The sequence below is a fragment of the Procambarus clarkii genome, chromosome 18 (genome assembly GCF_040958095.1).
Source record: "Procambarus clarkii isolate CNS0578487 chromosome 18, FALCON_Pclarkii_2.0, whole genome shotgun sequence".
NCBI classification, from domain to species: domain Eukaryota; kingdom Metazoa; phylum Arthropoda; class Malacostraca; order Decapoda; family Cambaridae; genus Procambarus; species Procambarus clarkii.
The window spans coordinates 26959987-27032075 of record NC_091167.1 but is presented as its reverse complement, the minus strand read 5'-3'; the positions used below and the strand labels follow the sequence as shown (position 1 = coordinate 27032075).

General features: G+C 40.7%; 2 protein-coding genes across 3 annotated transcripts; one reads left to right on the top strand and one right to left on the bottom strand.

The window, feature by feature from the left end:
• Positions 1-8530: 8530 nt before the first annotated feature.
• On the bottom strand, positions 8531-15246 carry LOC123754280 (cancer-related nucleoside-triphosphatase homolog). The gene is made up of 5 exons (XM_045736524.2): positions 15103-15246; positions 13782-13944; positions 12519-12615; positions 11391-11585; positions 8531-9016 (listed from the first exon to the last, which is right to left on the bottom strand). The coding sequence occupies exons 1-5, from the start codon at positions 15143-15145 to the stop codon at positions 8939-8941; spliced, it is 576 nt and encodes a 191-aa protein (XP_045592480.1). The 5' UTR covers positions 15146-15246; the 3' UTR covers positions 8531-8938.
• Positions 15247-20768: 5522 nt separating this feature from the next.
• On the top strand, positions 20769-56029 carry LOC123754279 (uncharacterized). 2 transcript variants are annotated; one of them, XM_045736521.2, is made up of 10 exons: positions 20769-21351; positions 28678-29178; positions 32754-35563; positions 37438-39605; positions 40156-40294; positions 41799-41918; positions 43296-43903; positions 45329-48304; positions 54108-54131; positions 55056-56029. In XM_045736521.2, the coding sequence occupies exons 1-8, from the start codon at positions 21126-21128 to the stop codon at positions 47832-47834; spliced, it is 9078 nt and encodes a 3025-aa protein (XP_045592477.2). In that variant the 5' UTR covers positions 20769-21125; the 3' UTR covers positions 47835-48304; positions 54108-54131; positions 55056-56029. The 2 variants fall into 2 exon arrangements, with proteins under 2 accessions (XP_045592477.2, XP_045592479.2); XM_045736523.2 differs by having other exon boundaries at positions 21011-21240.
• The last annotated feature ends 16060 nt before the right edge of the window (positions 56030-72089 follow it).

The following is a 72089-nucleotide window of genomic DNA, read 5'->3' as shown; positions in this document are numbered from 1 at the left end:
CAAGGGGTTGGACACCACTCCATAGCCCGTCCCATCCCTGATCCTTATCCTGACCCCTTCCCAGTGCTATATAGTCGTAATGGCTAGGCGCTTTCCCTTCCCTTCCGGAATCGGCCAGTTCGTTATAATGCGATGTATTACTAACAATTATAGCACCGTAATAATATTGACATCGTTAATGCATGTCTCTAGCTACGGTAAGTGGGTTGCTTACTGATACGTCCATTTCTTGCTAGACAAAAATAGTTACTTTTTTTGTGTACGAAATGGTAATTAGAGAGAACGGGCTGTTACTTTAGCCAATTTATTATGCACCCCATACCCATCCCGTGGGCGGTAGCAAGGCTCACAGAGGCGCACCAGGAACTGAACCCCACAGAATAATTAATCTTAAACGCCGTGAACAGGAACTTGGACACACATTTCAACACTATATCAATGACTGCCCAGTCAGCAATGATTTTTTTTTAATAAATGGCATGAGATGCTTCGGAGAAGCGCCAAGCCAACCTCCATGGCACTTGGAAGGGGTCAGGATAAGGATTAGGGATGGGACGGGGGGGGAGGAAGGAATGGTGCTCAACCACTTGGACGGTCGGGGATTGAACGCCGGCCTGCATGAAGCGAGACCGTCGCTCTACCGTCCACCCCAAGTGGTTGGGTGATTGTGTTTCGCAACTATTTCATACCCGCTGGCAACCCCTGGTCTTCTCCTGATTCCATGAGTGAATAACCATCCTGTGAGATATTAGATGAACTTGGAGCTGGCTCTCGAACCCTGAAATCCTTCATACAGAAAAGAGGAGCAGCTCATTGCTGTGTGAAGCTACGTTTGTTAATAACAAAAATGGTTAGTATGAGGGGAAGTTGCCATGAAGAGTGGGCGATGGCTAGGAAGAGAGAGATGTGGCTAGGTAGAGGAATAAGTGGCTGGAAAAAAGGACAGGTGGTTAGGAACAGTGGCAAGTAGCTAGGAAGAAGAGAATAGGTGGTTAGGACGGGGAAGGAAATAAAGTGGCCCCTGCCATCTGCATAGTGTCCTCGACGACACCACAAGTGGTGGACACCATCGACGACACCACAAGTGGTGGACACCATCGACGACACTGCAAGTGGTGGACACCATCGACGACACCGCAAGTGGTGGACACCATCGACGACACCGCAAGTGGTGGACACCATCGACGACACCGCAAGTGGAGGACACCATCGACGACACCACAAGTGGTGGACACCATCGACGACACCGCAAGTGGTGGACACCATCGACGACACCGCAAGTGGAGGACACCATCGACGACACCACAAGTGGTGGACACCATCGACGACACCGCAAGTGGTGGACACCATCGACGACACCGCAAGTGGAGGACACCATCGACGACACCGCAAGTGGTGGACACCATCGACGACACCACAAGTGGTGGACACCATCGACGACACCGCAAGTGGAGGACACCATCGACGACACCGCAAGTGGTGGACACCATCGACGACACCGCAAGTGGTGGACACCATCGACGACACCGCAAGTGGTGGACACCATCGACGACACCGCAAGTGGTGGACACCATCGACGACACCACAAGTGGTGGACACCATCGACGACACCCCAAGTGGTGGACACCATCGACGACACCGCAAGTGGTGGACACCATCGACGACACCGCAAGTGGAGAATGCCATCGACGACACCCCAAGTGGTGGACACCATCGACGACACCGCAAGTGGTGGACACCATCGACGACACCGCAAGTGGTGGACACCATCGACGACACCGCAAGTGGTGGACACCATCGACGACACCGCAAGTGGTGGACACCATCGACGACACCCCAAGTGGAGGACACCATCGACGACACCACAAGTGGTGGACACCATCGACGACACCGCAAGTGGAGAATGCCATCCCACATTAACAATGAATCATTTGCGATCTTCCACTCTAGCATTCTGTAAAGACACTATGCTAGCAGAGCGCAGAACAGGTCAATGAGGGCGGGGCGGGATGGGATGGGACGGGACGAGACTTGCCGGAATGGGATGGGAGCCGAATAAACCGGAACGGAACGAGGAAAATGTTTACACTTCTGCGTCCATGTCGTGAGCGGGCGTGGGCATTAAGATGAGCGGGCGGAGGGGGGTGGAGATGGGACAGGTTAAAGCGGGGTGGGACGGTTCAGGGCGAGGTGAGACGGTTCGGGGCGAGGTGGGACGGTTCAGGGCGAGGTGGGACGGGTCAGGGCGAGGTGGGACGGGTCAGGGTTGAGGTGGGACGGGTCAGGGTTGAGGTGGGACGGGTCAGGGTTGAGGTGGGACGGGTCAGGGTTGAGGTGGGACGGGTCAGGGTTGAGGTGGGACGGGTCAGGGTTGAGGTGGGACGGGTCAGGGTTGAGGTGGGACGGGTCAGGGTTGAGGTGGGACGGGTCAGGGTTGAGGTGGGACGGGTCAGGGTTGAGGTGGGACGGGTCAGGGTTGAGGTGGGACGGGTCAGGGCGAGGTGGGACGGGTCAGGGTTGAGGTGGGACGGGTCAGGGTTGAGGTGGGACGGGTCAGGGCGAGGTGGGACGGGTCAGGGCTGAGGTGGGACGGTTAGGTCGAGGTGGGACGGGTCAGGGTTGAGGTGGGACGGGTCAGGGTTGAGGTGGGACGGGTCAGGGCGTGGTGGGACGGTTCAGGGCGAGGTGGAACGGATCAGGGCGTGATGGAACGGATCAGGGCGTGGTGGAACGGATCAGGGCGTGGTGGAACGGATCAGGGCGTGGTGGAACGGATCAGGGCGTGGTGGAACGGATCAGGGCGTGGTGGAACGGATCAGGGCGTGGTGGAAAGGATCAGGGCGTGGTGGAACGGATCAGGTCGAGGTGGGACCTGTCGAGGCGAGGTGGAACGGGAGTAGGGCAAGGTGGGAAGGATGATGAAAATATCATGGGCAAGGTGTAAATAATGAAATGTATCAGGGCAAGGTGGGAAGGGTATGGAGGGCACGTGAGCAAGATGGGAGGGATGAGGCGTATCAGGGGGCCTGGCCTCCCTGTATTAGTTTCAGGTCTCTGACCTTGAGTACGATCATTTGAATACTCGAGTACAATAACTTGACCTTTTGAGAGTGACAGTTTGACTTTTCAGATGTGACGCCTTGTGTGGCCAAACCTCTTTCGCCTCTGCACATTAATCATACCTTCTGCTCTCATCCTTTACGATGATATAATGTGTCAATGTACTGAAAAGACATTACTGGTAATCATGCTCAGCATTTCACTGTTTTTCCTAGGGCTGATAGGGCTTTTCCTGATTCCAAAAGGTATGCCCCATGTATCCACTAATAACAGTATCACACTAGCTGCAGTTACACTTTCAAGCATGGATCATTTAGAAGCAGTTTAACTGTACGAATAATCAGCAAATGCATCGAATTTGTTCTTGCCGTTGTCTGTATATAATATATTGATTGTAATCAGTTTAGTTCGTTTATTATGCATCTCATACCCATCTTGTGAAGGTGGGTAGTGGACCCCCATGCCCATCCGGTGAGGGGGTAGTGGACCCTATACCTATCCTGCACAAGGATAGTGGACCTCATACCCATCTTGTTCAAGTGTAGTGGACCCCATACCTATCCTGTGCAGGGGTAGTGGATCCCATATCCATCCTGTGAGTAGTGGACCCCATACCCATCCCATGAGGGGTAGTGGACCCCATACCCATCCAGTGAAGGTTAGTGGTTCCCATACCAATCCTGTGAGGGATAGTGGACCCCATACCCATCTTGTGAAGGGTAGTAGACCCCCATACCCATCCTACGAGTAGTGGACCCCATACCCATCCCATGAGGGGTAGTGGACCCCATACCCATCCTATGAGGGGTAGTGGACCCCATACCAAACCTATGAGGGGTAATGGACCCCCAGACCTGTCCTGTGAGGGATAGTGGAAAAAGTTACAGAGGTACATAATAGGCAAAAGGCATTAAACCCCAAAATACATTTAGTTATGACTAGTTACAGTCTTGATAAGCTAGTTACATAATTGACTGTATATTTATATATTTATATTATATATATACACCATATGTATTTATCTTTTACAGGGCGCAATATATATACTTGTTTTTTCCCTCCCCAGGAGTGTGTTTTCCCGCCACAGACACCCTGGCTGGATGGAGGACACGCAGCCACTGTGGGGGTCACTGCACAAATGTCAGGGTCCCTGGATGGATGGTACTTTTTTCCCCCTCCGTCAGAAATCAAGGTCCCCCACCCGTCTGTCCGCTAGCTTGAGCACCTTGCTGCTCCTTCGCCCCAAAGAGAAACAAACAAAAATGGCTGGTTTGGTGTTGGGCTCAAGGCCTATCAACACCTAGAGGGAGTGTTAAGGTCATGCAATAACTTACTGACCAAACAGTTCAGGATTAAAGTAAACTTTCGGTGTATATACACCAAGAACATGTACGTACCTCTTAGTACATATATTCTTCAGAACACAAACACACACACACATAAAATACTTTGTAGGATTGACAGAGTGGAAATACACAATGTTCACGCTGAATACTAACAATAAGGGGACATGGGTAGAAGCTGGAAACTCAAGATACTTTGACAGTACCCCATAGGAGTCTAGTGCATAAGCTAGAGATCCAGCCAGGAGTAAAAGGCAAGGTACTCCATTGGATAAGGGAATACCTAAGCTACAGATGACAGCGAGTCACTGTGAGGGGAGAGGTCTTGAGTGGTGAGGCGTCACCAGGGCAGTCCTACAGGTTTGTCCTCGGACCTATCTTGTTTCTGATACAGTATATGTAAATGATCTTCCAGAGGGTATACACTCATTTCCTTCAATGTTTGCTAAAGATGCAAAAATTATGAGGATTAAGACCATGGAAGATAGCATGAGGCTACAAGATTACCTAGACAAACTGAAGGAATGGTCCAACAAATGGCTACTAAAGTTCAACCCAAGTAAATGTAAGGTAATGAAACTAGGTGGAGGGAACAGGAGGCCAGGCACAGAATACCATATGTGAGAAGAAGTCTTCACGAAATGGACAGAGGAAAAGATCTAGGGAGTTGATATCATGCCAAGGGAGGGGTGTATGGAAGTAGCCAGCATGTATGAAGGGAGGGGTGTATGGAAGTAGCCAGGTGGACTCACGTGGCTGGGGCCCCTGATCAACCATTTTTTATAATGTCGACCAAATTTATGTGCCTTATAAGGAAGAAAATATCTTACAGAATTTAACAAAAAACGATTGGCAAAATCAGTGCATAAGGTTTTACGACACATAGTATAAAGAAAGACTGTCTTAACCTCTTTAGTGGAGGGGAAGTGAGGCCAGTAGCCTGTGCCTGATCACCACAAAGTTCATGGGGTCTGCTATTGAAACAGGTCATATGTTACTATGAGCAACAGGCTGCCCCCAACCCACCCATGTTGGGCATCAACCCCATAGCAGTCACCATGCAAAAATGAGTGAAGATAACCCCCAAGCATCTGGCCTCCAACCTTTGATAACCAAATAAAAACAGACATCTTCCTATTATACAGTATACATATATGTCTGGAAATATGCACAATTGGCAAAATGCTGGGTATAATTAGAGGCATTAACCAATATAAATACAATTATAGACATACACAACCGAGCAAATATGTGTACTGTATATGTTTAACTTTAATTGTCAAAGGTACAACCGAATTGTTGACGTACAGATTATGCGAAAAATACTCGTTCATAATAAAGTTGTGTTTACATAAATTAGTAGTTCTGACACATGGCTTGCAAAAACAGTTCTAACTTCAAACCAGTTTGTAGACATGTGTGTATACATGTCCCCCATCCCCTCCTCTTGTGCCTCCTCCCTACTCCAGTGCTCCATCCTGTGCCCACTTCCTCTCTCCCTCCTGCCCCCTCCCTCTGCAAGTGCTCCCTCCTTCCCCTATGCCCGCTCCCTCCCCCTATGACCACTCCCTCCTCCTGCTCCCACATTGCTGCTCCTGTGCTCCTTCCTTCTGTGTGTATGTCCTCCATCCTCCAGTGGCCCTCCTCCATCTCTACCTCCTCCCTCCTGTGCCCCTCCTCTTGTGATGTCTCCTCCCAGGAGGAGGGAGACATCACAAGACTCTTTCCACCCATGCCCACTCCCTCCTCCTGTGCCCTCTCCTTTGTTCCTTCTACAACAGATGCAGGGGGAGCAGGATGTGAAGGGCGGGAACAATAGGAGCAGGAGGAGGAAGAATACGCAGTGGCGGCTTAGCTGTAGATGGAGGTCATGACAGTTAACAATCCTTCAATATACTGTACAAATTTCAGCAAAAACATTCGTGAATCTGTGAGGCCTTCAAACAAATTTGTGACCTTCATTCTTTGAAGTCAGCTACAGCTGAAATTTAACTCTTGGGGCTGTGTTTTGAATTAGACAACTGTACTGTACAGCTTGAAAATATTTTTACAATAAAATAGATACATAACCTGCTTAGAAATAATAATAACTTATTTTGTCAGTCCATACATAGACAAAATTAATTATTTTTTCAATCCAAACAAAAATCCATGTGTGAATTTTTTATCCTAAATTTTATATTTAATTCATAAAATATAGAGTACATACACACGAACATAATACTAGTACAGAGGTATAATAATTTGTTTTGTCAGGTTCAGGCAGTCTGAATATATATTACTGTACTGTACTGTACTTTAAGCTTAAATCAAAATTCCTCCGAAGGTCAAACTATTGACCCTCACCAGGATGCAACCCCACAACAGTTAACCAACTCCTAAGTACCTATTTACTGCTAGGAGAACAAAGGCATTAGGTGAAAGGAAACATAGCCAATTATTTCTGTCACACCCAGAATTTAAAACCAAATTCTCGATTGAGAGTTAAGAACGAATCTAATTGTACAGTTTGCATATCAAATAAAGCCACTAATATGCATAGCATTTTGGGCAGCATAACTTAGAATAATTCAGTTAAAAAAATTTTAAGGGTACAGTATAATTAAGTAAGCAAATACACGCGAGATGTTCAAGAAATTTAGCAGTGATAAACAATATAAAGTTGATACTTAATGATACAAGAACATACAACAGTGCATTTTTAGTAAAGCCACTCGAATGCTAACATTTTAGGCATAACAAAATAAATTTGACTTTTTGGGCCCGCCTCTCACACGTTATTCTACTGGTGAGCACATTCCTGAGCTTCTTGAGCTCCTGCACTTCTACATTTCCAGCCTCCACCTCATCACTGCCTCCTGCATTCCCTTTCCTTACTGCTCTGACTCTGGACAAGTTCTTTTTCCATGTCTCTGTGGGTCCTTTGGGTACTCTATTACCACCTGTGTCCCATTATGGGTGTACCAATTGTAGTGCTTCATTCATCTTTCCTACTCTGTCCGTTCCTCTGAAGACTTGTGGGTCATGTCTCCCGCTCTTGTGTTCCTGGGCAGTCTGGTCTTGTGTACAAGACTATGGTACTTCTGTATATTATTACCCCAGTCTTGTGTTCCCGGGGCTACCACGTCCCACCCCCTACTTGGAGAGGGTAGCACTTACGAGCAGAAGTACCAGTTGCAGGAAGGGTTGTTTGTTTGGTTTCTTTCTAGGGAAGTTATTTTGATCTTTTGGGATGTAGATAGCACAGGTTAACCAGACAGTGGTCTGCTCTGATTCACCTACCTTTTTGGGTCCTTTCCTGGTCGATGGCAATTATGACATACTTTAAATGTAAAGTGCTCATAGGTCATTGCTCCCTGTGAGGGGCCAGGTTCTGGCTCGTGGTTCCCAGTAGGCATAAGAACTCCTGTGACTGATGACCTCAAACTAATATAGCACATATTAGTTCGGATAGCCTCAAGGAGCCTTCGAACCTCATCCAGAAAATGGTGTTTCATTACATTCAATGCTGGTTGGCTTTTTTAATTCTAATTATCTCCATCAACTCATAAATGTTATGTTGTGTCATTTAGTTTTAAGAATTACCTCATTAAGATTACAGTATACAGTACAGTATGTTGTTTTATTAATTTATATGTTATGCCCGAAATGCTCAGGATATTATTAGCTGTAGACATTATACTTTTTGTTACTTATGAATCGTCCACTGTTTAAGAATCGCTTTTATATATGTACACCCGATTGTGATGATAAATCATCACAATCTACTTGGGAATGGTCCAGAACGGACCAAAATGTTGTCGTCCCTTCACCTTCTAGTGTGTAGTCTGGTCAACTTACTTTAGCCACGTTATTGTGACTCGGTGCCTGCATATATGTACACCTGCCTAATTTTTATTATTATTCTTATTATTATCACCTACCCAGTACTTTGGTGGTAGGTAACTGCCCCAATCTGCGCTAAAATTACACCACTGCCCTAATGTGCATCGAGGTCAGGCCGCTGCCCCCATTTTAACTTATGTTACTGACCTTATACACAATATGCAACTTTATAGTCTTTATGTACAGCATATTACTGTATCCAGATTACTTAAAGTGATGCAGGGTGAGATTATAAAACAAAATTGTACTACTGTATTTTTATTGAATACAAACATTTTAAATTAATTGCAAATGATCAAAACTAGCACACTTGGCCTACCACACATCTTCAAGAATATGGTTGAAGCTTTATAAGATGTAATCTAAGCATAAAACAATGTTTCATGTCACAAATAAAATACTAAGCCCTCTCAGTTTAACACAACACCCTTACTTCCACTGTTGGTCTCAAATAATCAACACTTTTTCCATATTGGAACTTCCAGGAATTGTCAATTGTTTTATTGAAACCATATTGTAAGTAAAGCACGAAGCACTAGAACCCCATCAATAATGTTTCCAATATCTAAGTGATTTGCTTTTTCAACTTGCTATACAGTGTATTCAAATTATACTTCTGACCATAGGGCCTCCAGGCAACACACAGCCCATCAATTTTTAAGTGACGTTGACAGCACAGTCAAAATCTTTTCATGAAGACTGCCATCATCTCTATTTTCTCGTGTCAACTGTCAGGAAAACCAAGGCAGTTTCAATGATTATGCCTTAAACAATTTTATCAATAAAAACCCATACTGAAAAAACAATTATTCATAATGCATACACCCATAATTATATCATTAATAATCTCTCTACTATTTGTATTGCTAATATATAATGGCAATGTTAGAAATATACCGAGCTATATAAACTACTTACAGTTTATAATATATAAATATATATGTAAAATAAATAATGGAAAATATGAAAAAATAATAAACAAGAATCCTGTCTTTATCTGCAGCTATGTACAGTATTTTGATCTTATTCACTCAAGACAGTAATAAGAAAAGGTCACAGTAAAATGTGAGGAGTAATCAGGTCACAGACAAGAGGTCCCGGATTAAATTTGTCACTAGACAGAAGCATTTGGCCAATGTTACCTTTCAACTGATGCCTCTGTTCACCTATCAGTAAATTGGTACCCAGGCTTTAGGCAATTTTTATGGGTTGCATCCACATTTGAGCAACAGTTGGCCTAGGGCAGGTGTCATTAAGCTTAACAGGCTTTCTATTCCCCCAACTATAATAATAATAATATTTTACTCACAAAAAATGCATAAATTGTACTTATATGAACATAATATAGAGGTATATTTGACAGTACATACATGGGGCTGCAAATTAAATAAAGCCACTAATATGCAAAGTGTTTTGGGCAAAATTTAGAATAACTAAAACCAAATTTATAGGTGCTGTATAATGGAAACATTATACTTACTATACCTATTAAATGTGAAGCAAGCTAACACATGAGAGATGTTTAGGAAATTTAGCAAATGATATACAATATAAAGGTGTTACTTAATGATGACAGGCGCAGACTACTACATTATAGCATCTGTAGTTTGAGCAACGGCACAGATATAGTATTTAACACTAGTATTAACAAGTGGGTTGGGGTCAGTGAGGCAAGGGTGAAAGATACGAGGGATTATGAATTGCAATTTACGGTACATGTGGATAAAACAGATTCTTGTAGTGGTTACTAGTAGGTGCTGCTGATTTACAGAACCTGGTGTGGTATCTGGATTTGGAAGACTCTGGGTGGATACAGTGAGGGGGAGGGGGGGAGAGGGATTAAGAGACAGGTCCCAAAACAATAAGATTCGAAACCTCTTCGCTGTCAGGAAATCTAGAACTCTATCCAGTGACAAGGCAGGTGCGAAGGGAGTGTAGGATAGGTAAATATGAGAAAAATAAAATACATACCAAGATACATGAAAGAATGACTGGTCATGACTGAAACCTAGGCAAATAAGGTAACAAAGCCAAGCTATAAGAAGCAATGACATCAAGCATGAACCTATGCACAGGGAACAGCCAAGCAATAAAGGACATCAAGACATCAAGAGTTTGTGCAGATATCAATTGTCACAAAAAGGAATTATTTAACCCTTCAAATGCACATAACAATGAGGGATGCTCTCACCATTCCAGACCCCACTGCACAAGAAAATGTGGGATGTGTTAAAGAACGTGGAAGATATACGAGACCTGCAGTGTAAACGGGGCAACCAGTCACTGGTCAGGAACAAAAGTAAACGGCTGCCATCTTTAAAAAATCCTGAGTAGGCAGAATTGGCAGAAATACCTCGGTTTTTATCAAGTAACCATTGCTGGTGCTCGATCCTCCATCTCACAATGCCACACTGTGGCTCATTTCACAGAATTACTTATAGATGAAGAAATTCAGGATAAACTGTTTTCAGCAAAGTAGGAAAGTGACTTTGATGATTCTGACAAAGATAAAGATTATGCTCAAGACTCAGAATGATGTGATACAGTGATGTTAATGCATGCATGTGTCCCCAGGGTGAGGTGTACACCATCACCACTGCAGCCCGACTCCATACCACCACTCTCACCATGAGAAGTACCATGTAGGTCTGTGCAACATACCTGTTCCTTTAGGCCCTGAGCATGTGGAAGATGACTCATTTTCCAGGTTTAGTAACCAGGAATCCGTTTGTTGTTTTAGCAGTGCTATGGCTAATGGTAGCAGTGCTGTGGATAATGGTAGCAGTGCTGTGGTAGCATTCGTGTGTTTTATCCAAACATACTCCCCATAAATAGTAAGGGGCTGCTTTACGTCCAAAACCTCTTTTTTATACTTCTAATTAGAGTATATTATATGTATTATTCTGAAGAGTGGTGGTGCTTGTTTATCAATGATCCTATATAATGTGGTTGATGCAATGAATGTATGAATGATATTAAATACGATGTTTTGCACTGCTGGTATACCGCAATGCCTCTGCCTTTACTGTACCTGTACTGATGGGTCTCAGAAGAAAAACAGAAATTTCATAATTATTGCCATAAAAGAAGCTATAAACTCACATTTACTAGAAGAACATCTGGGTGGTTTCGAATTTCTTCAACGAGTGGAATTGGTTTGCCTTTTGGAATGGGAATAGTGGTGAGGAGCGTCAGGTTTGGTTGCGACATAACGTGACGTACTCCGCGCACAAATCCTTGGCTGAACATCTCCATCTTTCCAATCTCATCCAACACCATGATATGAGGACTAGTACCCTAAAAAATCACATTACTGCACAAGGTACATTATAACATATTCATAAAAAAACAGCGTTGAATGTAATGAAATGCTGTTTTCTGGAAGAGTCCCGGAGGTTTCCTGGAGCTATTGAACAAATATGCGATATACAGTATTAGCCTAGGGCATTAAGTCAATGGAGTTCAGCATACTGGGGACCACGAGCCAGAACCTGGCCCCTCTCAGAGAGACAAGGGAGAAATGGCCTCTGGAAACCACCCTGTGGTTGGGGGTATTCCTTGTCTGCTATCAACCAGGGTATACTATATACTATTTAATATACATTTTCCTTAGTCATACAACACTCATACCCTTTGGTAAAGGTTACTAATATTGGTAACATTGCTTTCTTCTACATCATATATTATTGCAACAAATGATAATCAAATTAAAAAAGTTTTCCCTAGAACTTTGCAAAAGTAAAATTTACTGGAGAACAGGCCAAGTGCCCTGGAAGTTCTAACCTCAACATGCTCTTCATATAGATTCCAAAAGGCCACTGAAACCTCTGGAAGCTTTAAATAATTAATTTATTGTGTCGGGGAACACAAAGCCAGAGTGTATTCACACACATCTGGATTTTAACCCGGTACACCCTCACCCCAAGGTTGAATTACTGACCCCGCCTAGAATGCAACCCTACAACAAGCTAACTCATGATTACCTACTCACTGCTAGGTAAACAGAAGCATTAGGTAAAAGTAAATGTGCCCAACCATTTCTGTCCCGCCCGGGATTCAAACCTGGTGTGTCGAGAACCAACTCTACTGTACTAACGGGAAACTGATGAGCCCATAAATATATTTATGATAAATCATCAAGACACCACAATTATTGTACAGTATATTGCTATGTTTATGTAACAACAAAAAGGTAATAATAAATGGGGAATCATACACTGCACACCATACCCGAGTCTGAAGTAGAGGGAGCGCGAGAGACTCAAAAGCAGGAAGATCAACAACGTATTGCCCCACACGGTGTTCTCGCCTGTTGCCGCTGTCTGGTCTGCAATCAAAATGTTTAATGAAAAACTGTCTGAATACAACCAAAGATGGTGTGACAATGAACAGTTGGTGTTTGGATAGACAGGTTAATAGATAAACAGGTAGAAACTCGCTTTTATGAAATACACTCAAGTTACAGCATCTATCGAAATGCTATACGTGCTAGTGGCTTTACAAGAATGTAAAATCTTCATTGCTATGTACTCCCTTAACCCCCTATGTACCTTCTTGTATATAAATAAATAAATAAATTAAAGATATTTAATTAACTACCATCCATGAAAAGTAACCGATTCCTTTGATAATAACAACATATACACATTAAACATAAGACACACAAGGAATGGAGCACATGTGGAGGATTTACCAGAAGACATGGAATATTGATAATTTGTCAGGATGGGAAATGTGTTCACTATGTTCACCTTTATTTTGATTGTACATACCACAATCAAAATAAAGGTGAACATAGTGAATATAAGAAATATAGAGGCATCAGTTTGACAGTGTAGTGAACAGTGTACAACGGGATGGCGATTGGAAGAGTACAGGAAATTACAGTCACATTGATCACTGATGAACTAGGTATTTCATGGTTTAAGAGGGTGTAGAGATCAGAAGCCCATGTATTCCTTGCCCAAGGTTTGCAATAAGCCAAACACAAATGTTACCCTCATGCCATCACTAGGCCCACTACAAAAAGAGTTGATGAAGAGTCTGCAAATAGACATGCAAAGAGGAAGAGTATGGCCACAGTTGAAAATAACTGCTGCAACTTCTTAAGTGACAATCTTGCACCCACCATCACCCTCCATATGTTTGTTTCATCAAGATGCAACCATCCTTTACTGAAACTTTTAAAAAATGTGAATATTTATCATGCTAAATAACAATTTTATGAGGGGAAAAATGTATACTATACAAGCAGGAGTACTGTAGTTTTGTTTGGCAATACTGCAACATAACTAACCTTAACCAGAAACATCCCCCATTTTCTACCTAGCATTAGAATTACTGTACTATATAACTATAATAGCCTGGAAATCAAAACCACTATTCACCAAGGTACAATGACTGATTACATAAATTATCTGAAGAGATGTTTGAATTAAAAATAGATCAAGATGCAACACAATATTTCATTAAGTAACTGTAAATACTGCTTACTTGGCTCTGGCCAATACACCTGTCTTGCCATTCAGAGTGACAACATCAAAGCCGACACGCTTCCCTCCCTGCCGTAATTCTTGTGTATAAAATCCTTCACAGGTTATCCCAGCTGCCTGCAGATCTGACACAATCTTCCGAACCAAGGTCGTCTTCCCTACACCTGCAAATACAGGTACAAGATAAAATGAGTATGAATAATACACAGTATTAGCATTTTTTGTAGTGAAGGTTGAACACTCACAAAAAAAAAAAAGTATTCCAAAAATATTTACAGTACAGTATCTGAATATAGCCAAAGACTATCACCTCTAGAGATCTAAGGGAATAGGAAGCCTGTGGATTCTGAAAGATATCCCACATTTTTCCGCCAAAATTTCCAGCTGTAGTGTATTTTTAACCGAAGCACTTTCTTTGTGTAGCTTCAGCAGTTAATAGTACGGTGGCTACATTCTTGGTTCACAATTGAGGATCCCAGGCTCAATCCCCAGGTGGGACAGAAATGGTTGGGCACATTTGCTTTCACCTGATGCCTCTGTTCACCTAGCAGTAAATAGGTACCCAGGAATTAGGCAACTTGTCTTATTGCATTTTATAATTATTATAATTAGTTTATGAAAGGACGGAAACTATCAGGAGAAAGTGCCAAATTAGTTTATGAAAGTGATTGTTATTTTGTAATTTAGTTATGCAGTAATTTGTTTAGTTAGCGGGATTAAAGTTCTATGTCACATGTCACTCAATTAGGGGTTACATGTCATGCCATACTACCTGAAGGGTCACATGTCACTGCCTGGGGTTATACATGTCACTCTGCATGGGGTCATAATGTCATGTCATGTCACTATTTGGAGTCATATGTCATCCTACCTGGGGTCATACATGTCATGTCACACTACCTGGGGTCATGTCACAATCTGGGAGTCATAATGCCTTGTCACTCTACCTGGGGTCACATGTCATGTCACTCTACCTAGGGGTCATATATCATGTCACTCTCCCTGGGGGTCGCATGTCATGTCACTCTCCCTGGGGGTCGCATGTCATGTCACTCTACTGGGGTCGCATGTCATGTCACTCTACCTGCGGGTCGCATGTCATGTCACTCTACCTGGGGTCACACACATTCACTCTACCTGGGGGTCACATGGCATGCTACCTGGGGGTCACATGTCATGTCACACTACCTGGGGGTCACACATTCACTCTACCTGGGGGTCACATGTCATGTCACTCTACCTAGGGGTCACATGTCACTCTACCTAGGGGTCACATACGTCACGTCACTCTCCCTGGGGTCACTGACAAGCCGCCACACTACCTGGGGGTCCCGTCAGCACCACGTGTCGACAGCGTGACCCCATCAAGGCCACACTTAACAACGTCTACGCCTAAGGCCTAAGATGTCAACAACAGTCTTCAAGACTCACACACGAGAGAAACGAGCCCAAATTTAATACACAACTAGTTATTACATTTTTTCAATAAATATTATAGTCTCTTTTTTGTACCATTGCATTTTAATTAATATAATGAGAAGGAGTTGTCATTTATTATTATTATTATAAAGAGGGAAAATAATAAGGCTCGTGTTGCGGCAACTTTCTGAATGGTGTTGCCGTGGCTGCGAGGTCAGTCAGGTTAAATAACAATTAAGGTTAAGTACCACGTGGCCAGTAGCTGGATTGGTGACCACAGCCTTGACCCACGTGGTACTTAACCTTAATTGTTGTTTAACCTGACTGACCTCGCAGCGACGGCAACATCATTCAGAATGTTGCCACAGCACGAGTCTTATTATTTTCCCCCTTTTATAATAATAATAAATGATAATTTCTTTTCATTAAATTAATTAAAATGCAATGGTACAAAAAGAGCTTATAATATTTATTTAAAAAATGTAATAGCTAGTTGTGTATTATATCTGGGCGAGTGTCTCTCGTCTGTGGCGTGTGTGAGTAGTCTTGAAGAATGTGGTTGACTTAGGTATACAAAGCTTTTTTATTATTATTAACAAGCATAGGTATACACAACAATGTGCTTCTACCTTATTATATATGAAAGATTACACAGTATAGATCAAAAACTAGCTGTTAAGTTCATCTAATATCCCATGTATGGCTAACCATCTCACAGGCTGTGACTAACCATCTCACAGGATGGTTAGTCATACATGAAGTCACGGCGAGAAAATACCTGCCTCAATAGCGTACTCACCTAGTTGTGCTTGCGGGGGTTGAGCTTTGGCTCTTTGGTCCCGCCTCTCAACTGTCACTCTACTGGTGTACAGATTCCTGAGCTTCTCGATTGATTGATTGATGAAGATTAAGCCACCCAAGAGGTGGCACGGGCATGAATAGCCCGTAAGTGGTGGCCCTTTCGAGCCATTACCAGTATCAAAAGATGATACTGGAGATCTGTGGAGGCGCAACTGCACCCTCTGGATGGCTTAATCGTCATCTTGGACACATTCATGGGAGACATCTCCCGTCACGCAGAGTGCACTTGCACCTCCACAGATCTCCAGTATCATCTATTGATACTGGTGATGGCTCAAAAGGGCCACCACTTACCAATTCATGCCCGTGCCACCTTTTGGGTGGCTTCATCTTCATCTTCAACACATTCACAAGGGAGACATCTCCCATCATGCAGGGTGCATTCGCACCTCCACAGATCTCCAGTATCAGCTCTTGATACTGGTAATGGCTTAAAAGGGCCACCACTTACGGGCTATTCATGCCCGTGCCACCTTTTGGGTGGCTTAATCTTCATCAATCAATCAATCAACTCATGCCTCTTAGTTCTGGGACTAGCCTAGTCCCAGAACTTGGCTAGTAACTCCTTTTTTTCCAGCTTTGTCTTGTGCTTGACAAGGTACGGGCATAAACGTTGTTAATTGTTGCCTTCATTTATTTATTTATTTATTTATTTATTTATTTATATACAAGAAGATACGTTTTTACATTCTTGTAAAGCCACTAGCACGCATAGCGTTTCGGGCAGGTCCTTAATCTAACAGATAATTTTTAGTAGGTAATTTATATCAAAACTGAGAAATGTTAACGGGTACATTGTAAGAAAATTTTACGAAAATTTACGTATGTACAAAATTTGAGGGTTCAAGTTCAAGTATGTTTATTGAGACAAGAAAGAAATACATCTCAAAGGGATAGAGTAGCTTAGGCTATTTCTACCCCCCTCTACTTGCATGAAGTCCCTCAAGGGGCGCACAAATTCAGTGAGTACAAATACACAAATCACAATACAAGAATCTCATTTAACATTGCAGGTTAATATAGTAAACACCGCATATAAGTGTTACATTCTTGGGGCAAAATTCTTGTAGCTTTTAAGTATACTGTTTATCATACCATTATAACAGTATCTACAGTGCCGATGTCAGTGCACTCCCTGATCAAGACTCCACATCCTGCCTTCCCATCCCTGGTTACTGACCCATCACAATATACTGTACATGTAGTGTTTTCTGTACGTAATTTTCTAATTATACAATCATATGTTGCCCTCAGCTCTCCTATTTCATGCTTACTTTTTTTCTTTTGCAAGGGAATAATTACATCTACATTACAATCCTCCCATGGTGGTGTGAATTGTCTCTTAGGCAAAGCAATACACTCTGTAGTAACATCATACTTTATAACATTAGAACATAAGGTACTCATATATGCTCTCCTCTTTATCATACATTGTTCATTACTCCCCACCTTTTGAACCGAGAGGATTAATTCATTAGCTCCCCTACCTCTCATTAATCTAATGGCAAAGGCTACATTTATCTCTGAAATTCTATCCCCAATACCCTGCAGATTCAACTCCATCCTCATTATCTCAATCATACCATTTCTTGGGCATCCTAAGATAATTCTCATGACTTCATTTTGTACCTTCTCCAACTTGCCCATCCTACCTTTACCAAAACAAGAAATGACAGGTGCAGCATAATTAATAAGAGATCTTACAGTACTCAAGTATATCATTCGTAGCACAGGGACTCCCACTCCCTTTCCACAGCATGCCAAGGCCTTCAGAGGTTGTAATCTCTTCCGATATTGACCCAACAGTCTGTTCATCTCGGCTTCCAAACTCTCATGGGTATATCCAACATATATGCCTAAATATTTATATATATTAACTCTCTCTATGTTTTTACCGTTTATTTTCAATATAATGGGCCTCCGACTTCTACATTCAAACTTAGTTTTGTCTTCATTAACCACCAGTCCCATATGGTGACACAGGTTTCCGAAATTATCCAACACTGTTTGAACCTTTGAAATATCTTTGCCCTGAAACAAAATATCATCAGCATATATGATCGGAGTTACCCCATTTAAGTATCTCTCAGATGCTATCTTATTCATTAGTACATTAAACAGAGTGGGACTCAACACTCCTCCCTGAGGTGTGACGAGTTCAAAAGGCCTCACACCTGACATACAACCTTGATACCACACCTGAGCCTTCCTTTCGTAAAGATAATCCCTTATCCAGCGCAATAATCTTCCTTTAACACCAAGACCAGCTAATTCATAAAAAATAGCCTCTTTATTGGCTTTATCAAATGCTCCTTGTAAATCAATAAAAATTCTATAATAATCATTATCATTAGCTAGACATTTAATAATACAATCAGAGGTACCTTTGCCTCTGAGAAACCCGCACAAATTACTAGACAGCTAATCACCTATTATATATAAAAGTCTATTTATAATGATCCTCTCCATCATTTTACAAAAACACGAGGTTAAAGACACAGGACTGTACTCTCCATTGGCTTTAGGGATAGGGATGATCATAGCTTTTTTCCATTTACTGGGAATACTGCCCTCTTTATAACTAATATTAAAGAGGTCTAAAAGTGGGCTTTTCGTCATAATGGCAAGTTCATTAAGTATTTCATAAGTTACTCCATCCTCCCCAGGGGCGGCAGATTTCCCAACTTTAATCGCCTTTATTAGTTCTTCTCTGGTAATACCTGTGCAAGTGACATCACTACTGTTACCTGCTGTAAGTATAAAATCCTTTCTTAGATCTTTCCAAGAATCTAATGACTCTCTCGTTACAGCGGGTAATGAACTAAGTTTGGCAGCTTCCGCCAATTTATTTACGAGACCATTTACAATTCCTTGCGGGTCTGGATGTGCAACAAAATTATGCTTTTTACCCCTTACTTTATTTACGTCTTGCCAGATTTCCTTCAAGTTTCTGTTACTCCTAACTTTCTCTGCAAACTCCTGCCAATACTTGCTCCTAATTTTCTTTCTCTTCTCCCCACACAGCCTAGCAACTGCCAGTAAAGCATTCTTCTCTTCCTCAGCCCTACCATTCCTATTCAAATCCCTGTGAGCTCTCCTCATTGTTAATATCCACTCCTTAAGCATCTTGTCATGTGTATAATTTTCTTTTCTGGGGGGATGCTTTTTTATGCTAGATGTTTTCCTGTTCAATGTTGCATTAAATATATCTACCTCCTTAATTAGATCTTCATAAAATGCTTCTGCCGAAACTGGCTTATAAGTATCATACCAAGACTTAATATGACCAACAAGATCCCTTAATTCTCCCTCATTAAACTCTAACCTTTTCCTCTGAAGGCAGGCATGCTTTTTATCTCGTTTAAGCTGTATTTGTAATGCAAAATGATCACTTAGCATTTTATCCACAGTAAGACAATTCCTCTCTATGCCCTCAGCATTTATCAAACAAGCATAATCTAATCTCCCTCCCCTCAGATGAGTATAGGAGAAGGCTCGCCCAGCAGTTGAACATCTTCATGTTTCTGCAAAAACTGGTACCATCTGCAACCATTTCTATTTGCTTTACCCCTTGATCCTAAAGCTGGATGTCTGGCATTAAAATCCCCTACCACAAGTGTATTTTCAGAAAAGAAGGAATCTGGCAAGTATCTTAAATCAAAGGTCTCTTTATCTGCATAGAGATTTAAATCTGTTTATACAGATTTAGTTTGACTCTGGGGATATCAGATATATTTATTTCTGGTGTGGTGATTACTGGTTTTGTTACATCTGTCAAGGAAGAGTTTCAGATCAGGATTGACAAGAATAGTATTCTGTATTGAGATTTAGATCGGGGGCCTGACGGCTAAATGAACAGCACTCGGGGTTCATAGTCCTAAGGATCCGGGTTCGATCCCGGCGGAAGGCGGAAACAAATGGGTAGAGTTTGTTTTACCCTGATGCTCCTGTCCACCTCTCAGTAAATAGGTACCTGGGAATTAGACAGCTGCTATGGGCTGCTTCCTGGGGATGTGTGTGTGAAATTGAAATGAGTTTATTTGTGTGTGAAAATTAGGATTAAAGACTTGCCCGAAACGTTATGCGCGTTAGTGGCTGAACAAGAATGTAAGAACTCTCGAATAAATAAATAAAATTAATACATGTCATGAAGGCAACCGTCTTACTGAGGTCCCCTAGCCTAGCTCAGTAAGACTTCCTGTCCTTGGGCTTCCTGTCTTTGATAACGTTAAGTGCGTACACTCACCCCCTTTATGCCAGCGAGCAGATAAATATACAACTCATCATAATGTATTATTAGTGCTATAAGAATTAATATATTTTATGAAACCTAAACCATGTATATATATGTGGTTTATTATGTCTTTGTTGAGTAAATCAGAACAAAGAAATATAACTTTGTAATGGGAATTCCTCGAGCGGATGTGGAATTCATGGACGATGATGTTATGTTTATCACTTTATGTTTATTAAGTTTCCAACATGTATGTTTATTATGGCTCAATAATATCCAACTTACGATTAAAGAATAGTCTCCGGAAGGGAATGAAGTATAATACATATTTAAGTAAAGTATATTAGCGAGCCCCCGTTTCCTGTGAAAAATATCTTCTACCTTATCTAATATTTATATCACAGTTGAACTGCAAATTATTACTATAATTTACAAAGACAGTAGAGGTTGTAATAGACCAGCCAATAATATAGTGTGGAGCGAGAGTGTACAAATGTGTGGAGATATATATGAATTCAATTTCTTTCTTTATTATGCACCCCATACCCATCCCGTGGGGGGTGGTGGAAATGATATTACAGAGGCACATAATCGGTTCAGGAACTGAACCCTCTAGTTCGTTTAGCTAAGCAATAATAATTTTTGACGCTAGTTAGAAAATTATTAAAGATATATGAGAGGGAGTGAAAGAAATGTGTAGAAGTGTGCGCAGTCGGTGTGCGCCGTCACCACTCACCAGACGCATCATGGCCGCCACCACCACACGCTGCTCCTGCTGCTGCCTATCTTAACCCAGCTCTCCTGCCTCGTCCACCACCCGCCCGTCACGCCATGGAGAACGAGGTGCAGGTGCTGGAGGTGCTGCCCAAGAGCGAGGAGACGGCTGCCGCGGAGAGCGAACACGAGGAAGGAGAGATAAGTGAAGAAGACGACGACGACGAAGGAGGTAGTGACGATGGTGGTGAGACAAGTTGCTGCTCCTCCTCCTCCTTCTCTCCTCACTCTCCCGCTCCTCACCACTCTCACAACTACCCTCAACACTTCTCCTACCCGCCAGGTGAGGAGGCGGGCTAACACACTTGTGTGGGCATGAGCTAACCCCGGGGGTGGTGGTGGTGGCTTGGTGACCTCTTGTTATATATCCTTCACTTGTTCAAGGACAGTACGCGTCTCTGCTGCGCCTTCACCTCTATGTACTGGGCCACATATATATATATATACATACATATACACCCGTTGTTAGTGTACCTTGGTTGAATGTGTGGCTATTATGTTCATGTATCGTACTGGAATTTGGCAGTTATATAGGGTGGGCCAGAATTAGCTGTTTGTCTACGAAATCCAACGAATCTCTTCAAAACTACATAATTTCGTGTTTTTATCATGATACAAAAAAATGTGTAATAAAATCTTGATTGAGAACTTTCAACATGTGCTCTGTTTCTCTGCATATTTCATGTCTAACTTTGTTACAAAAAAAAAAAAAAAAAAAAAAATTATGTGAGGAGTTGTACACTGCAAATAAACCTTCATTATTTATGTGATCTACAAATTATGTACACGTTCCTGCTTAGTTTGGATAATGGTCTTCATTTACAGCATGCAATACCTGGATGTATTGTTTTTTTTATCAATGTCACACACGTGTCCTAGACTGGCTTCCCTAACCGATGTTGTTGGTTCGTGCTCAAACAGTTGTTGTATTCCTTCGGTACCGCCGTGCTCTGTCCTTGGGCATCCTCTTCCCATGTCGTCATATAAGGATCTGTTTCTTTTAAATTTGTTTACAAGTTAATGAATCACTTTATCTGTAGGACCAATTCTGTAAAATTTCCCCGCGAGTCTCTCCGACTTCATTATCCCGCAGTCATATTATACAGTATGTCGCCACAAAGGTGCAAGCTTATATATTCATTACTAGGGTTACGTTTCTGAAGAGATTGAAATAATTCAGAAATTTTTTCATTTTAACACATTAAATGATGAATGTCAATGAGTTTAAAAAAAAAAAATCCAATTTCATAGAAATATAGGTAATTCTGGGACACACTGTACATGGACAAGTACAAAACGTGTTTCAGTAACACTTGTGATCGCTGAACCCGGGTTCATTCCGAACACAAAGATTACACCACTATAACTCCCTTGCCTCAGGAAGTTACTTCCACCCCGTAATTCTCTTCACCAGAACCCTTGAGGCATATTACTACGTTAATACAGGAACTTGATGAAAGAACATATGGAAGGTGATTAAAAGGCAGTCAGATTTTTCCAATTTAATTACATAAATATACTCTGATAATAATTCTGATAATAATTAACACCTTAACCAACTTTCTCTGGTTAAATCAGTTTCTCATATAAATAAACCCACATTACCTTCCTGGTCACCACCTGAACTTTTGACCTCTGCCTAAGTCCCTAATACCGAATCATCACTACAACTCTCCACACCCGGTTAGTCTTCCATACAATACTCATGTACTGCAGACTCGACTTGATCACCAAGATCACATTTGGTCAGTTTCACTTCATTGTTGCCACGGGCGGAGATAAGGAGAACTCGTTAGGTCCGCTGCTACCACAAGACTTCTCCAGCCGGTCATAGCTTCAAACCTTACAACCTGCATCCCAAGGAGGGTATAATCCAATTAACTGTAAATCTCCTTGTTCTCGAAAACTAGGTCACCCTTTGTCCTCTTGGCTGATAGTCATTTGGGTGGGCAACGGCTGTCTTAATCCCTTTGACCTTGATGCGTGTGACCAGTCTGAATATTTAACATGTACTTTTGCCCATCATTTGTTAAGAGTTGTGCTTGACTCACTAGCTAATATTCACTCCTAACTTGTGGATTACAACAATATGTATCATGTGACTGTATGCATACTTTCATGTAACTTGACCCAACACATGATAGGCTGTGTATTAGCTTGTTCCCTGCCCCGGGCTATTGTACCTAGTGCATTTATACATCCCTGTATTTGTTGCATGAAATGAAGATTCTGTACGTCCTCAGCTCTCAACCGAGGAACCTGGGTTTAATCCTTGAGCAGTGCATGAATGACTAGGCATATTTCCTTTCACTTGATGCCTCTGTTCATCTAGCAGTAAAATGGGTACAACAGAGTTAAACAACTGTTGTGGGTTGTATCCTGAGGAAGGTCGGTAGCTGGCCTAGGAGGACCTTGATCAACACCTGTACTGTACTGTACTAGGCTTCCTGTTTCCAACATTAGGAGTATTAGAGCAGCTTGTACACAATACTAATTTCTCACTGATTTTTCTGACAGATTCAGGTGAAATCACACATTTCTTCCATTTTATACATTTTGTTTCACTATTTGACTTGATAAATATAATAGTTGGTAATACAGTAGTACAGTACCATGAGCAATTAAAAATATTAATGCTTAGCATATGTAGTTTTAACATTTGGACAGCGGCTATGGGGAAATTGTCATAAATAAGTCATAAATAAAAATAAAGAAACTTTATAGTATAGACTTACTAATTTGTATGCAAAATTTAAGAAAAAACAGGCTAATAAGTGAATATTTATTATTTCACTGAGTGGAGGTACTCTGGAAGGGTGCACAGTGGCAGTGTTTGGCACCTGTCAAAGCATTACAATCACCTGTGCTTGATAGTTCAATAAATCACTAAACTATATGTTTAACAGATCTCTAACCTTGTCCATTGAGGACAGAATAAAATGTATATACAGTGCTGTATACTAATTAGCATCATAAACGTGAGGCCATGTCTGTGGTAGAAAATATAATAAAAAAAAACCAGGTGCTCGACTTTGCGGACACTTCCTGTGTTATCCTCGGATGTTTCACTGATTGTTTATCACTTGTTTTCCTTTAGTTGCACCTGCAGGTCTGTTATATCCATGTTTGAATCATACACGTAAAAACCCAGACAAGAGTTTAAATCGTGGTGTGACGATAACAGCATTCATCTATTAGACGTAACCACAGGAGTTTTTTCATGGGTGAATGTATTCTACATTACATCCATATAGAACTATTTAATCCTTATTTGCATCATACATATAGAACCCAGACAATAATAGTTTTTGAATCTTCATGTGACATTACCCTGTGATTCCACTTAACCTGGATCATACCTGAAGTGGGTTCCTAAAGTTCTGTTCCCCAAGCCTGGCTTGGGGCTATGCTTCGTGTAATAACTTGTCCAACGGGCCGTTACTTGGAGTGGCCTGCAGACCTGCTTATCTACTTTAGTTTGGTTGGTATGGCACTTCTTGAAGGAATGTCTAATTTTATCTTGAACCAAACACTGTTCACATCATCCAAGAATTAATTTGGGCAAGGACTCACTGTATGAACAATTCCTATCTGATTTTGATAATAATAATTAATAATTCGTTGTCGGGGACAGGCAGCCAGTTTATACATACAGTACATGTTAGGCTTATATCGAGATCCCCTCAGGGTCGAATTACTGACCCTCCGTAGGATGCAACCCCCACAATCTAACTCCTGGGTACCTATTATTGCTTGGTGGACAGGGCCCTTAGGGAATAAGAAATGCCCCTAACCATTTCTGTCCTGCCCGGAATAAAACCTGGAATTCTCAGAATTCAAACCTGGAATTTTCGGAATTCAAACAGAATTAGAAGAATTTGAGTCGAATGAACTCTACTGTACAACCGGGACACTTTTGAGAGCTATAGATGGAAGCTTGATTGGCAAGCGGGATCAAAGCAATATTAATGCGGACTTGGATGGGTTCGTGTTAAATAACTTTATTTATGTACACATAATTGACAAAAACCTGTGAGTGCAGGACTGGACTGTTTTTGGTTTTCAATGTAAGATGTACACATTGCGTGTAAAACTATTTTCAAAGAAGTTTGTTGCAACCCACTTTTTGCTGCAGTTCAGTTTGCTGATGTTTGTTCAACATGTTTGCTGATGATAAGATAATAAGGAAGATAAGAAACTTAGATGATTGTCAAGCCCTTCAAGAAGGCCTGGACAAAATAAGTGTTTGGAAAACCACTTGGCAAATGGAATTTAATGTGAATAAATTCCATGGTATAGAATGTGGAATAGAAAAACATAGACCCCACACTACCTACAACGGGGTGAGAATAGCTTGATCTACCTCATCCCTTTGTGTGTATTTTACCTCAATAAACTTGGTTCAATTTCAAAACCTATAAATTATGTGAGAAATCTTTAACCCTTGCACTGCTCACCTATTTTCGGCAAAAACGTCTTGGTGCAATTGTCAAGGACATATTTTCGTTATTTTTACAAATGTTCAGGTAAATTTAATGTCAAAATGTTTCCAAAGTCAACTATTTCCATTTCAAAACACAAATAGTAATGAAAACATTAAAAAACATTAAAATATAGCCAAATTAAAAAACAAAGAGCACAACTCTCTGAGCGCCTAAAGGCGCTTTGCGCAGTGCAGTGGTTAAAGAATTCTGATAAAGATGTAAGTTCTAGATCGATGGTGCTAGATAGAAAAGTATTACCTGAGGATCACATAAAGAACTTCATGTGAGGAGCCTGTTACACTTTTTAACTTCAGAACTGCTTTTAAATACATGGATGGCAAAATGCTAAAGAAATTGTTTATGACTTTTTAGACCAGAGCTGGTATGTGCAATGGTTGTATGGTGCCCATATCTTAAGAAGAACCTAAACAAACTGGTTAAGTGCAAAGACATGCAACTAAATGGGTCCCAGAACTGAAGGACAAGAGCTACGAGGAGAGGTTAAAGGCATTAAATATTTCAAAACTAAAAGAGGTGATATGATCACTACATACAAAATAGTAATGGGATTCAATAAAATTGATATGGAAGAATTCCTGAGACCTGGAACTTCAAGATCAAAAAAGTTATAGATTTAAACTAACTAAACAAAGCTGTTGAAGAAATGTAAGAAAATTCACTTTTGCAAACAGAGTGGTAGACAGTTGGAACAAGTTAGGTGAGGTGGTGGTGAAGGCCAAAACCGTCAGTAATTTCAAAGCGTTACATGACGAGTGCGGGAAGACGGGACACCACGAGCGTAGCTCTCATCCTGTAACTACACTTGGGTAATTACACAATAACTTGCCTTACAGTAAGCAGTTATACAATTAGTGTATAGAATTTTGTAATGTTTTGGTAACTTCCATTACATATAATAATATATATAATTAAAACAATATTATCACTGGTATACAAACCAGTCAAGAGTAAATATAATTACTAAATGCTAACCACATGTTGAGGGCAAATTGTGCATATTGCCGACAAGTGGTTAGACCAATCCTACTCTTGATGGGGTTAATAAAGGAACAAAATTGAATGTGCTCGCCCATGGAGGGGGTGGGGGGGGGGGGGAGAAGGCAGGAAACCCAAACCCAGAGTTCAAGCTCAAAAGCCACACAATTCTAATGAGAACAGGGTACATCTGAAAGTTATAAGTAGCCAGTGCCAAATTAAAATAACATGATAATTTTAAAGATCTTTATTCTTTTAATATATGTAATATTTTATTTGCAATTGTTAGGGATTATATTTCAGGATTTCTGAACTGAATGGCATACTCTGGTCCATTGCTAAATCTCTGCCTGAATTCATGAGCCCCCATTCACTGTGAATCCATCCAAATCATGTTGACCAGACCACACACTAGGTGAAGGGACGATGACGTTTTGGTCCGTCCTGGACCATTCTCAAGTTGATTGTCGACTTGAGAATGGTCCAGAACGGACCGAAACGTCGTCGTCCCTTCACCTTCTAGTGTGTGGTCTGGTCAACATACTTCAGCCACGTTATTGTGACTCATCGCCTGCATCCAAATCATATTGCAATGTAACAATGGTGGTCTTTTAGAATAATGTGCATGCTTCCTTAACAGCAGTAAACAGGGTACAATCATTCCCTTCCCCCCATGGTATTCTCTCAGTCCTGGTTTACTACTACTGTATGTACAATTCATAAAAATGTTCAGAAAAATAACTTATTTGCATGCGAGTTAAAAATTTGAACATTTTACAAAATGAAACGTAGAATTTAATTATAACGTTACTGAGTTTGGTTGTTGAAATTTGTGTAAGCTACCCAGAGCCATCTTAACAGCATTGTAGGCCAATGCCCTGGGGCCCCCTACCCAGATGATGGACCCTGGGCATACACTAAAGTGCAGAATTACCATCTGATAGCGATACTCAAATTTAATGTAATATGAAAAGGAATTTGAATCATGGGCCTTTCCAACAAGATGTAATTATCCACTCTGCCAAGAGATCTCCTTAACAATATAGCAGCACTGGGCATCTGGGCACAACTAACTGCCAATTGTGCCCATGCATTAAGATGGTAAAGAAGATTCCCCTCAACTTTTATTTTTCATTGTAGGAAAACTCTTGACTAAAAATAAAATAAACAAAAAATTCTCACTTAATATTTTAATTAAATAAATATTACTGGGTATGATACTGCCCAATTCTCCAGCCCATAATTATTATTTATGTATAGTGATTTCACTCTTATGTAATAATAGTCAGATACAGTATGTCGAATATTCACATTTTTTCAAATGCATTTTGTTCAAATATTTAGTTTTAGGCAAAGTTGGTTTTCATAAATTTCTAGTGAAAACACCTTGTTATAAGCCACATACATAGATTTAACCAAATGTCTCTGAACCTTACAACACTAAAGAAGGGAGAGAGGAGATATGATAGGGACATATAAAATACTCGGGGGAATTGACAAAGTGGAAATAGATGAAATGTTCACACGTAATAAAAACAGAACGAGGGGACATGGGTGGAAACTGGAAATCCAGATGAGTCAGAGATGTTAGGAAGTTTTCTTTTAGTGTGAGAGTAGTGGAAAAATGGAATGCAATTGGGGAACAGGTTGTGGAAGCAAACTCTCTTTATACTTTTAAAATTAGGTATGGTAGGGAAATGGGACAGGAGTCATTGCTGTAAACAACTGATGGTTGGAAAGGCGGAATCCAAGAGTCAATGCTCGATCCTGCAAGCACAAATAGGTGAGTACACACACTCTCACTGTATACATACACATGCACACACATGTAAAATTAATATCAAAATCTTGTGCCCAGAAGGTCTGTTGGTTAGACAGGCACTGTCATATGAAAGTGGGAAATTAGGTAAGCTATGACTTCCCATAACTAGGAGAGGCTATTCAGTTTTTAAGAACCATGTGGGCAACATAGGTGTTCAAACATTGACTCAAATGTAAATTGTCATGATGATCAATTTAGTTAGATTAACACATGATTACGCTTTGAGGATTAGTGTGTCAGCAGTTGTTGGATATTGTGTACATAAAAGAACCCTATAAAGTGCATTTAATGTTTACTTTTTCTCTAGATTTCACCCAGGAGAGGAGAAAATCAAAGAAAATCTCATCTGTAACTTCTGAGGTCATTATCTATGATGACTATGGTCGTACTGCTATCTTCACAAGTCCTAAGAAAAGAGCAAATAGTGGGGGAGAAACGAGTAGCTATCCTAGAGTTGCCAAGGGAGTTAGACGGTGGTCAAGAGATGATTCGAGCAAATGGCGAGAAAAGGACAAGGAAATTGGCAAGCACCAGAAGGATGGTGCCATGGGCCGAAGACGGCCAAGTGCACAACTTGAGGGCGCTGATCTAAGTGTAAGGAAAAAGAATAAAAGGAAGCTACAAGCTAGCAAGAAAGGCAGAGAGAAGACTGAATTTGAGAAGGATGCTCCTGGAGACCCACAGGTGCCCAAGAAAAAGGCTGACTATGACCAGGCACGCAGGCATAGGAGCCCTAGTAGTCCTCGTGTTAGCGAAATATCTTCCTGCAGTGATGATGAAAGCTCTCTGAAGCCTCAGAGGGGCAGAGGTTAGTTATTTAGAGGAATACAAGAGTTTGCAATAATTTTCTAAATTCTTACTTTTCACTATATATTTTGCTATTGGTCTACCACCTAAAATTGATAGAAAACTGAATATTGGCTTCATAAAACTTAAAAAATGACTTGTCTTGTTTAATGTCATCAATCATTGTCAAATTGCGATAATCAGTGGGGGGGGGACAATCATTGCTAGCTGGTTGACAGGCTCGTGGATGATCTGGCTGACTAGTGAAAGTTTGGGACTAGGCAAAACCAGACAGCTTATCACACCTGTACATAACTTGTTATGCACACTTGCTGAGATAAACTTGGCAATCTTGAGGAAGTGTATCCAAGCCCCTCTTTTTGTTGTCTAGTTGACCATACAATTGGATACCACTCAGTCTTGTACACTTAACATACACCCTTTCCTCCCCCATCCCTCACTCCACATGAACTTCTGACTAATCCACAACACATGCTTCTGTTCCTTTCCTTCCTGTATGTGTGCTGTCCCTTATCCCCCTCCCCAAGTCTGCCTGTTCCCCCCTCTTCTCCTGTCCTTTCTTCCCTATCCCCTTTCTCCCTTGTCTGTCCTCCCCCACCCTGGTGTGTATGTTAGATAGCCAGAGTAGTTTTTATATCTACAAAATCATGGTCATGTGTATTGTTTCAGTAATCCAGTGAAGCTTTAATAATGTGGTCTAGGTAAGTGTTAGGCATGCACCATCCTGAGTAATATGCTTCACATAAGATTCAGCTAACCACCATAATTTACAGGAATGCATCCCCAGTGGTAAATAAGGTACCATACCATATTTAATTACCAAATTCAATTGCAAAAACGCTACCTATATGCTCGCACAAGACGAATTTCAAAATGCTGGAAAATACATTGACATTTCATTAGAAAAGAAGTTTGCAAATGCATTGCAGGATCAAGAAATTAAGAGAACCATATACAGTACTGTATCAAGTTGTACTTTTCATTGTGTAACATGGAAATATCTGTACAGTACACTATTGCAGTTTAAAAAGTCAGTGATTTGTTTGGATAATTGGATTGTAAATTTTTAAGGCCATTCTGACCTCGGGCTTGACTTTTGCAGCATGCAGAGTTAACACTTTCCCGCATTTGATGATTTCGTGGGTCGTCACCAAATTTTCTTACGTTTCCGCATAACAGACTATGCGTGTAGTCCGGCGAAAAAATATTTGTATAAATTCCATTTATTATCCGATCAACTTGGGAATAGTTTACAAATGTTTGCCATGAAATTTACGTTTTTTCTAATAGCCGAACAGCTTATTAAAGAAAACGGTGTGGCAGTGAATCATCGTGGTAAAACAATTGTATTATTGACACGAAGAGTATAATCGACGTAGTTTATATATATGTTGCCGGTCGAACGCATCCTTATGTGACCTTTAATACTTATGTTCTTATAGAACATTCTATTGCGAACACATTGGAATAAAAATGAAATACATACATCGAAAAATAATGTCAGGACAGTGAATTGAATATACACTTTTCAAAGCGAGTTTCGCCGATATGCCGCCGCGGGTAACACTTCGGCCACTTCCCACACTGTTTTGGGTGGGCTACGACATTGAATCTATATTTATATGCATATGTCCGTGTAGAGAATTTTATTGCGATTCCAATGATATCACAATTAGCGATGTAGGACAACTGTAGGCTTCGCAACCATTAAGAGAGTGGAAACATTTTGTTGCTGTTTGGCGCTCTCGGCTAGTGATCTGAATAGTTTTTTATTTGGTGTTGATAGTCCTTATGCTTTGGCGGCATTTTATAGGTATGTTCTTATAGACAATTTTATTGCGAACACAGTGATACCAAATTTAAATACGTGCGCCTTCAATTATTGTCAGGACAGTCAAAAGAGTACACTTTTTCGGTCTTACCGTGTAGGCGCGCGAAACGCCGAAAGCACATACGGTAAGTTTTTTTCAGAACGCATTGATCGTGAAAGTGTTAAGTTTCAATACACGCTGCCTGAAAACAGGTATTGGCAGTTTTAGATTTCAAGGACCTCGACTGGCTTTTCCATACCCAAAGCTCATCAAGAAATGAGTTAATAAAACTTGTGAAACTAGCTTTTTAACATATTACCCCCTTGTCATCTTGCTAATGTTAAACCTTTGTGGCTGCCTAGCCTAACTTCAGCAATAAGCCCTCCTTCCCCCCAAAAAATTATGAACTGCAATTATTAGATAATGAGATTAGGCAATCTTATATTGTAATGGCCGGGCTTGGAGTAGAACAACTCTCAGAACCCCATCAAGCAGGTAACACCATAAATGGTGATACTGTATTTATTATTTCACCATAAAACGAGTCAGTTCAGAGGATATTGGCAGTGCCAGGCTGTCTGCCCTTAGCATTTCCAAAGGCACGCCTTTTGTGTGTTGTCACAGGTTGCAAAGGTCTGGTCTCATCAGATGACCTCGCTCTGCTAAGCTAATAATTACAGACGGGTGGCTGTGTTCTATCCATCAAACAAGCCGCTGTCTAGGTGTGGTAGGAAGATAGCCAGAGACTGTCTCCTGGTAGGTGGAGTTTACCTCCAGGTTCCCCCTTTAATACCTGAGGAATTGTACATTAGAGAGAGAGAGACAGACTGACTGACTTCACTACACTATAGGCTATTTCTGAGCCCAGTAAGCTCAGGAATACAATTTCCGGTCAAAAATGTAGCACTCGGCGTATGCAGTTCTAATCGACCCCAGACACTACAGCTTCTACACAGAACAGACGGCAGACTAGGACCGCATCCAGCTACAACACACACCCACACAGAGCTCCGCGACTCCAGCCTTGCTCTGCTCTGCTCTGCTCTGCTCTGCTCCAAGCTCCATCTCAACGTCTACAACACTGCTGTATCCAACACTACTAAATAAATATGAAAATCCACTAAATACTGTGTATCTAATCTACTCAACAATGTAACATAATCGTACGTTACATTAGTACGTTACTAATGTAACGTACGATTGTTACTTGTTGAGTAGATTAGATACACAGTATTTAGTGGATTTTCATATTTATTTAGTCTTGGATACAGCAGTGTCGTAGACGTTGAGACGGAGCTTGAAGCAGAGCAGAGAGTGAGGCTTGTCCCAGGGCAGTGGGGGACTATGAATGTCAGCCATATCCCCCCCCCCCCTTCTCTCTACCATCTTATACTCGGAGACTGGTGAGTGAACTTGTAAGGTTGACATATATTGTGTTCCAGCTTATATGTTCACTCACCAAAGTCTCTTTGAGCATTAGATGGTAGAGAGGAGGGTGGTGGTTCATCAGATATTCATTGTCCCCGACCACCCTGGCACAGGCCTAGTTTAGGATGCTGGAACCTCTGGTGTAGTGAAGCCTCTCTCTTTTTCTTTTCCTTTCTTTCTCTTTCCTTCTCTTTCTCTTTTTCTCTTTCTTTCTCTCTTTCTTTCACAGGATTACAATTATTAATTTGTTTTGCATGCTAGGTGGTGTTATTGGACATCAATCATTACAATTATGATCATCCAAGCTTATTTGTCTTAAGAATGCCAATTCTTTCAGGGAAGGAGAACCAAGGCTCAAGCTCAGTCAGTCGAGTTCGTCCCAGATCGCCACTGCCATATGGTCCTGCTAAACCTCCATCACAGAGCACCTCTATCAAGCAACCACCTGTTCATAAACCTACTTTTAAAAAATCAAGTAAACATATGTTACCAAAATCTCCTGCCCAGAAGTTTATTTATAGGAAATCTACACTATTACGCAATTGCCATAAGCCTTCAAAGAACCTCGGCAAAGGCAGTATATCATCTTATGCTCAAAAACAATCTCAGATTAAAAACTGTAAAGCAAACACGGTCAAAAGTAGCAAGATCAGTGATGGGAATAAATCTGACCAACTGTCGAAAGAGAAAATGCAAGACATTGTACTGTTGAAGGGGCAAAAACAGCCTCCCCCAGGGAGTCTAGGAGAAATGTTGTTGAAGAAAACGATGAAAGGCAAACTTAAAGTGCGTGTGGAAGCTGGAGAATCTAACACCTTGGCAGATGAGGAGGGTAGTGTTAGTAAATCGGTGATAAAAAATATTTTACCAGTGGGAGAGGCAATTAAGGACCTTACACCAGAGTGCTATACACTGGATCAAGAAGATGAAGATGAGTTACAGCTGAGACTGATTGCCCTTCAGTCCTCCCTTAGGGTCCTCAGTGATGTCCATAAAGAAGGGCAAGACCTGGCCTGTGGATCTTTGATCTCAAAAATACCATCTGAGAGCAATGAGGAGACAAAGAACATAATTCAAGTTGATCTTGACCAGCTGCAGTTTGTCCCTAATTTGTTTCAACAGAGTAGGGACAAATTTATGGTTAATAGTAACTTAGAGAGCATTTCTGAACAAAGGTGTGATAAGTCCTTTCCAGAACAAGGGAATGTTTTGGAAAATTCAAGTGTTGAAAAAAATATTCAAGGTGGTGGAGAAAGTAGTATTATGCGAGACATTGAGGCTATGTTAGATGGAATTAGTGAGTGTTCCACACAATCACCTGCAACACCAGACAATATAGGGTGTGAAATTGTAATTGATTCTATCAACACTCATAAAAGTTATATGGGTTCACCTGCAACTAGTAGTCAGCAAGTTAATAACGTTGAAGACGAATTGATTAGAGATGCTAAAGAGCTTTCAGACTGTAATCAGGATCCAGTTGATATGGATATTTGTGACAGTTCTCCAGAAGATGAAGAGAACACACTTGAAGATGATGTCCTTCAGGAGATTGGCGATGACATTCCTCTCGTTATTAAAGAATCTTTGGACACACCATCTCTAATGGATATTTCAAATGAGCGTTCAAGCTTATTAAATGAGCAATCCTCCACTTCAAGTGGGCCAGAAGGACCACAGCAAAATAGTAATTTCCAGATACCAGTGGAATGGGCATACATGATGCCGCCACCACCACCACCAGACCAACCAGCCAATGATCTTAGCAACATTGACAACTGGTGTTATGATCAAAATATGTATCTCCAAAGTATGCAATCACAATGCGACTCGAACACACAGTACAGCCACTATGATACGCAAGAATTGAACAAACCTGACTGGGAAGGACAGCAGTCAGACAGTCCACAGTGGAATTGTTCTCACAATGAGGATCATGCAGTAAATTTAACAAATAAGGATGTAGTTTCTAGCAAGGCATCAATGTCCCAAGATAGTGATGGATCTAATGTTAGCAAAGTGGAGAATCTTGAAGAAAAACATGTTGCAGACTCTCAAAAGAACTTGAAGGATTTACCTGCAGAGCAATACCAGGCTTTTATGAAAGTAATGATAAAACAACAGACCTCACAACCTAAGCATACAAGTAATGATAATGGCCAAAGGAATTTGATTGAAGTTCCTTTAATAAAAGATGTTGGTAAATATTCAAGTCAGATGTGCACTGCAAATCAACTTGTATTGAAGTCACAGATTAGCCCAAATCGAGGTATCATGATTAGTAAGAAGAGTGAAGCAAGAAGGCGGAAGAGAGAGCGTCAGAAAAAAAGATCAATCCAAACAAAAAAGAAGCAGGGTTCAGCTTCAACAATTGTTAGACATTTAGAACAAGTGACTGTGAATATAGATCCTATGCAAAATGCCGAACCTTTACCAGAAGAGGAAGATGAAGATGTGTTGCGTGCTAAACTTCTGATTGATTTGTCAAAGAAAAAGCAGCAAAAAGCAGAAACTCCAAAACCGGTGCACAAATTGTCAGCGTCTGTTAAAACTGGCAAGTACTTGTGTCGCCAAAAGAACTCTGATCAAAAATTTTCTTATGGGTGCCGAGAAACAGGCGAGCTCTCTCCTGCTCACAGTTATCCTTCATCATCAGAGTCTTCTCCAATTGCCAGAATACGTGTCGGTCAAGCGGCATTTTTAAAAAGTATGCACAAACAATCCAGGATTAAGGAGGGTAGTCCAACACACACGTTTAGAACTGATTCACGACCAGGGCTTTCAGATATTGGTGGCTTTGGTTTAGACCCCAAAAGTAGCCAGTATGATTATGTTGTACCTCAAGATTTTTCTGCCCATGCTGAGGGTCCTAAGTTCAAGTTTCCTCTAGTCAAGCCAGTTATTATCAACTTGAACTCCGATTCAGAAGATGAAACTGAAGAAGGTCGGATTGGGAAACAAACCAGTAGGAAAGAAAATGTTCCTGAAGTCTCCCATAGTGGTGCGATTAGCTCGAGCATTGATCTCTTTTTGAAAAGTATACGCAATGCTAGAACTGGTGAAGGTAGAAGTATACCAGAGAATCCAAGACCCTCCGGGAATAGCTCACCGAGAACCAAAATAGTCCCCAAAGACTCGACACCTAATGTAAGTTTGTTGTATTATGGTCATGCATATATAAATATAAGTCGGCACATTATCATATACCTGCACAAATTTCAGAGAAACAAACATGAGAATACTTGTATGCTATACTGTACAGGTGGCCAAGTGGCATACACTGGAAAAATTCAATATTGGGTTCAATATTCTTGGGAGCTAATATTGTCTGGGATGTTCCTTGCTACCTAATGTACATGCATAATGCAATAGTTCCTTATATTATGCATATTTTTTGAACACCTTATCTAATACCAGCTTATTTGCTTCAACTTCATTTGTATCAGCTGGGCCTTAAATTTTGTTTGGATAAAGTAAATTTTATTCCATTTTTAGATGTCTCGTGCCTTATGGGTTAGCTCAAGAATTGATTAACTCTTCCCTTTCCTAAGTAAATCAGGCATTAGTTGGTGATGTGAATGTTATAATTAAAATTTGTGGCTTTATAAATACGTATGTTTCTAATTTGTAGTTGCTTTATGGTTAATAAATAATTCTGCATATTTTGATACAAAGTGGCAAGTTAAATTTTTGTATTCATACAAGTAATTAACATGCTGAACATTTTTTTAAATTTGTTTTGACTTTTTGTAGCAGGATATTGGTATCCAAGGCAGCAAGATACAGTGACAGTATGTCATAGTTATAGTATACTGTATAGTATATATAAAATATAAAAGCATTATTTTTAATATTTACTGTAAAAAGGCAAAAATAACCAAAGATAAAACAAAAAAAAAAGTTGCTAAATATTGGTTAATAAACCTGACAGACTATAGATTTTTGGAGAGGCAACCTGGTAGACAGATTTGGTAATTTTATTGGAATCTGCTATATACTGTATATATACAGCGGAGCTTCAGTGTATGATAGTCCCAGAGTACAAATTTTTCTGTACGTCGACAATATTGTCGGAAAATATGCCCTGGTGTACGACGCTCGTTCATACTTGCCCGAGTCGGTAAAATCAATTTACCCTTGTGTCCTGCCTAGTGATCATCTCAACTGTGCTTGAATTCTCTGAAAAATGTAATAGTTTTTGTGGTTTTTGTTCAACATAAAAGTTGTTATATATATATATTACACCATGAGTCCCAAGAAAGTCGGTGGTAAAGTTTAACCTAAGAAAACCTAAAGACAGTATGTGCGTGGTTGATCTGGCTAGGAAAATGTGTGCAGTATGGGAAAAACTGCAAAAATTTTGCTAGAAAAACTAACCCAGTTAAAGCTGTAGCGAGCCAGCTTTATCATGTCTCATTCTAGACAATTGCTAAGATGTAGGCAAAAATAAGTTTCTGGACAGGTTTCATAGCGAGACAAACAACCAGTGGGCCACAACCAGGTCAAAGTCCTGGCCTACTTTGGTCCTGGCCTAGGCCTACAAAGGCCTACAAAACAGAGAGAGAGAGAGAGTACCCCAGAGATGTTGCCACTGTCTGATGTTATAATGGGTGGGAACTACCCTTCCAAACACTAACACCACTTCGCCACCTACCCCCCCTCTCACTATCTTTCATACACCAACAAGAGTTCCCAATAAAGGTAAAGTGCAGTTAAATGTTCATAAAATTTATTTACAGTTTTAGTAGTATTTTGTGTAAAATGTATTTTTAAGTTAAAATTTTTTGGCGTGTGGAATGGATTAATTCAATTTACATTATTTCTTATGGGGGAAATTCGATTCGGTGTGCAAATATTCGGGTTACAATGCATTTCTTGGAACAGATTAAATTCGTACACCGAGGTTCCACTGTATCTGGATTTAGGTCACTACTTTTATTAATTTGATTTAATATAGAGGATTTTATGAATAGAGTATGCAGTTTTCATTTTAATTTATTGATTTTTATCTTGCTCTATAGGTTGTGCGACACTTGAGTCGCACTCAGCAGGTGGAATATCGTCTTCTCAAAGAACAGCTGAGAATGAAAGAGATGTTACATCGCAAGAAAAAGTTGCAACAACAGCGACCATTTATGTCTAACAGGTCCACATTTTCTGATACCTCTGAGGGTTCTGATCGGGATAGCAGAAATAGTTACGGAGTTGCTAGTGCTGGTCCTAGTGGTAAATTTCATAAAGTTAGCAACTTTGGGCCAGAGAGGGAGAGTATTCTTGATTGTCCAGAGCCAGATGGGGCAAGTGGTAGTGGAGGAATGTCCAGCTCTAGAGAAGTTTGCTTTAAAGAAATGGGAAGATTACAGATTCAACTTGCAAATATTAGCAATTTCGAGAATCAAGTTAATGTTTTCAGCTCTGGAGAGGTTGACGACAGAGGAAGCAATGAACCACATCCATCAAATGTAGTTGGTACAAGTGAGTCATCCCAGGAAGTGTCTGCAGCAGAGGATGAAGATGAGGACACGTTGAGAATGAGGGTGCTCCAGACACTACAAAAGAATATGTCGGGGAGAAAAGTCGAAACAATTCCTGGAAGAATCACACCCTTGGGAGACATTTCTCAACATGAAACATCTGATATGTATATTTCGAATGTTCCTGAAGATGAAAAATCAACGACTACTCTAAAAGTAGTCATACATCAAAATGTTCATGTTTCAACCAAGAGTGTTCAAGAGTCGGCAAGTCGGCGAAATGAACGCCAAGTGGTTATACAGCAAAATGAGACTGAGGGTAAACAAGAAAGTAGCCGAGAGGAGCAACATGATGTGGATATGGGGGGAGAATGGATGGTGTTGGATGAAGTTCTTGAAGAGGGAATTGAAGGGAATGGTGGCAATCACAGCAGTGATGGGGAGGATGGTAAACTATGTCGTGATTTTGAAACTGAGAATGCCGAGGATGAAATGGCAAAAGATCATGTGATTTTGGGGGTTAATTCTAGTAATATTGCTGGTGGCTTATCAGGTGTGAGAAAGCCTACATTAGAGGGAAATGAATGTAGTGGGTTGATTGGGGCAGGTGAAACAGAAGTGGCAGAGAGTACCCTTATGACGGGTGTGAAAAATTCAAAGGTGAAAGATAAAGGTGACAGTGGGGGGCTCAAAGACAGCTTGAGTACGGTATCACATGAGGAACACATGGCATCTAAAAACCTGGCATGTATTAGTACTGGCCAGGACATAGAAGGTGTGGCACAAGTCTGTAAAGATAGTTTATTGAAGGAGGAAAAATCGGGGAACAGTGTTATTAATGACAAAGACAAACTGAAAATGAACATTCAAAGTAGGACTTACAGTGAAGATGGAAGTAAAGTAATGGATGTTACTAGTGTTACAATACAAACTTGTGGAATACTGGCGAGTGAAAATAGCGGGCCACATAAGCCTGATAATATAAAAGACGGAGACACGAACGTAAATAAAGGATTCAGTATTGGAGACGTGTCTCTCTCTAGTAGTATACCATCTTCCTCTAGTGTCACACATTATGACACACTATCCGAGAGTGATGTTGAAAATATAAAGCCTGGTGTAAATACATCTGCTAAAGTATGCAACAATATTGAATCTGTTAATACTATGGACAAAGGATCACCTCCCGTGGAAAAGCCTCGGGAGGTCCTTTTAAGAACTTGTTCCAAAGTAGGACAACAAAATGCCACTGACCATATTAATGGGTCAGAAACAGACCTTAATGCAGTACAAATAGTGGACATGAGTGTTAATGTAAAACGTAAATTGCAAGAAGTTGAAAAAGAGAAATGCAAATCACTCAAAATAAATGCAAAAACATCATTGTTAAAACTTTCGACAGAGAAGCAAGAGTTGAAAATTGAAAAGCAAGGCATTACCAAAAAAACTGAAACAAAAATGGGGGGTGCAACTCAAGGAAAGTCGGTTAAACCCACAGAAACTCTTTGTCCAACTGACGTCAACAACTGGGCAGTCTCTGGGAATTCTGTGAGCAGTGGAGCTAAAGCTGAGAATTCTGTGAGCAGCGGAGCTAAAGTTGGGTACCAGCCAAAGGCTTCAGGAAAAGGAGTGTGTCAAGAAGATAGAGAAAAGTCAGTTAAGAACAAGAGAATTTTGCTTTTAAAAGAGATAGAACATAAATACTCTGATAAACGGTAAGAAACTTTTTTTTTTTTTTTTTTTTTTCCTTTTGCCATACAAGTCTGTTGATATTGTGTTCTTTTTTTTTTCCTTTTGCCATACAAGTCTGTTGATATTGTGTTCTTAAGTTTTGAGATTAAGTATGTCCAGTTAACTTGTTTGTTAATGTTGACCAGACCACACACTAGAAGGTGAAGGGATGACGACGTTTCGGTACGTCCTGGACCATTCTCAAGTCGATTGTCGAGTCGACAATCGACTTGAGAATGGTCCAGGACGTACCGAAACGTTATCCCTTCACCTTCTAGTGTGTGGTCTGGTCAACGTACTTTAGCCTTGTTTGTTCATCTACGTAGCACAAACAGTCTGTACTTCTACGTACCTTGTACACATTTAACTTTAAAATAGTGTACATGTGTATCAGTTTACAACGGTTAAAACCCCCTGTCCTTGTCTCTTCCTCTATCCTTCTATCCTCCTTTTAAGTTAATGCACCCAAAACAAATTGTAATTGTCCTGGATAATTTTTATAAGTTTGTGACTAATTGCAGTTACCATTTTCAGGCTTGGCCTAAATAAGGTAATTACACAACTGGCATCTCTAGTTCAAGAAGCAAAAGATGAGGGATTGCAAATGGAGTCTCTCAAGAAGAGTCTGATGGACCTGCGGAAGCAGTTGAAGGAGAAGGAAATGCAGTTGGAGGCAAGTGACATTTTAGTTTTTTTTTATACAATGTGTGTATGTAATTTTTTTTTTTTTAACAATGTAAAAAAAAGTTTTTAATTGATAATTATTAGTTTGTAATGAAAACATTGGAGAGAATGCACAGTGTTGGTTAAAATTTTAGTAAGCATTTGTATTGTAGGTATTATAATTGGAATAATGGTTGATAGGGTTTTACATTAATTAAAACAATTACTTGTATTATAATGACTGAACCATTTTTTGGTTGTATAATAGATTTTACTTGCTGTATTCTTGTTCAGAGCAGTACTTACAGATTATCTTTTATGTTCAGATGGTGTAAGGCATTCTATCCATTTCAGAATTTACTGCCTTTTACAATTGTTATCCACTCAATTTCAAGACCTATATGGGGCTATACCCCCACTCATTAAATCTTGACCTCCGCTAAACCTAGAGGTGTTATAATGTTCGCAACTTATTTAATTATACTCTGGAAGATACCAGATCAATGATTGTAAATAAGGCTTCAGTTACTGATTTGAAACTCGTCCATTAGAACCATACGGCTTGCAAATCAAAGGTCCTTAAATAATGGATACTATACAGTATGTATACTGTGTGCATGTTTGACACAACTTGCATAAAATAGATCTCAAACCCACAACTTTAAATCTCAACACTACAGTATTTTCATAACTGTCATATGTATTTACATTGAGTTTGTCATTGCATTCATTAAACCCCTGGGCTACGCAACTGTTAATAGCTGACAAAACTCCCCCGGTGCATAAGATAGAAGAAAGTTCAAAATATTATGTCCTTTTAACATTGTTGAAATGGATTCTGTAGTCATGGGGGGGGGGATAAATAAACATTGTGACTTTGGCTATGGTGAAGCCTAGAAGTTTTGCTATATCACTATTCGTGGGCATGTTTTGAGCAATCGCCCTGTTGTGGTCGCCCCAAGCCTGCTGTGAAGAATTTTTTGCTTTCTTCCCAGTAATATTATGCAATAGTGTGTCTTGAGAAATTTATGTAATAAAATGTGTGAAACATATATTTTCAATCATAATTGCGAACCACTAAGCTGTTCTGGTGGGTGTGGTAATGAATTCAAAGAATAGCATAGTGCCCCATACACATTACCGGCAGATGGCAACAAAATGCATAACAATATCCTATGTCCATCACATTTATAACCATCTATTATGTGCATCTATAACCCTAAACTATTTTTTATTAATATATATATATATATATATATATATATATATATATAATATTATATTTATTTATTTATTTATTTATATTTATATTTATGAAGCCTGGGGGGATGATTTTGCACGTCTACGCCAGAAAGGACATAAAAGATGTGCAGCATTTACAGGCTTGGTGAAAGTTTCCTTTGCTGAAGACAGCAAACATATTATCCATCAATTTAAAGTTGTATTTCCAGTTTGTTGTGTACTAACTATTCCTTGTGTGACGCATACTGTAAGACTAGATTACAAATTTGCAGACAAAATCCAGTATATTCAAGAGCAAGATGGAAAGTATAAGAGAACTACAGACACAAATAACGACAGATCGGAAGGTGATAAATGATCTAGAACAGAAAGGAAAGCTTCTGGGTCAACAGGTAAAAAAAAAACTTAATGTGTGACATTCGTATTTTATTAATTTTATTGGCTATATTTCAGTTAGGTATTTCTTTGTGGATAATTAATTTTAATATTAACCCTTTGGTTGTGACATCTCTGTTTCTGCCTTACTTTATGATGTAAAGAAATTTTAAAAAGTTATTCACTTTATGATTTTATTTTCTAAGTTTCCTGTTTTCTAATTAAAGTATAGTCAAATTAAACTAAATAATTGGGCATCAGTGCTCCTCAAACCTTAAATATTATAAATATAACCAATACATATAATTGCCTTTGTGCAATTATATATATTTATTTTCTCGCACTGATTTCAAAAATGCTTTTCAACCATAAGTGAACAGGAAGGACCAAAGTCTGATCACTTTCAAGAAAGTCTGTGCCCATTGTCAGAGACAATGCTTGAATGGAGATTATAAAGTAGAGAGCCCCCAGGCTCATGTAGGCCAGTGAGAGAGCGAGCCCTCTCCTCTCTAGTCTCCATCATTCTACTATTGTCTGATGATGGGCACACAGTTGTACTTGATAGCACTCAAACCTAAGTCTTTTACATGTCACTAAAGCCTCTGAGTTTTGATGCTCATTGTTAATGTCACAATTTTGGTACATTGTATGAAGATCTGTAAGTTTAGGGTTTTGTAATCTTGCCTCCTAGCCAGACAAATATCTCTGCAAATGATCTTGTCAGGGAAAAGGAGAGAAGTGAGACTAAACCAAACCCATATAGACCAGTTTGCCATGACAAGCAGGCAGTGCTGACCCTTTTTCCTCAACCCCCCTCATAAGTGCTAAATTAGACAAGACCAAAGGAACTTGTGAAAGATTTAACATTATAGCCCACAACTAGCATAATGAACTAAACCAGAGGCAGAGCCATGAAGGCATAATGCTGGAACATTGACACGGACTATAAAACGTCTCCAAAACAGTATTAGGCAATTCAGCCAGTGCATCAGCATCCAAGAAGGGTCAGTGTTTAAGATATTGCTCACCTGCATTTGTCTGTGAACTGTGAATGAATTAAAACTCTTGCTCCCAACTCCTTTTTCCTAAATTTTCACTGCTTTTTTCACTCCACAGTAGTCCTGGTGGAATTAATTTTATTATGAGAAATTTAAGAATTTTCATTTGTACGTTATACTTGGTATTGGATCCGAGGATACCTCCTCCGATTCGCTAATTGAATCACATGTAATTTACAATATGGTTTAGAAAGAGTCCTACTATGTAATCGGCTCAAAGTGATACCGTAATGTTGAGTTTTTATAATTGTGTGTTATTGGCAGTTAAAATCTGGTTAATTGTGTGCATGATTTATCATTACACCTTAGCATTGTCGACTATGTGCTTTATTGCAGGAATATGGAAGTGGCTACACTCTTCCCAAGGTGCTAGGCTCACCACATTCCAAAACAAAGGATGCATTTAGAAAGAAGCAGCTTGCTAGCAACATAGATGCTCTTCGCCAGCAAATGCGTGATGTATCTAACAAAAGTAAAGCCAGGCTCCAGGTTGATGCCCATACAGACAAAACCGGGAGTATTAAAGTACTCAATATGGCAGATAATAACCATTGCAGCATGTCTAAACCTGCACCAAAAATTGTCTCGCCTAACCAGAATTTAGGCAATTATGGTACTGCCTTTGAAGGCAATGTTAAAGCTACTGTTAAAACTCAATTACAGGCTGAAAAGTCTCAAAATAAAGTGAACAGAAGTAGCTCCAGTCCAGTTGCATGTTCATCAAAAAGTAAATGCTTCTCGCCTGAAAATGTGTGTGGTGGAAATCCGAGTCCGAAGCGTAAAGAAGCTCCATCGTGTAATGAGAGGTCTACGAAAGTGGCCAGATCACAAAAGGACGGCGAGAACAGCACCGTTCTTGAGAAGGGAGCAACAGCAGGTGAAGGGAAGACTTCTGGTGCTTCCCTGTGTTCCAGTCATGAAGTACATTTAAATACAGTAGAAGAGTGAGTCTACCTGATTTTGTTTGTATTATTTGATGTGATTTTCAGATATATGTTTTCTAATATAAGCTGTAAGACTTAATGAAGAGCAGTAGTTCAATGAATAATTTGAAGATTTATTAAAAAATGCAGTTTAAGCCTGCTTCTTAAAAAAAAATGTAATTAAGAAGAACTTGAAAGAAATGGAGGGGGGAGGGGCAGGAGTAAATGTGGGTGCTATACCAATTTTTTCACATGTATCTTGTCTCTGGCTATAGTCACAATTGAGCTGCTCACTTTTCTACCTTCACATTGACCTGGTGCTCTTTACCCTCTTGAGCTTATATTGTTTGTATTTCATCCCGTCAAATGTCTTGCTTGTAATTGCTACAGGTGATCTTTTTCACCCTGCTAGCCACTAGTAATTGCTTCACTTATCTAAGCCAGAATAACATCTTGGCACTTAGGACATTTAAGAGATGTCGGGAACTATTCTGTACTTTATCAAAGATGAAAAGTTCCCATATAAAGATTTGGAAACTATATTGCACTTGGTAGTAGAGTAGCTGCTTCACCTTGTTTAGCTTTAGTGTGTGTGTGTATAAAGGGGAAAGGGGTGCATGTACACAAACAGGAATTTGTAATTTTATGAACATTGATAAAACTAATCAGACTGGACTGGAGATTAGTAGTGAAGTTTAGATTGATAGCCCTTCACTTATAAGGCTTGATTTATTAAACATTTAATGTAAATTGTATCCTATTAATGCATTCTTTTGGAGAATACTGGTTCTTCCAACTTCCTTGGAAGCTTTCACACCAACTAGCCTCCAACCTCTTGAGCTAGACGGTAGAGCGACAGTCTCTCTTCATACAGATCAGTGTTCAATCGCCAACCGTCAAAGTGCTTGGGTACCATTCCTTATCCTGATAGTTCCCTTACCCTAGTTCCCCAAAAATAATAGCACTGATAAAAGAAATACAGAAATGATGGTCCCAATATCAGTTGCTGTATCATTTTCTCTTAACACTGCTTCACATGAAGAAACTGTGGATGATCCTACCAAATAGTGAGCTATTGCTTACGGATAGATATCATGTTGTGCAGTACATTTGCTTTCATGACCAATTACGAAGACGGCCGATTTCTTATTTATGAATGTACATTTCATTATTATTCTCTTGGAAAGGATTTATTTATTTTTATTTTTTCCTCAATAATGCTACATAGTCTTCCTGGCTTGATGCTGCCGCTTTTTTATAATTATTCAACTTTACTGATGCAATTATTAAGAATAATACAAATGTGGGTAGCAAATTTACTAGTGTAGTGTTTCTGCTGTCTTGGAAAGCAAATGTAGCATCTTAGATGTTTTGGTGTGCTATTTAATTTCCTTCCACCCTATATTTTACACATGTTTTTAACTTGTTTATTCTTGTACAATCCAGTGGAGAGAAGCTTGACGAGATGAATGAGCTGTGCCCCCACGATTTGCTGGGCCGCTGCAATGACGACTCCTGCACTTACCAACACCTAGCTCAGCCCAGAAATGGATCCTGTGGTTTGATGAAACCAGCAGCAAGTTTAACAGCAAAGGCTGGGGAACCATTAAGATCTCCCAAGACAGGGATGAGTAGGAGTGGGAGAATGGGACCCAACACTGCAACAGTGATGATCAAACCAGGTGGAGGGACAGGGACGCAAGGCTTTAATGTTGGTACAAAGTTGAAGGGATCAGATGGCATAATAGATAGGGCAGGACTAAACTCGGAGATTAAAGGAGCAGTGATGGTCTCCATGACACAAGTAGAATCAGGCACAGGTAAGCTGGAAGGTGGACTAATAGGGCCAACTGCTGGAACACTGAGTTTAGGATCAGACCTAGGGCCTGTGCCGAGAGTGGGGACTGAGGGGCCTGTGCCGAGAGTGGGGACTGAGGGGCCTGTGCCGAGAGTGGGGACTGAGGGGCCTGTGCCGAGAGTGGGGACTGAGGGGCCTGTGCCGAGAGTGGGGACTGAGGGGCCTGTGCCGAGAGTGGGGACTGAGGGGCCTGTGCCGAGAGTGGGGACTGAGGGGCCTGTGCCGAGAGTGGGGACTGAGGGGCCTGTGCCGAGAGTGGGGACTGAGGGGCCTGTGCCGAGAGTGGGGACTGAGGGGCCTGTGCCGAGAGTGGGGACTGAGGGGCCTGTGCCGAGAGTGGGGACTGAGGGGCCTGTGCCGAGGGTGGGGACTGAGGGGCCTGTGCCGAGAGTGGGGACTGAGGGGCCTGTGCCGAGAGTGGGGACTGAGGGGCCTGTGCCGAGAGTGGGGACTGAGGGGCCTGTGCCGAGAGTGGGGACTGAGGGGCCTGTGCCGAGAGTGGGGACTGAGGGGCCTGTGCCGAGAGTGGGGACTGAGGGGCCTGTGCCGAGAGTGGGGACTGAGGGGCCTGTGCCGAGAGTGGGGACTGAGGGGCCTGTGCCGAGAGTGGGGACTGAGGGGCCTGTGCCGAGAGTGGGGACTGAGGGGCCTGTGCCGAGAGTGGGGACTGAGGGGCCTGTGCCGAGTGTGGGGACTGAGGGGCCTGTGCCGAGTGTGGGGACTGAGGGGCCTGTGCCGAGTGTGGGGACTGAGGGGCCTGTGCCGAGTGTGGGGACTGAGGGGCCTGTGCCGAGTGTGGGGACTGACGAAACAGAACCAAATGCAGAAGTAGATGACATAAGAGCACATGTCAAGATGGGAACAGGCTCGGATACTGGTGAGAGAATTGCTGCTACTGGGAGCGAGAGATCCAATTCCAAGACTGTGTGCGCAGATCAAAACACAGATTGTGGTGCTTTTGTGGAGGAAGACTTTATACCCCTGGATTTCAGAATTGAAAGTATATCCAATGAAAATCTGATGAAAGTAGACATCGAACATAAAATTTTGGGCTGCGATTTGACTAGTGGCAGTGTACACTTGATGCCTGGTACGAAACAAGAGCATGCAGATGTTTGCGAGAGACTAAAGAGAGGGAGAGATGGTGATAGTTCCTCATTAGTAAACAGCGAGTCCACCAAGAAAAGTGATATAAAGTACAAGAGACGCAGACATAATAGCGAGCACAACACTGTCTTTAGTTGTGCAGTTTTGCCAAGTAATGGCGAGTGCAAAGATAAAGATGGAAATTCTTTTTCCACTCTAGAGCAAAGAAATGACGACATTGAGACTGAAACAGATGTGAGTAACATTTATATAGAAGATGAAGGACACACCAATAATAGCATCTCGAATGTGAATACCAACATATGGACAGTGGGGAACTATGATGGCAAAAGTAAAACTGATGAGCAGGTGCAGATTATTGATGTCCCATTTGAGGAATTAGTTGATGAGAGCACAGTTGATGATCCATTAATATATATGGTTTGTACTACTGCATCTGACTCTTCAATGGCTGGTATAGACAAACTACTCCAAAATAAACAAGTGGCTTTAAAGGAAACTAATAAAGAAACAAGAATAATCAACATAACTGAAGATCATGATATGAATGACTCGAGTGATACTGGGAAGTCACTTTACGAGCAATCCCAGGAAGAGCATCAGTCAACTGGAACATTTGAATTAATAGTACATGGTAAAGGAGTTCAGAATAAGAACAAAAAGGGTAAATCTAAAGTTAAAGCCAAGTCATGTAAATTGTTGGACCCTGATGCCGAGCATGCCCGACCCTCTGGTCGGCCAAATACTCGTAGGAAAGCCAAAGCTGCTAGTATCAACACTGCTGACAAACCTGACGAAGCATGCAATGATCCAATTATCATCCATCATCAGATAACCAGAGCAGTTGGCAGAAGAATTAGAGATGCTCCAAAAAAAGTTGTGAAACGGCCTCCCAGAAATTGTTTAAAGAGTGTTGTTAATCACGGCAACCCAAAACGCACAGCTACACGGCAGAAACAAAATCGTGGTAGAGGTCGAAAAAGGTAGATTTAAGCCAGCATGTTGTTCAAATTGAGACTGCATTCAAGTCATTAAAACATTTTAAAGGTCAAAGGAAACATGATGCATATAGGGATGAAGAAAAACTTCCCCTAACATGCAAGTAACTCTTGCATAAAATACTCCCAACCTTGTCAAGTTCTAAGGGCATTAATATTTTTAGTGCATATTTAATCAGACACTTTATTCCTTCATTTATGGAAGAATATGGTCAAGGAGTTTAAATGTAAAATAATATCATCAGACTTCTCAGGTTTTCATATTCCATACTCAGTTTAAATGGTAACATGCTAAAGTTACTTTTAAGTACCTTAAATATTTTTCATAAGTTCAAAATTAGTTCTTGCTTCATTGTATTATAAAAAGTATTTTTGTAAACAATAATATGAGTTTGGAGTTTTCAGCTTGTCTGGCACAGCTGCCGCCACCACCACCCAACTGGCTGCCTGGCTTCCAAGGTGAGGCACTTGAATACTAATTATAATTTTGAATACATTTTTAGTGCCTGCTTTATCGTCTGTTGTCATATGACGCTTCCTGTTTCTATTATTTCTCATGTATAGGCCTGGAGTTTTTAAATCATTTGGATTGTTTGGCAAGTGCCAAACAATTATTTTTTGGTCCCATAAAAATTAAGCTTGAGGTACTTGCATACCATGGCAATGTCCGATATGATATGGAAGTGACTAGGTGTGCTCAAGTGGGATTAAACAACGAGGCTCTGAAACGAGAGAAAACAGTATTTCCCAACGATAATCAGCAGTATAGTAATATGTTTTTCTTATGAGACTTGCTGCTTTTTTAAATGTTATGCTGTGTGTAGTAACAAGAAATTTCGGTGTTTTATAGAGGACGAATTCTTTTTTAAAATATTAAGTTAGGGAAAATTAATTTTAAACCGAGATGCTAATTTCAACTAATATCAAAAAATTAAATTTTTAAGTTCACATAATTGGACTAGCTGAAATGTTGCAAGACTAACAGTTTGTACACAAACTGCAGTTATTTTTCTGAACAGAAATTAAGGTGCCATACCCAGTCTAAGGAACCTGCAATGTGTAATGCAACAACAGTTGATCTTTCTGCAATCATTTTGCAGATTACGGTATTCAGCAGTAAAAAAGTGTTGTCGTTTGTTCAGGCGACACTTGTGTGTCGCCTGCCCCCCGGAGACTAGCATCTTCACGACAGAACTTTATGCACTTTTCGTTTGCTCTTCAACTGCTTTCTTGCTGTCAATCTTCCTTTGTATTTGTAGTTGACTCTCGCAGTGCCCTCATGGCTCTGGAGTACTTTAATCTTGTCCATCTTGTGGTAGTCAAAATTCAACATTAGCCGTTTCTTTTCTATAGCAGATATAAGACGGTGTAGCTTTGCTGGGTTCCCAACCATATAGGTGTTTCCTTAATTAAATAAGCATGTGGATGCTGCCACAAAGGAGCCTGTCTGCACTTGTCCCATTTCCCACAAAGGTGTTCCTTATTTCAACTTCTACCCAGTAATTCATTCCTCAATTAGTGCCCGTTGGCAGAATCGATGGTCTTCTATTACTGGTAACAAACTGCATACTCTTAAGAGTATGTCCCTGTGGCCTTCCTCCTACCACCGTAAATGGCGGTGGGAAACGGCTCTGGCAAGGTTGCGTATTGGCCATACGTGCTTAATTCACAGACACTTAATGGAGCGCCACCCTGCTCCTTATTGTCCTAACTGCATTGTTCCTCTTACAGTTGTGCATATCTTTGTTGAATGTCCTGACTTCCAGGATGAGCGTGTGCGCCGACTGTCCCCCGCGGTCACTTGTCCCTCGATAGAATTCTTGGTGAATCGAATACTTTTGATATCGTTCACCTTATGCGTTTCTGTTCTCGTGTTGGCATCCTTGGTGATATTTAGCGCTTGCTGATTATTCCGCACATTTGATGGTGCTACATAGCCTTCCTGGGTTGGTAGCTTCTTTGATAATTACTTACATATGTTACTGGTAACAAACTGCGTGCTCTTAACCACCGCACGGCACACTTGGTTTCAGCAAAAACTGCATAGTGCAATTGTCAAGGACATAGTTCTGTTGTTTTTATAAGTGTTCAGGTAAAGTTAATGTCAAAATGTTTCCAAACTCAACCACTTTCATCTCAAAACACAGAGTTATGAAAACATTAAAATATAGCCTAATTAAACAAAAATAGCACAATTCTCAAGAACACCTTAAAGCGCTCTGCACAGTGCAGAGGTTAAGGGTAGTTTGTCTCCATGGCTTCCTCCTACCACCATAACTGGCAAAGGGAAACTGCTCTGGCAAGGTTACATATTAGCCATACCCATTTAACTCACGGGCACTTAATGGAGCGCTGCCCTGCCCCTTTTTCTCCAAACTGCATTGTTCCTTTTATGGTCGTGCATATATCTTCGTTAAATATATTGACTTACAGGCTTGCGTGTATCCTGCTTCCCGACTTGTCCCTAGGTGAACTAGTTACCTCTGATGTTGTTCACTTTGTGCTTTTGTTCTCGTATTGGCATCCATGGTGATATTCAGCGCCTTTTGAATATCCCGCACATTTGATGGTGCTACATAGCCACCCAGGCTTGGTGAATTCTTTTGATAATTACTTACTTGTTCAGGGATTCTTAATTTTGCCTGTAATTAAGAGCTGCTGACCACTGAATGACTTCTTGTTGCTACTAGGTAAGTCGTACTTTTTTCCGTGGTTGCTGGTTGTCAGTCACTTCTCAGTTTAGTGGTGGGATGCATCCTCAGCTGAGTATATTTGCTGATCTTTGAGCAGAAGGATTACTTGTTCATTCCTCATGTTTTGTTTTTGGTCTGAATTATCAACTTCCTCTTAATTTCTTAATACGTTAAAAAAATGCCTATTCAATTTACGTTATCCAAGCCAATTATTAATTTGATCCTGCTAGTTTAAAAATATAATATAAAGCTAGACAAGGCTAAATAAGTGCAGGTATTTCTACACACCTTAGGCTTTGCTTACTGCACTACAGAATGCTTTAGTTAAATTTAGATATAAAATATATATATATATATATATACTGTACAGTATATCCTTAATATACTGTTAATATCAACAATATACTTTGTATGTTGTTATTATGCAATAACTAACTATATATTATATATATGTATGTTGTACCTAGTAGCCAGAATGTCGTACTCAGCCTACTATACAAGGCTCAATTTGCCTAATAAGCCAAGTTTTCCTGAATTTATATATTTTTCTGATTTTTTTCTTATGAAATTATAAACCTATCTATTTCATTATGTATGAGTTCATTTTATTTAATGAGTTAAAACTAATATAGATATATGGTCGAATCTAACCTAAACTAACATAACTAAGTCAATATTTTATGCTCTTAATATAATATAATAATAGTTTCAAATAATCCAATTGTAAAAGATTTTTTAAAAGTAAAGAAAATCACTCGGCCTACTAGGCAAATCGAGTCTTGCATTGTAGGCCGAGAAGTGCATTCTGGCATCTAGGTACGACATACATACATACAGTACATATATATATTTTTTATTTATTTAATTATTATTATTATTATATTTTAGAGATATTGATATCTCTGCATTACATTTTCTTCACTTGAGAAGGAAGTTAAAAAAATTAACTTGCCTAAGTTCATTTTTACAGTTTTATTTGTCATGATGCTAAGAGTTGTATTTATTTCATTACTCTCTTTGATATTGTCAAAGGCAGAGTTAGAATGATTACAAAGTGTCTTGCTGAATAATATGCACCTGAGGATGAGGTGAAGTACCTCACTTATAGGTCCATTGTATCTTGTCGCTCTCCTGTTTGCAAGATGGCTGATGCCGTGTGCTCTATATTCTATAGTGTTCTAGAAGTTTGCACCAAATTACACACTGCCAACTTCTAGAACACTATAGAATATAGAGCACACGGCATCAGCCATCTTGCAAACAGGAGAGCGACAAGATACAATGGACCTATAAGTGAGGTACTTCACCTCATCCTCGGGTGCATATTATTCAGCAAGACACTTTGTAATCATTCTAACCATGCCTTTGACAATATCAAAGAGAGTAACTTCCTTCTCAAGTGAAGAAAAATGTAAATAAAATAAGAAAAGATTCTAGCCCAAGTCATTGATCTTGCCTTTTTGGAAACATTCAATAATATATGCCTACAGGAGAGACTGCATCCAAAATATACTACTATATATATTCATGTGTTTTATATATTTGAATATTTATATTTTTGTGTACCATATTGCCATTTAATTTACAAAGTGCCTTTCACCCACACTAAAACTTCTATGCCAAAATGAAAATATAAAGCTCTGTTAACCTTCAAATGAAGACGAGTTCACTTAAGCTTTCATGACACGTAGTGATAAAGGTCAGTTTATCAGGTCTGTCGGTATTTTTTAATATTTATGAATTGCTGGTGTTTTTGCAGTTGCATGAATGTGTTGGTAGATTGCATGAGGCAAGAATAGTTTATTTTCCTATAGGATCAATCTTGGCCAACATTCTGGTTGTAAAAGACGTTGCAAAAGGCATTCACGATAGATTTTACAGCACGACTTATCATTACATACAATAAACTGATGCCCAGTATTCTTTATTTAATAGACGGTTATATAGTACAATCTCCTGAAGGTGCAGAGGAATGTTTTTATATATTAGTCTAGAACCAGGTGTCTGTATTTTATTAAGCAAGGTGTATGTATGTGTGTGTGTGTTGTAGTAGTTTATATTCGGTACTGTTCGAGCATTATACTCGTTTTGTATATAATTTCTTATGTATGGGAATGTTTAGTAATAATTCTTGCATACTGCTGGAGTTTTTTCTATCTCTATCTCAAACACAGGCTAGGGTGGCAAGGGAACTAGACCCCCCCCCCCCCCCCCAGAGTGCTAAGGTGATAGATCAAGTTACATAGCCCTAGCTATACTGAATCCAAACCTGGCTTTGTCTTTCATTCGCCTACCTGATCCTTTCCGTTCCCCTCCTATTTACCTGGCAGGATCAGAACCCAAGTTCCCATCCTTAATCTTTACAAATTGCACATTTTACCATCCCCTCCTTTATGGGTGGATCATTTTTGCCATACTGGCAGTCAATTATGCATGATTCCCTCAACCTCTGCACTGTACCATTATCTGTTTGGCCCTGCTAGTGGCTTAAATATTGACATTTGTCAATAACCATACTTGCCCTGAGGATTTACACATGTATAAGCCCCTTTTGTGCCAAGGCGTTTAGCACTCGTCTTGGTCACTTCCTTTCTCTTCCTCCCTCCAGCTAAAACTTAAACTTTAAACTGCTGCTGCTGCTCTTGAACTGGAACTGTGTATCCTTTGACCCAGATCTTTCAGTCAAATGTTTCTGTAACACCAGCTCCAACTTGCGACAGATAACTATGCATACTTTGTTGGTCAAATGTCACTACCATCTCTTTCTTGTTAAATTTTAACGGTAGAATTTTGCGAATTGTGTCGATATTGGTGTCGCTTAAAGGAACATGCAAACTGCTGCTAAGGTGGCCATTCACACTTCTCTCTCCTATTTTTAGTAAAGAGATACCTTTTCAGGTTTCTACCTAGTTATTCAATCTACAGTCTGCGACTTGGTTTGGCATTACAGGTGTCAAACGGCTCACTATTAAAGGTTATTTTCTTGGCCTACCTCCTCCTACCGTAACAGACAGTGGGAAATGGCCTTGGCTAGGTTGCATATCAGCCACACGCACTTGACGCGTAGAACACAGCCCTTCTCCTTATTATCCGCACTGCATTGTTCCACTTAGTTGCAACTCCTTGTAGAATGTCTAGATTTTCAAGGTCTCCTTTTTAACTTTAGTCTCTTGATAGAATCCTTGGTGAATCCAATACCTTTGATCCACCATATATCCTCTTGTTTTCGTATCGGCATCTTGAATGATGATTAGCTCCTTTTGAATATCTCATGACAGATGGTGCTACATAGTCTTCCCGGCATGCTGCTGCCGCTTTAAAATTATTACTAACACTGGACATAACAATATCAGCAATTCATAAATATAAGTACTCTATATTGCATTTCTATTCTGAAATGTTTTTATGCCACTTGTCTCCATTTGCAGAGGGGGTTATGTCTGTCTGTTTTTCTTATAAGAGCTTTATGTTTACTCATAATTTGAGCTAATAATGCTTACAGTATATATTTGCATATATTTATTGTGGTAAATTAGATGAACATTAGGCTTTTCATTCTTTTCTTCCAGGAAGTTATTAATCAGCGGTGACAGGTTAGTGCCACTCGGAAGTTTTTATGTTATTGAAATACTTGGTATAAACAAATTTAAATTCCATTTTAAATTTTGCTCCAGATGCATGTTAATGTTATAATTATAAATTCTAACTTGAATTTCAGGGTGTCTAATTTATTAACTATAAAGCCACACATGAGTTTCACTGACCAGACATTAAGTGTGGTCAGTAAGTGTTGGTGTTGCCCTTGTGGCTTTGCAATATTGGTCATTAATGCCTCGAATAAAGATTTTTTTATTTTACTAGTTCGATAATAGCAAAATAACATAATAGGGTTTATTATATAAAAGCTGTTTTAAATGTGCTTAATTTTGACAAGCTGGCTGTAATCCAGTCTTCAGTGTTCTTGTGAATAGATTTTTCCCCAAAGCTTTAGCTTATATTTAATGGAATTTGCCTCAGTCTCCAGTAGATTAAGTATATATGCTTAATGAAAATTTTTTAGTAAATTTAATGTAACTTCAATATGCTGAATAATCATCTGGTTCCAGTGCTAAGCGTTACACTGAAATGTTCCTCGTGTATCTTTATTCCTCTTCGCCATTTAGCATTATTTAAATTGTTTAAGAATAACCTTGTACATTTTTAAATTTTAATGCTGTTAAAAAGATGCATATAACAAAGTTAAATTGTCATTTCAATGTATGAGTAAAGTTTTTGGTTATGAAAAGTTTATTTTGAAGTTTGAGACTTCTTCCCATCAATTTTAGTTCTTTGTACTGTACTTTTAAAAGCCTCTAAATCTGGGAATGAATAATTAGAGTGTACCTTGTTGCTAATTTTAATAATTTTTGTTTTAATATTTTTGTGAATTACTTTATTTCATAAGGTTAGATGGGAGTTGTGTGGCATGGTAAGATTAGCAGGTGTGGATTGTGATGACAGTAACTTGGCCATTGCAGGTGGAGCCCGGCTGGTTGACGGGTGAGGGTGATGGTGGCCAGGCTGGGTAAGACGTAGTTATCACTCACTCGACACTACTCTTAGGCCGACACTTCTCACAATCAATCACTTTAAAAATATGCAGTCACTTTCGAGCTGGAGGTTTCTCGGGACATGGTTTTAATGGACTGTTTTTGTGTTTTCCTATTTCTTGGGTGAAAACATTGAAATTGGTTAAGTGTTTGTATGTAGGTCTTGCAATTACAGTACAATTCAATAGAACTTTTTATATATTTTATTTTTTAAAAGTGCTACAAGTTTTTTTGTTTTTGTTTTTTTAAGTTCTGTAACATTGTTTCAAGTTTTAATCATTTTGGGTTCTCATGTGTTTATATGCAACCTACTGTATATGTATCTTGTTACTTTATCTTGGATTTTCTTTTTATATGCACTGCATGTTCATTGGTGGATTTCTTTCAGTATCTGAATTTGTCTTCAGTGGGCAATGTGCTAGTGATATTCATACATAGTAATTTCTGTTTAGGTTCGTTATTATATTAAGTACGGAAGTTTTCAAGTGTTAATGGCTAGGATTTTGCACCCGTGAAATGTGATGGGAACATTAACCAAGTGAGTTAGCGACATTGATAAAACATTTGCTTCTTTGAGGCATACCAGAGGACTGTTTTTAGTGTTGCAACCGAACTAGGGTGTTGTGCAACATGGCGGACAGCTACAGCCAGTGTTCGTGAGCCTTGGATGACCATAGGAGACATGGAACTTCTGTGCCCGTAGGAGAAGATTGAGTACTATAATGGATCAAGGCATTGGATGTTCTCGGAGCATCGTGGCCGTCTTTTGATCATCTTTTGTTCATCATTGTCACTTCTGGTGCTGTAAGTACAATCACTGCACAAATATGTTATTTGTGCATGATTGGCTGTGAATATGTACATATGTACATAATTGATACAATAAATATATTAAAAAATAATATCGTTTGTTTACCATTATTAAATACAGTACTCTATATGTCCCTTTAGCTCTCAAGATATAATCCTGTACTTCTATTTATGAAATGTTTAAATTATATACTGTAGTGTCTACAGTTAAGATTCAGAATTCAGTTAGTCCCCATCTGTCAAATTAAATATCGTGTTAACATAATGTTCATGAAAGAGCTTGTTTATACAGGCACTGAGAACTCATGACCTATTAAAACGTTACTGTGGACGTAAGTGGTCTTTATGGGGAATAGTAAATTGATATTCGAATTAACAAAGGTCGGTGCTAAGAAAGAAATAGTTCACCATACTCTTGTGTTAGTGTAGTTTTCTTGCAATGGATTACTTTTACAGGTGATAAGGAAAGCTTGGTCGGTTTCCAGTATATATATATAATATATATAGATAGATAGCTGCTAATATATTAGACAAATTTACCAGGAATTATCATGTAGTAAGAATTCTTAATATAAAATGTAGAGAACGGTCCGTCTAATTACCACAAGCTACAAAAGCTTCACAAAGCTTCCTGGCAATACGTTAGTAATGAATAAATGATATATTTACTCATTATAATGTTGGTGCTAAATGTACAACGCGAAAAAAACAATTTTAATCTGAAAGTCTTTTTATAAAGAAAATAGAGCTGGTGACGCCAAATAAAGTAGATTCTTCGCGGCAGGGGATCGTATTTCAGGGACTTGCCCGAAACGCTACGCGTACTAGTGGCTGTACAAGAATGTAACAACTCTTGTGTATATCTCAAAAAAAAAAAAAGTCGACTATCCAAGCGTCGGGTTAGGTTAGGTCAACCTAACATATATTTATTCATTACTAAAGTATTGCCAGGAAGTTTTGTGAAGCTTGTGGTAATTAGACGGACCCGTAGAGAATACAATACCCCACTATCAAGAATGGACTGTGTTTTTTTGTCATGTCTATCTGGTCGATGTTACACGTAGTCATGAGAGCATAAGTACAGTTATCATTTTTGGATACTGATTAATTTATCTAATGTCAAATTTGATAGACAAGTATAATTTGTTTCCGCAAAATTGTCTCAATAAAATTACTGGAACGTAAAGAGGCGAAATCGGTCATGGTTCCAGTGCTGAGCCGCGGGTATATTCCTAATAAAGTAATATGCGCATCTCAATGTTGGAAAAAATATGGAAGTATAACGATGATAAACATTACTAAAATGGTGTTGCATATGCTGAATTATGAGAATAAGAGGAAAATAATATGGACGTTGAGATCCAGGTTGTCTCTCGTGGCTGTTGTCCATTTACTTACCTCCTGCGACTCGTGTGGTGTACCAGTCTCGCTGCTCTTGTGCTCGCGAACTTGAAACTGAATGGACTTCCCTGAAAACAACTTTTAATTCAAATAGTAACCTCGTTTAACTTTAACATTCATTGGTGTTTGATAATTACTTTCCAATATCCAAGGCCTAGAAAGAAAATATCTTTCACAAATGGCGGCCTTACAGACGAATGCATAATTGAGGTTTTCACGTCCATATTCGATATGGACGGTGAATTCTGAATTTCAAAATATATTTTTTCGAGCAGCGAATTATAGAATTTGGAAATACTGTTAATTAAACTAAGCAATAGTAAATAAGAGCGAATTGAACTACTACTACAGTTGTAGCACCGAGATGTTGAGCAAGGGAGCTGCTCCTTTATTCCTGCAAGATCTTCATCCACGGCCCTGACCTCGATACTGGTAAGTACGTAACTGGGTGTGACCTTTCTTGTCAAGGTGTTTGACGACGATTTCTATGCACGGGCCTGCTATGAGGAATGTCTTAGGATATCTGGACTAACACTGACATTGTATTTGCCGAAGAGGAAGGAATGTGCATCTTAGTTGTTTGGTTACAGGTGAGTTGCGACTACTACTGTTAACTGGTTTCCGGTTTTGGGGGTGGTATTCGTTCTTTAAGGTTGAAAGTGTGTAACCTTAACTGAAATTTTTTTTCCAGTTTCGGGAGGAGACTTGCGACATTCAGAGGAAACAAGCCAAAGATTAGTCACTTACATCGACTTTTCACGTTCTTTTGAGTTTGTTGCCGTTCCGCATCTCTTGTCTTTTTCTACTAACTGCTGTCAGGTTAAAATAAATCGGTTCGTGAGGTTTTTCTGGTTCCCATCACCATGGATGGTGATGGGAACTATACCCAAAGTTCAGAGACAGCTGTGAGCAGACCCCCCAGGTGCTCTCGTGACTTAGAAACGGTCGAACTGTTTTCACTGAGGGACTTCATGATACTAAACCTGAAACTCGTCATCCACAGACACACCTTATACCTCCTTCCTCATCTTTCTGGGCCTTGTTCCTCCTCTCATCTTTCTTTACCTACCCTACTTTTTTTTTACATCCACACTAAGATCTTGCTAATCTTTAATGAGAAAAGACAAAAAATTTGTCTTTTCTCATTCCTCATTGCACTAGTCTCGGTCTTCAGGCTGTTATCTGCATCAACCTTGTGCGTATAATCTACAGCCTCTTGACAACAAATATTAAAAAAACACGATGCTTAAACTGTCCTATCTTATTGTGCTGACGAAAAGTTATAATCTTTCCCTTCAGATACCCAATCATCAATGACCACATCTTCAGTCCACTTGACTTACGCAATAATGTTCTCAAACATCGACCAGAGATCACGTGGCTGAAAACCAGTCAGCTCAAACCTGTTTGGTCACCCCCGGCCCAAAGCTTTATTTATTTATTTACAGTAAATAATAGGTTTACAATAGGTTTGAGAAAGTACACAACATTGGTGTTGTTACATTCTTGCAAAGCCACTAACACGCATAGCGTTTCGGGCAGAAGCTGGTCAAACTATGTTGATATCAAAATAAATCGACGTTACTCTTGGATATCGTGCCCATTGGGTAGTAGTTACCAATACCTGGGTGTTAGACAATTAAACTGCTTATAGATTGCATTCTGGATGAGGGCAGTCGGTGGTCTAAGGCATTGATTTCCAACCACTTTATACCATGGTGGAACCCCTAAAGTATTTCTGTAATATCCTGAGAAATCTCTTCACAACTATTTTTATTACAATTATATTAATTTGATTTGTAAAAAATATTTATTTTTGTCATTTTCTTTTTGTTATTTATTTCTCGCGGAACCCCTAAGGTGCGCGAAAAACACCAAAAACGTTTGTGGAGCCCCAAAGGAAAGTTCGCGGAACCCCCTAAGGAAGGTTCGCAGAACCCCAAATGAAGGTTCGCGGAACCTCGAGGAAGATTAAAACATAAGAACGAAGGTAACTGCAGAAGACCTATTGGCCCATACTGAACTGCATAATCCAAATGGTGGGCCTAACCAGAGCAAGATATAGCTGAACAACAACACCAGGTGTCTTGTTACTAACGCTTCGATTAATAAATCCCAGGTTAAACACCGGAGAACAGGATTTGAGAAGAATCACTACATTTCATCGAAACCCATCCTTGTATACTATAAAAATGTAAACATCGCTACGACGAGAGAGCCACAATGAAGCGTAGTTGTAATTGTTCATATAGTAGGAAGTCTGTCAGCGGGAGTTGGGGAATGCGCCACGGCCTACTGACCCCTCGCCCCACTGACGCTTCTGGGTACGCATGAAAGTGTAAAACAAAAATCGCACCTCATACACAAAAAATGGTTTGTTACTTTCACCTGATGCATCTGTTCACCTAGTAATGAATAGGTACGTACATGGGAGCTATAGACAGCTGCTACGGTCTGCATACTGGGGATGTGTGGATGTTAGAGAGAAATATATATCTAGAGAAAATTAAGTCGGGGACCCAGGGCACCGCTCCTGTGCCAGGTAAGTTCACTACGGGCTCACCATAGCCCGTGCTACTTGGAACTTGTTCCGAGTAGCTGAATCTATAACAACAACTAAGTCGGGAGTTAGTTCATGTTATGACCCAGCCTAACCAGTACAGACTGGATATGCTGAGGTCATACCTTCAAGAGTCATAGATACCTCTATTACAATGTAATCCATTATGCAGTATTTGAAATATCATTATATACAAGTGTATTAAAGTTTATTGTACGGTATGGTGCTGCATTAGTATTATGTTTCATGATGTGTTGAGTGAGTGTAACTGCTAGTTTCGTCGACCGGGGGCTGCTACTGTCATTAACTCCCCCCCCCCCCTCTCCCTTTTGCGTGTGAGTGTACTCACCTAGTTGTGCTTGCGGGGGTTGAGCTTTGGCTCTTTGGTCCCGTCTCTCAACTGTCAATCAACTGGTGTACAGAATCCTGAGCCTACTTGAGTCTGTTGTATATACATATGTGCATGATGCTAATTTGGTGTAGTTGAACATCTGCGTATGTTCCTAAGGTGCATATATTTACGTAAGAGTATTTATATGTTTGTTTCTGTACTCCGTATTGAGTAATATATTATTATTATTTGTATGGATCAGAGTATCAAAGTGTGTTCACTAGATTCTTCAGCTGTAACTATTGTGGTAAGGTGACTTATATTTTTAGTCTAGAATTCCAACATAGCATAACAGCCGTTAGTGCGACCTCATTAAGTGTGACCTTAGGCTGACAGTGTGACCTCCGGAAGTGTCAGAGTGTCAGCGTGACCTCCGGAAGTGTCAGACTGTCAGCGTGACCTTCGGAAGTGTCAGACTGTCAGCGTGACCTCCGGAAGTGTCAGACTGTCAGAGTGACCTTCGGAAGTGTCAGAGTGTCAGCGTGACCTCCGGAAGTGTCAGAGTGTCAGCGTGACCTCCGGAAGTGTCAGAGTGTCAGCGTGACCTCCGGAAGTGTCAGAGTGTCAGCGTGACCTCCGGAAGTGTCAGAGTGTCAGCGTGACCTCCGGAAGTGCGGTAGTTTCAGCTGTTGGAGATGGCGGAAGCGACGAGCAGGAGGATAAAAAGTGGACAGTGATGTGTCACATGACCTTAGGACTCGACACATTCTCTCTCTCGCTGTCTCTCACACACACACTCTCTCTAACTCTCCCTCTTACACACACTCACTTTCTCACAATCTCTCACTCACTCATTCTCACTCTCTCTCACACACTCTCGTGTGTAGTATTTATACGCGCTGAAGAAATGCTAGGATCATAGATTGCCTATCCAGTCCAGTATGTGAAAGACTCTTCGCCTTTCCAGTGAATGCAATTAGTAAGAATTTAAAACAAAAGGATCAATGCATAAATGTTCGTAATAAGGCAAATCGGACACTTGAATTTATTAATCGCAGCGTTAGTAACAAGACACCTGGTGTGGTTCTCAAGCTATATCTTGCTCTAGTTAGGCCCCATTTAGATTATGCAGTTCAGTTTTGCTCGCCATATTATAGAATGGATATAAATTCACTTGAACGTATCCAGCGTAGGATGACTAAGTTAATTCCCCAAATTAGAAATCTTTCATATGAAGAAAGATTAACAAAGCTTAAGTTGCATTCACTGGAAAGGCGAAGAGTTAGGGGGTGACATGATAGAGGTTTACAAGTGGATGAATGGACATAACCGGGGGGATATTAATAGGGTATTAAAAGTATCAACACAGGACAGAACACGAAACAATGGATATAAATTGGATAAGTTTAGATTTAGGAAAGACTTGGGTAAATACTGGTTCAGTAACAGGGTTGTTGATTTGTGGAACCAATTGCCGCGTAACATTGTGGAGGTGGGGTCCCTCGATTGTTTCAAGCACGGGTTGGACAAGTATATGAGTGGGATTGGGTGGTTATAGAATAGGAGCTGCCTCGTATGGGCCAATAGGCCTTCTGCAGTTACCGTTGTTCTTATGTTCTTATGTTCTTATGTGTGTTCCGGGGGCCCCCACTTGCCTCAGGTCAGACTTCCTGTGTGGCGACTTCCAAGCCACATTTACTAGGAACATACGAAACAATGACAAAATGTAGTACTGTATTTTGCATTAAAAGCCGTGCTTATGGGGGTCCTTCATAGCTCCAGGTAGCTGGCCGGTAAAGGCCCAGCGGAATCTTGTGACCACCTTGGCCTCCAGCGAGTGCTGCAGGTTATTACGTGTGGTTCATGAAAGAGTTGAGGTGTAGGATTGGAGGTCTGATCCACAAGATAGAGATATGTACACAGTAACAGCGAGGGAGATATTCACAGTAACAGTGAAGGAGATATTAACAGTAACAGTGAGGGAGATATTAACAGTAACAGTGAGGGAGATATTAACAGTAACAGTGAGGGAGATATTAACAGTAACAGTGAGGGAGATATTAACAGTAACAGTGAGGGAGATATTAACAGTAACAGTGAGGGAGATATTAACAGTAACAGTGAGGGAGATATTAACAGTAACAGTGAGGGAGATATTAACAGTAACAGTGAGGGAGATATTAACAGTAACAGTGAGGGAGATATTAACAGTAACAGTGAGGGAGATATTAACAGTAACAGTGAGGGAGATATTAACAGTAACAGTGAGGGAGATATTAACAGTAACAGTGAGGGAGATATTAACAGTAACAGTGAGGGAGATATTAACAGTAACAGTGAGGGAGATATTAACAGTAACAGTGAGGGAGATATTAACAGTAACAGTGAGGGAGATATTAAAGAACTACTAAACTAACAACGTTGCTGCAATTTTCAAAAGTCACAAAAGAGTTTTGGAGCCTGAGCCGCCGACCAGCGTCCTCACCTGGGGAAGGCCACTACAGCTGACCTCATTAACTGTACACGTCTACATGACACACTCACTCATAACTCGTTTTAGTGGGGACAAGGCTTGTATCCAGGTCTCTCAAGGTCGAACTACAGACCTTCCCCAGGATGCAACACCACAACAATTGCCTAACTCCCGGGTACATATTTACTGCTAGATGAACAGATGTATCAGATGAGAGGAAACGTGCCCAACCATTTCTGTCCCGGTAAGGAATTGAATCCAGGATCCTCAATTGTAAGTCGAGAACGAAGCCAACTGTACTACCAGACCCTTTTGGATGATAATCATATTCCCGCAAATACCAATTCTTACAGAAATGTATTGTTTAATGTCATAACTTTCTAATGTTGTTAATATTCGTGCTGGGTTGAGCTGAGGAAGAGTCTAGCTCGCGCAAACAGCAACAAGAGAACTCTAGTAGGGTCTAAAACCTGTACCAGTATGAACATGAAAACGTCATAGTGACGTCACACACCTCGCGTAGACCATACATAAAACTCAACATTTGATATCTCTTATTTTCGTTAGACTAGGGCAGGATACGTAAGGTTAGATTAGGCGTGGTTTAAGCAATAGAAATTACGTTAATGGGTACATATGTCCAGGTTTTGCACCCCTAGTCACAGGACGTGTCAACATTGTCGACACTGGAATACAGAAGAGTTAGAGGAGACATGATCACTTTCTATAAAATTCTCAGGAGGAATTGATAGGGTAGATAAAGATAAACTGTTTAGCACGGGTGGTACGCGAACAAGGGGACACGGGTGGAAAATAAGTACCTAAATGAACCACAAGGGCGTTAGAAATAACTTTTTCAGTGTCAGCGTAGTTAACAGATGGAATGCATTAGGCTGTGATGTGGTGGAGGCTGACTCCATATTCAAATGTAGATATGATGGAGCTGTAACACAATGTGTTTTATTTAATATAGGAGACGCCAGACAGTTGCCCTATATTATTCTGGTCACGCCTTTCAGGTGTTAATCCTAACAGGTTAAGTAGGGGTCAGGTCGTGTGAAGTGACCTTGCTTTTTGCTAAGCTGATAATTGTAGACTGCTGGCTGGGTTGTGCCCATCAAACAAGCCGCTGTTTAAGGTCTGGTAGGTAGACAGCCAGGGGCTATCTACTTGGTAGGCGGAGCCCAAGAGGTGGCACGGGCATGAATAGCCCGTAATCTGTGGAGAATGCAGGAGGAACAATTCTAGGCTAGGTACACATGGAAGAGGGACAATCAAACATAGGGTAAGTGGGTTAGGGGCATAAGATAAGCGGATAGGAGGGATAAGGTAAAGGTAAAAGGATAGGTCAATTAAACATTGCAAGGCGTTGGATAAACTTCATGTACTCTCGGTGGGCGGGAAGACCTAGGTAGAGTTTTTTTTTTTTTTAGTTTAGTTCATTTATTATGTACCCCATACCCATCCTGTGGGCGGTAATGGAAAGGGCTACAGAGGCACATAATGATCTCAGGGACTGAACCTCAAAATGTCATCATTAAGTGAGATCAGGATCTGAGTATCGGCAAGGAAGCAAAGTCCAGTTGTATATTATGTCAGTCAGCACAATGTGTAAGTGCTCTGCGTATATAAGAGTTGATCACACCAGTCTTATATCAATCTGGGCATTCACTCTGATCATTCATACACATTCCAATGTTAGTGGGATTAGTATAAACATCTGTGGAGAATGCGTTGTCTTTGGTTTTCACGTAGACACCGAGGAAAGGACTTTGTAGACATTTAGGCACCGTCGATGCCTAGTTCATTGGTAAAATTATATACTGAGTTTTGGGTAAATTAAATACTGAGTTTTGGGTAAATTAAATACTGAGTTTTTGGGTAAGTGGATCAATCAAATGCGTAACAATTCCTGGCGGTCTCTTACCGATACGCATATATCATCGAAGTATGTGCAGTAGAGGCGAGGCTTCCCCGTGGTTGTGAGAGCAGCAGGTTCAGCAGCACACAGACCCGTGTAGGAAGGCGGCCGCCGCCATGTTGGGAGGCCCCGCTCTTACCGCTCTCAACCTTATACGTCTGTGGTTTGCCATTTGTAATATAACATGACCTCGGCGGTGTAGCAGGTGGCATGTGCTCATCTAACTGCACTTACCTAGTTGCACTCACTCAACAGCATTCACCTAGCTGCATTCACCTAGTTGCACTAACCCAACAGCACTTAGGGCGCTGGTGGCTTAGTGGACAGCACACTGGATACGTAGTCATGTGGTCCGGGGTTCGATTCCCAGCGCTGGCGGAAACAAAAATGGGCAGAGTTTCTTTCTCCCTGATGCTCCTGTTACCTAACAGTAAATAGGTACCTGGGAGTTAGACAGCTGTTACGGGCTACTTCCTGGGGGTATGTGCATGGGGGGGGGGGGGAAAGTTAGTAACAGCTGATTGACTGACAGTTGAGAGGCGGGCAGAAAGAGCAGAGCTCAATCCTCGCAGGCACAACTAGGTGAATACTAACCTAGCTGCACTCACATACCTGTACCCACCTGGCTATGCTTGCGAAGACTAAGCTACAGTTCCTGGGCCTATTTCCGTAACCTTCTTGAGGTGAGATCTTCTTGAGAAATCATCTTGAGATGATTTCGGGGCTTAGCGTCCTCGCGGCCCGGTTCTCGACCAGGCCTCCTTTTTGTTAACCCCCCCCCCAGGAAGCAGCCCGTAACAGCTGTCTAACTCAAATGTACCTATTTTCTACTAGGTGAACAGGAGCATCTGGGTGAAAGAAACTCTACCCATTTGTTTTCGTCTCAGCCGGCGATCAAACCCGGAACATTAGGACTACGAATCCCGAGCGCTGTCCACTCAGCCGTCAAGTCCCATCAACAAACTATCTGTCTTCTCAGGTTCCTGGTCCCTTTTATGAGTGAGCCTCCACTCCCTCTAATGCCATGGCTTCTCGACGTGCGAGGCTTTATTAATATCGAGGCCATATCTGCCTAGTCACCCATCCAATGACTGGCCAGACTGAGCAGCGCAACCTGCACTGAGCCACGACAAGAGCCGTCCGAGAATATCTGTGTTGATCCCCCACGACACAGCGGAGTTGGACAACATTCAACCTGTCCTCGGACCTAAACGTCGCGTTTGTTTACGGAATCGACCAAGCCACATATGCCGTGTGTTAATTGAAGCCATCGTAATTTTGACGGTTTCTGTGCATTGGCCTCGATATGTTAAGTGGGTTGTTTGTATTTGTAGGTTAGAGAGGAAAACAAAGTTGCATTTTTTATGGCGTGACGAATGAAGAGAACTGGCTCCTGCGTCTGTTTGTCCTTGAAGCAGCGATCGAGCCCTCACTCACTCTGGGGCCTTCTGCTCTCTTCTTCATAATTTATATATGCTGCTCCCTTTCATTTTGTATTTGTGGATAATAGTTGTTTTTATGCCTTTTTCGTATTGTGTGTGTTTTATTTATCTTGCGGTGTCATCCTTTACATATTTGTATTGCTTGTTTATGCACCATCTGTATTTATAGTTTGTTTATGAAGTTCCTGGCCCATGTTGACGTCAAACACACACACACACACTTTTAGAAAGAACCTTTTTAGTGTCAGAGTGGTTGACAAATGGAATGCATTAGGAAGTGATGTGGTGGAGGCTAACTCCATACACAGTTTCAAGAATAGATATGATAGAGCCCAATAGGCTCAGGAATCTGTACACATGTTGATTGACGGTTGAGAGGCGGGACCAAAGAGCCAGAGCTCAACCCCCGCAAGCACAACTAGGTGAGTACACACACACACACTCTCTCTCACTCTCTCTCTAGGAGGGATGCTAGCGCCTATGCGTCTCTGTGTCAACGCCCTGGCAAAAATTGCCTTCTTCCGTTGTTTAAAATTTAGCTACTCGTAACAAAAGTTCCAAGTAGCACGGGCTATGGTGAGCCCCTTGTGGACTTACCTGGCACAGGAGTGGGGTTGTAACTTGTGCCTTCTTCCTATCATTATTCACAAGTGGTGCAAAACTAATGAGACGAGTCAGGGCAGAACAAGACTGTGAGAACTTGCAATAGGCTTTATACACTCCAGAAACAGGCTGAAAAGTAACTGCTTGAATTTAATCCTTCTACGTGCAAAATTATGAGGATTGGAACAGGAGTGAAAAGACCTATTCTCTAGTACAGGATGAAGAGGCAGATTCTTGCCTCGCAAAAGGAAAAATACCTGGGAGTAGATGCAACCCCCAAATCTAGTGTCAGAAGACAACGTTACCAGAAAACCGCCAGCAACATATGCCATACTGATCAACGTCCTGCGTATCATTCACAAATAGTTGACAAAATAGTTTTCTTGGCTCTATACACATCCTCTGTGAGACCAACTATTGAACATGTAGTCTCGGCATGGAACCCTCACCTGAAAAAGGACTTCAAAACCAGTACAGCTCCAAGGATATGCATTAAGGCTCGGCCGTGTCTGAGCTGAAAGGACTGAATTACAAGGAAAGACTGAGGGAACTGGATCTCACACTAAGGAGAAATGGAGAGAAATGGTGACATTATAACGACATATAACAGTCCAAAGGGAATTGACAAAGTAGACAAAGAAGCATTTTTCACAGCTAGGAACAGCAGACTGAGTAGATTTATTATGTAGATGGAATGTAGAGGGAAGCTGGAGATACAAATGAGTTAAGAGAGATATCAGAAAACAACTTTTTCAGTGTTTGAGCGGTCAGTAAGTGGAATAGGTTAGATAAAGTAGCCGTTCAAGCTAACTCAATAGAATGTTTTAAATGTAAATATGATAAAAACGCAAGAACTGCATTAATCTAAAAACGTTCGGAAGGAGGGGCTAGAAGCTGAGTTCCATCCCTGCAAGCACATCTAGGTGTGTGTACATACATGTGTATACACACACACACACACACACACACACACACACACACACACACACACACACACACTGTACCTGTTGATTGACGGTTGAGAGGCGGGACCAAAGAGCCAGAGCTCAACCCCCGCAAGCACAACTAGGTGAGTACAACTAGGTGAGTACACACACACACATGCTATTTAAGGAAGGTGTAGGTAGTGTCACATGCCTCTGAGGTCCGCTCGCAGCAGCTCACAGACAACAACAAAGGTCTCTTACTTTCCTTGTTTAACATTCAATATATATATATATATTATATATTATATAATATATATTCATTCAATATATATATTCATTCAATATATATACTCTATTACTCAATGGCAGGAAAACCTACTTGAGAATGAACCATGTAGGTTCGAAACGTTGTGCAATTGTATAATAAGTGTAACGCATTCTATAGTTATTCACTTTTTTCTTCACCTAGAAAAACGAACATGACTTTTGGAGAACTCCTCTTTCAACTAAACCCTGATGCAAGAATACTAGTTAGAGGGACAGAAGCCCTAAACCAGAAGATAGTTAATACAGAATATGCTGTTATATTCAATAAGACATATTATATATATATACATACACAATGTGTAGTCTACCCTTCAATTCTTTGTTTGTAAAGGAACATAAGAAAGAAAACACAATGCAAGGAGCTGTTGGTCCACTTTGGGGCGCCTTCTGACCTTCGAACCATTGATGGTGTTTGGCAACCAGTTCCACTGATCAACTACTCTATTGCTATTCATATTTTTGTTTGTTCTTATAATAACTATGGCTTGCTACTTTATATATCTTTTTTTTTATTTTACCATTTATTATTTTCTAGACTATTTTGCAAATGTAAGAGTTAAAAGTCTGTATGGATATGTGGAGTTTTTGACTCTCCCGATATGTGGAATTTTAGTGTGTAAGGATATGTGGAGTTTCGGGCATGTGTACCATTTGTTACGCAGATCAACCATTTATTGGCTTTATTATAAACACTTGGGCACTATTCCCTGAGCGTGCTCAAATATTATTGGCCAGAACCTCTAGATCTTTTCACAGATGGTTTTGGTTTAGTTTACCATTCTGTAATTTTTGTTTACCCGGGCTTGAGACTTTCCATGCTAGGCTACAACTCATATACTAGGCTACACATCCCATGTTAGGCAACACCTCCCATGTTAGGCTCCACCTTTCATGCTAGGCTCCACCTTCCATGCTAGGTTACACATCCCATGTTAGGCTCCACCTCCCATGCTAGGCTCCACCTCCCATGTTAGGCTACATCTCCCATATTAGCAATAAGGATACTAGCGATACCTTCCATGGCTACCCAGCGCCAGTCAGAGATCACTTGGACTAGACTAGTCAGCTGTGGCCGCCCGCCCAACACAATGGCAGCACATGACCTGTTTAAAACCTACAACCAAAGAGCTCCTATCCAAAAGCTACTTTATAAAATCACAAATATGTGTATGGCGAGGATGCTTAAGAGGTGCATCCTCTTGAGAGGCATATATTGCGTCGGGTAATTGGACATGACTGGTGAAGACAGTGGTAGACTCCAGTCAGGTCTGAAACACCTGTTATAAGTCTGAAATCAGAAGTAGCTGAATCTATAACAACAACAACCTGTACCGAGATGCCAATTATGACGTCATTGTGACATCACTCGCCACGTGCCCACCTTATATAAAACACAACATTTTATATCTTATTTTTTTAGTTAAAAAGAGATAGAGGCAGGCACGAGTTACCAAAGGAGTCACTTAATGCCTCATCCGTGCCACGCGGCATCTTGACTTATAGGCTTAAGTCTTCACATTATCGTAACCAACGTTTCAAATTCAACCTCAATTTCTTTCTTTATTATGCACCCCATACCCATCCCGTGGGGGGTGGTGTAAAGGGTTACAGAGGCACATAATCGGTTCAGGAACTGAACCCTCTAGTTCGTTTGTCAAGGTATTTGTTTCAATGATGCAACTTGGCACTTCAGTCCACTCAACAACACGATTGCCGAGTGCTTATGTATATCTATTTACATGTTATCTCATTTGATGACTTCACCTTGAGCCGTCTGGCTATCTGGTGCAGAGGAGTGCGTCACTGTCTCGGTGACTTTAAGACCACTAATTGGTTGACTCCACGCTTCAGGGAGGGGGTGCAGGAGGGAGGGGGTGCTGGAGGGAGGGGGTGCAGGAGGGAGGGGGTGCAGGAGGGAGGGGGTGCTGAAGGGAGGGGGTGCTGGAGGGAGGGGGTGCTGGAGGGAAGGAGGGGGTGCTGAAGGGAAGGAGGGGGTGCTGAAGGGGGGGGGGGGATCCTGAAGAGAGGGGGTGCTGGAGAATAGGAGAATTAGTTTGTTGACGGTCACTACATCATTTCCTGTTTGCAACTTCCGATTCCGTTCCTTTTATAACATCTGCATGTTGCAATTCTTAGTTTACAAATTTGTGTAAGCCATTTTCGGAATGAACCTTCTCTTTACATTTTTCAGTCCAACTACTTGGGGTGGACGGTAGAGCGATGGTCTCCCTTCATGCAGGTCGGCGTTCAATCCTCGACCGTCCAAGTGGTTGGGCACCATTCATTAACCCCCCCCCCCCCGTCCTATCCCTAATCCTTGACTCTTTCTCCTGACAGTTCCCTTCCCCTTTGCATTTTTCAACATTATAATGTTGATTAATGTTGCCTGGCGGCTTGCGGCTCCAGCCCGTCCTCTTACAAATTACGTCGCTTTTCGCCTTTTCGCTCGAATGCGCATCTGCTCTAGTCTCCCCTTCGAGATCTAGGAAAGTGGTGTATGAGCTATCAGTATGCAGGGTAAGAAAGGAGGTAATACAGTAATGTACACTCTTTCCATGCGTGAAGCCATATATCTGGGGAGACAAGTTTCTAATTTTGTAAAGGAGACGGTTTAGAACCATCCTCTCAAGACACTTCTTGATTTCACAGAGACATTTCTCACCGACATATCATTCTGGGCGAACTTGCTAAAATGAATGTTGGATTCAAGTTCAAGTATGTTTATTGAGACAAGAAAGAAATACATCTCAAAGGGATAGAGTAGCTTAGGCTATTTCTACCCCCCTGAATGTTGGAGGATGGCTATTACGGTGGATAAGAGGCTATCTATCCAACATGAATTCAACTGTACTGTTCCAAGGGCATGGGAGTGTAACGAGAGATTTTGAACTTGACACTCCACAGGGAGGTGTCCTCAGCCCTACTCTGTTCAATGTGTTAATCAATGCACTCCTAATCTCAATAACTAGGAGGCCCAGCGAACACATCATTAGCTATGCGGATGATATACTGATCCATACCAACACCCAAAATGCTCTGAACTGAATACATATCAGGAGCTAATCTTAGTCATCTCAGTAGAGAGAACAAAGATCCTGAACTGCCGCCCACCCAGACGGGGTGGGACTGTTTGCAAGATGCAGCTGGATGATGGCTCTCTGCTCGACTATGTAACCAGATACAAATACCTCGGTCCGCAGTGTTGTAGCCAGACTGGGTCGTCAGTGTAGCGAGAGGCTCCCGCGTGCTCTCAAGGCTATGGCGCAAAAGTGAGCATTGCCAAAATGATGTATCTCTCATATATATGTCTCTGATCGATTATGCGAACATGTTATTTTAAACCCGTTTAATAAAATAACAACCCGTCCCCTCAAACAATAGTACACGTATTTTTACGTAATGGTAACCAACGTTATAAATGCAACCTATTATAACAAAAAAATAACGGCTCGCAAATATCTACGTTTTCTATGCATAGGCGTGATAGGTAAGGTGGGTTGCTTCGGTTGGTACGTTGTTAGTTAGGTTAGGAGGTGGGATTTGTTAGTGACAAACGAAGAGAAAGGATTGTGTTAATAGTGTGGCGGCGTCCAGCGGTGTCACACCTCCGCGGCCACCTGTACCCCCACCTTCTCCACCCACCACCTCACCCCAGCCCCACCTTCTCCACCCACCACCTCACCCCAGCCCCACCATCTCCACCCACCACCTCACCCCAGCCCCACCATTTCAACCCCCCCATCCCCCAAACCTCCCCGCCACCAATCCCCCACCATCTGCCCCCCGCCACCTGCTCCCCACCACCTGGGGGGACACACACCAGGGGCAGGAACCCGTTATATCAGCCTCTCTGACTGTCAGTGTTGGGAGCGCTAGTCACTTAACTCAATAATACCCCGGGGCACGTGGAGCACCCTTGCTGCCATCAATATGCTCAAGTTATATATTATTAGTAATAGTATTATATTACGTTATGGTAACGTAATATAGATATTCTAAAATATATGGTAATATAACATTTAGAATATCTAAAGCAAAAGAACATAATTATTCAGCAAAATTAGCTAAAAAATATTTATAAATCTTTATCAGTTAAAATAATAAGACAATAAAACCTTAATGAAATATATAGAAAGTAAAAAGTAAATTTATACTGTTTAAAAAAACA

Bases quoted from the DNA above. Each gene is read 5' to 3' on its own strand.
- LOC123754280 (XM_045736524.2), bottom strand. From the start codon at position 15,145: ATGGGGTCACGCTGTCGACACGTGGTGCTGACGGGACCCCCAG. The intron at 13,945-15,102 runs GTAGTGTGGCGG...CTGTATTTGCAG, and splicing joins GGTGCTGACGGGACCCCCAG to GTGTAGGGAAGACGACCTTG. The intron at 9,017-11,390 runs GTGAGTTTATAG...TTTTCCTGACAG, and splicing joins CAGATGTTCTTCTAGTAAAT to TTGACACGAGAAAATAGAGA.
- LOC123754279 (XM_045736521.2), top strand. From the start codon at position 21,126: ATGGAGAACGAGGTGCAGGTGCTGGAGGTGCTGCCCAAGAGCGAGGAG. The intron at 21,352-28,677 runs GTGAGGAGGCGG...CTTTTTCTCTAG, and splicing joins ACACTTCTCCTACCCGCCAG to ATTTCACCCAGGAGAGGAGA. The intron at 29,179-32,753 runs GTTAGTTATTTA...CAATTCTTTCAG, and splicing joins GAAGCCTCAGAGGGGCAGAG to GGAAGGAGAACCAAGGCTCA.